The 72,089-nt window shown below is 34.5% G+C and overlaps 2 protein-coding genes and 3 long non-coding RNA genes across 13 annotated transcripts; 3 read left to right on the forward strand and 2 right to left on the reverse strand.

Annotated features, from left to right (window-relative positions):
• Window positions 1-6,430: 6,430 nt before the first annotated feature.
• On the reverse strand, window positions 6,431-21,647 carry LOC101886574 (uncharacterized). Of its 3 annotated transcripts, none has more exons than XR_012384584.1 (10): window positions 21,535-21,647; window positions 21,097-21,260; window positions 13,659-13,826; window positions 13,313-13,374; window positions 12,934-13,011; window positions 12,553-12,625; window positions 12,170-12,224; window positions 8,997-9,048; window positions 8,710-8,787; window positions 6,431-7,404 (listed from the first exon to the last, which is right to left on the reverse strand). It is a non-coding gene; the product is annotated as an uncharacterized lncRNA (long non-coding RNA). The 3 variants fall into 3 exon arrangements; XR_012384583.1 differs by having other exon boundaries at window positions 21,097-21,264; XR_012384585.1 differs by lacking the exon at window positions 12,170-12,224 and having other exon boundaries at window positions 6,621-7,404.
• A 406-nt stretch (window positions 21,648-22,053) lies between these two features.
• Window positions 22,054-26,254, forward strand: LOC141375670 (E3 ubiquitin-protein ligase RBBP6-like). Of its 2 annotated transcripts, XM_073910498.1 has the most exons (7): window positions 22,078-22,956; window positions 23,150-23,246; window positions 23,350-23,425; window positions 23,572-23,660; window positions 23,737-23,797; window positions 23,900-24,039; window positions 24,135-24,394. In XM_073910498.1, exons 1-7 carry the CDS (start codon window positions 22,797-22,799, stop codon window positions 24,307-24,309), a joined length of 798 nt encoding a protein of 265 aa, XP_073766599.1. In that variant the 5' UTR covers window positions 22,078-22,796; the 3' UTR covers window positions 24,310-24,394. The 2 variants fall into 2 exon arrangements, with proteins under 2 accessions (XP_073766600.1, XP_073766599.1); XM_073910499.1 differs by lacking the exon at window positions 23,737-23,797 and having other exon boundaries at window positions 22,054-22,956; window positions 24,135-26,254.
• Window positions 25,682-60,028, reverse strand: LOC141375764 (uncharacterized). Of its 5 annotated transcripts, XR_012384514.1 has the most exons (18): window positions 59,642-60,028; window positions 59,504-59,544; window positions 58,945-59,065; window positions 54,502-54,558; window positions 54,309-54,360; window positions 52,263-52,317; window positions 51,616-51,993; window positions 50,927-50,954; window positions 50,214-50,264; window positions 49,508-49,558; window positions 49,094-49,148; window positions 47,633-47,687; window positions 45,814-45,868; window positions 43,819-43,873; window positions 42,558-42,612; window positions 41,710-41,806; window positions 26,333-26,394; window positions 25,682-26,224 (listed from the first exon to the last, which is right to left on the reverse strand). It is a non-coding gene; the product is annotated as an uncharacterized lncRNA (long non-coding RNA). The 5 variants fall into 5 exon arrangements; XR_012384515.1 differs by lacking the exon at window positions 59,504-59,544 and having other exon boundaries at window positions 42,228-42,612; XR_012384517.1 differs by lacking the exons at window positions 52,263-52,317; window positions 54,309-54,360; window positions 54,502-54,558; ... (1 more) ...; window positions 59,504-59,544; window positions 59,642-60,028 and having other exon boundaries at window positions 41,758-41,806; window positions 51,616-52,150.
• A 3,965-nt stretch (window positions 60,029-63,993) lies between these two features.
• LOC141375760 (uncharacterized) lies at window positions 63,994-68,228 on the forward strand. 2 transcript variants are annotated; one of them, XR_012384488.1, is made up of 6 exons: window positions 63,994-64,048; window positions 65,304-65,409; window positions 65,533-65,603; window positions 66,806-66,990; window positions 67,157-67,360; window positions 67,874-68,228. It is a non-coding gene; the product is annotated as an uncharacterized lncRNA (long non-coding RNA). The 2 variants fall into 2 exon arrangements; XR_012384489.1 differs by lacking the exon at window positions 67,874-68,228 and having other exon boundaries at window positions 65,533-65,599; window positions 67,157-67,352.
• Window positions 68,229-68,644: 416 nt separating this feature from the next.
• LOC141375758 (E3 ubiquitin-protein ligase RBBP6-like) lies at window positions 68,645-71,624 on the forward strand. The gene is made up of 7 exons (XM_073910707.1): window positions 68,645-68,820; window positions 69,014-69,110; window positions 69,214-69,289; window positions 69,436-69,524; window positions 69,601-69,661; window positions 69,764-69,903; window positions 69,999-71,624. The coding sequence occupies exons 1-7, from the start codon at window positions 68,760-68,762 to the stop codon at window positions 70,171-70,173; spliced, it is 699 nt and encodes a 232-aa protein (XP_073766808.1). The 5' UTR covers window positions 68,645-68,759; the 3' UTR covers window positions 70,174-71,624.
• The last annotated feature ends 465 nt before the right edge of the window (window positions 71,625-72,089 follow it).

The raw sequence follows: 72,089 nt of genomic DNA on the forward strand, positions 1-72,089 counted from the left end.
CACCTTTGAGTTAAGATAATCATCATTTCTAATTAGAGGTTAGGGCATTAATATAAATGTACCGACTACTGGACTCTATAGTAACTTTGGTTTTCACCAAGCCCATGGTTTCCCATATGAACTTAATTTAGAATAATATTACCTTCAAACAAAGGTCGGGTACCCAATCTAGGTTAGTCGTGCAACACCTTGTTGACCTAGACGGAAGTTATCGCCCTTTCCACCTAAGTACACATGAATCAATATCAAGAGTCAGCCGGATCCCTAAAACACAATTAGTGTGCCCAATGCTCCATCTCAATTGGATTTTAGTCCGTCTACTGACCTGACGCAAGACGTGCGGAAACAAGGATACAGCGTAATCTACTTGAATTAATAATTACAGAGTGAGCAAAATATGGTCAAACATTACAATTTATTAGTCAGGTAAATGTATTATGCCAATTCAATCAGTCAATTCATAAATGATCAATACAAAACATCAAATTATCAAAGATAAATCCAAGATGAAAAAGATGCATTCCTGACTTTGTAATATACATAACATGGGGCAGACCCCATGTTATGGGCTGATCTGGTTAGGCAGAATCGCCCTGAGTTTTTCTTAGACCTTACCTTAAATAATCCAAGAATTCCCTCAAGGAAGTTGGTGTGAACAAAAGGCATTCACACTTAGTGGCACACCCCTCTCAGTGGTTCAAAAGATGCCTGAAGTTATATATTTATTGTTCTGATTATGTCTATTTCTGAGAGAATGAGACCATTGTACCAATCGCACTGAGACATTTCAAATGATATCAAACATGATAGTTAAAGTCAGTTTGGTTAGTCTAAAACATTGAAACATTGAAATGACCATATGTGTGACTTGGGGGGATGAAGCTGAGTCTCAGCATAGTCAGATGCAAATGCAGCAGGAACTGGTTTTTCACGCATTCCCCCCTGGTGGGTTGTGGAGTCCATTGGCCCTGTCTTCAGCTCATGTTTTGAATTGTCAAAGATATCAGAATATTTGCAATATTTCAATTCTTACAGAAACACTGCGTACGCCGAATCTCACGCATATTCTTTTGTACATCTGAATGAACGTGAAACTGAGCGCAACATGCACGAGCACAAAACCCCTCCCTGCCTCCTCCCCTGTATTAATATGCTAATGACTATGCTAATGGCAAAACCCAACGAAAAAGCAATGGCAAAAGCAAGCAAAAACAGAAACTTTTAACAGAATGTGAATTGGAGGCGCTGCTTTCGGAGGTAGACCGGAGAAAAGCGGTGTTATTTGCAAGTTTGTTTTCCGGAATTAACAACAAAAGAAAAAAATAGAGTGGGAGAGTTTAGCTGATGCGGTCAACACAGTTGGGTCTGAACATCGCACTGAGTGCATTAAAATAAAGAAATAGTGTGATTTATATCTGTAAAATGTTGCAGGTCGTTTGACAGTCTCAGTGGCGCTACTCGTAAGACGCATGTGATCATGAATTTATACGTTCGAGCATGAACTCGGCTCGAATCCAGCGTCTGATGAACTCTTTCTTGTTTTTTCCCCCGCTACATATCAGATTTTGCCAACTATTTATCACGAGAAAGACAAGTAGGAATAATCAATAACTTCATATCAATAAGCATCATATTTTATTTGCACATTTATTGAATGGAAATGTTTCTGATTCACGCATGCAAATTCATCTTCAGATAGTGTCTTTATAGCAATGTGCGTGTGGTAGATCGCTCAGATTACATTGGGAAAACAGGCGACTGCTGCAAATTGTGCTTTAATGTTTAGCTGGTCAAATGTATGGTATGGAAACCTTATATACCTGCTGAACCCGTCTCATACAGCTGCCATTGCAAGGCTCAGACACTTTGTAGAGAGGAATTTAACACAACCGCCTCTAGGAGTCGCCAATGGAAATAAAACAGACACGCACAAAAAATGTGCGTACGCCTGCCAGAAAGCTGCCGTGAAGCTGCGCACATTCCCACGTTCAGTTCATCGTTAGTAAATCCAAACGTGAGCGATTCTGAGCGTGAAACCTGGCGTACGCAAAGTTTTTGTGCGTACGCAGCTTTGATACATGAGGCCCCAGATCTACACACACATTACCGTTTTTTAGTCAAAGTAAGGACCAGTTCTACACACACATTACCGGTTTTTAGGCAACGTGGGGATCAGATCAGCACCCTTACTAATATTAAATTTTAAACCTCAATCAAGTAATTTGACAGTAAACTGCTTTAGAATTTTCATTTGAAGAGCAGGTCAGTTTATAAGAAATGTAATTTGAATACAGAAGGAACCTCAAGATCCAAACAGGAAATGGTCCAGAATAGATTTAATAAATGTTATATTTATTATAAATAATTTCCACAAAACCTTTAAACACAAAAAAAGCAGTAAACACAAAATCCATGAAACTCTCTTGCTTGTCTAAAAGCAGTTCTCATTGGGTATAACAAGCTTCCACATAACTCTTCCATGTCTGCGTGCACATTTAGTTAAGTGCAATAGCAAATAATATTAAACGGTTAGTTCACCTCAAAATGAAGATTCTTTTATTAATTCCTCTCCTTCAAATTGTTTCAATCCCTTGCTGTCTATGGAGGATGAGGAGTTCTTGCACTTCATCTAAGTTATCTTCCTTTGAGTCTGAAGAAGAATGAAGGTCTCAGGGGATTAGAGTGAGATGAGGGCAAGTAATTAATAATATAATGTACATTTTTGGGTAAACTCTTAAAACCCACCAGTATGTTCTATTTCTGTTTCTGTCGTATTTTAACTATTGGAAAAAAAAACATTAAAAATATTTTAAAATATATTAATAAAGAACTGAACCCCACAAATGCAAAGAGACCTTCATCATATAACCAAGCCACCAAAACTCCAAATAGACATCATTTGTTAAGCATTAACTCTACATTAATAGTAAGCAGTTTATAAACACAGCTAGATGCTCTATTGTTGACTTATAAGCATGTGTAATGTGCTCAATTTTTGTGTTTTCATACTTTGTTTATAATTCATTTTTCATAACTAAATGAAGTATTGCATTATTTACAAACTGTCTAAGAATAATTGGTGTTTTTTAAGATCATTAAGAATGAGTAAATAAATGATTAAAAAACTATATAAATGAACATTTATACATTTACTATTCAGGCATATAATCAGGGCTAAAAAAAAAAGAAAAAAAAAAAGAAAATCCAATCGGTTCACTCTACACACAGCCCCACTCCTTGGTATCGAGCGCAGGCCCGGCCCTACATTTAGATGTTGTATAATATGAAATAGCAGTAAAAATTATGAAAATTGTTATGAAATAGTTTTTCAGTCATGTAGCCTAATACAAATATTTAGTACACTGCACAGTGCAATTATTATTTAAATTTATTATATCCATTATTATTAATATTAGTAAAATCTTTTTAAAAAATTTACTTTAGGCTATACTGCTATTTGCTCATGCAAAATTAAACACCAGAAAATATATCGTAGGCCTATATTAAGAGCTAAATTACAGTTAGCATCATAATTAGTTCAATTATGTGCTGTAGGCTATTGATTGACCAACACCCCCTGTATACAGTTTACACACTGCAGGTCTACAGTTCTGATGTGTATTTTGAATTACTTGTTTTAAATGACAGTAAGACATGCTATATTTAGTTTTTATAGTAAAATATACATTATAATCCAGTACAAAGTAAAATAATATTTATTAGTGGCCTATTGGCAGCGTATAGCCGTTAAGCTTATAGTCTAAGCATGTCATTTATTTATTATTAACATAAATTACAAACTAGCATCCTTATGATTTTATTTCGTTTCTGTATATTTTTATCAAACGAAAAATGCAATGATTTATACTTTGGTTTTAATTTTATTAGAAATTTAATAGCCGTTTAGGCAACACTACTTCTACATGTCATTGGCTCTGATTGCGTTTTTTACAGATAACCTATTTACAAAGATTTTTATTAAACAAGTGCACCACCACAAGATATTTTTGTAGGTGTAAAAATCTAAAAAGTATCATTATCATATTCTTGCCTTATTCATCTTTAATATAAATATAAAATTTAACACATTCATTGATTAAACTAGGGATGCTAACGATTACTCGATTGATTTATTGTCGGTAACCCTTTAAAACCGATAGACCTTATCGATGACCGATTAAGCATGGGCATTTAATAAGTTATGCTTTGCTCTTTGAGATGCGTCCACGATTTCACACATTACATAATCAAGTGTGCGCAGTTTAGGCTACGTTACCCTATGGAGTCGTGCACTCTCTTGACTTTGCATATTGGTTATGCACATATTGGTCATACCTATTATGCTCAGATCTCGTTTATCCGCTGGTGCTGCCATTAATCCGCTGGTCAAGTAATCAAAAAGTAGGCTACATGACGTTTAATTATGGGCAGGTTATTAAGACCAAACATTGGTTGTGCAAACTGTATTACGTTCTCTAAAATTTTAAAGTGTTTTAAGCTACATTATCTTTTATAGACTGGCATAGGCCTAAATACGCATCACGGCCAGACATTTATAGTTTATATAAAAACGAGCGTCACCGCCGCATTTGTTCACATGCTTTAAATTAATGCTTTTTGTCTCCCAAAAATAATATAATAAAGAGAACGATAAAATAACATTATTAACCGTTTAACTGTAAACATTTCTGTTCCGAACGATTAAAGTTGATCTTTTTTTTTCGGTTTTCGTTTCTGTTCCTGAAAAATGTCATTTGATTCTGTTTTTCGTTTCCGTTCCTTAAACCGGTTTGGAGCCCTGCATATAATACGTTTTTCTGCATGTTAAATAATGCTTTATTAACTCAACTTCATGTAGTTTTGAGATCTAATCTAAAGTGAGGAATATTGATGCTTTATAAATCCCTTATAAATGACAATTAAAGGCTCAGAATCATTCATTTATTCATTTATTTTCATTTTGGTTTTCTCTCTTTATTAATTCGGGGTCGCAACAGCGGATTGAACCACCAACTTATCCAGCACGTTTTTATGCAGCGGATGCCCTTCCAGCTGCAACCCATCCCTGGGACACATCCATACACATACACACTCATTTACTACGGACCATTTTAGGCTACCCAATTCACCTGTACCGCATGTAGGAGCACCTGGAGGAAACCCACACCAACACAGGGAGAACATGCAAACTTTACACAGAAATGCCAACTGACCCAGCCAGGGCTCGAACCAGCGACCTTCTTGCTGTGACAGCACTACCTACTGTGTATCAAATAAACAATAAGTATTTGCAATCATACCTAAACAAATACAATTACTGTAAATTTTAAACATTGCTGAATAACAGGAGTGTCGAAATACAACATCATTTGATAAAACAACAATATAATAATTTAACAATACATTACGTGTAAAGCAATTTTATATTTAGACAAGATTGCAATGATTTACTTTTCATTTGATACAGTTTCATTTGAGCATCTTGTAATAAGTAGAAATTAATAGTCATTTTTTCCCTGTATATAATGTAACTGAGCCTTATATTGTCATTTATAATGGATTTATAAAGCATGAATAGCCCTCGCTTTAGATTAGATCACAAAACTGCATGAAGTTGAGTTCATAAAGCATTTATTAACATACTAAACAACTTATTATATGCCTGAATAATAAGAATTATCAATGTTATTTTGAATAGTTTATTAATCATTTACTTGCACATTCTGAATTATCTAAAAAAAAAAACACCTACTACTTTTAAATATCTGGTTTGTTAATGATGTATTTTTCATTACTAAATTAAGTATTGCATTATTTACCAAGTATGAAAACAATCATTAAGCACATTATAATTGTGCTTATAAGTCAATAATATTTGTAATTTATATTTATAAATATAATTTATAAACTGCTTACTAATGTCTATTAATGTAGCGTTAATGCTTAACAAACGTTCAACTAACTATTTGCTAATGTTTCATAAATAATTCATTGTGTGCAGTTATTATAGTGTTACCCAACATTTATACATCTTATTAATCAGGCATATAGTAATGGTTACTCTGTCTAATAATAAATGCTTTATTAACTCAACTTCATGCAGTTTTGTGAGCTAATCTAAAGTGAGGACTATTGATGCTTTATAAATCCCTTATAAATGACAATTAAAATCTCAGCTATATTCTACACAGAAAAAAAGAAATAAATTAAAAGGGGGAGTGATTTATAGCTTTATATATATATATACATATATATATATATGGTGAAGCAGTGGCGCGGTAGGTAGTGCTGTCGCCTTACAGCAAGAAGGTCGCTGGGTCACTGGTTTGAACCTCGGCTCAGTTGGCATTTCTGTGAGAAGTTTGCATGTTCTCCCTGCATTCGTGTGGGTTTCCTCCGGGTGCAAAGGCACAGTCCAAAGACATGCTACAGGTGAATTGGGAAGGCTAAATTGTCCCTAGTGTATGAGTGTGACAGGCCCATATGACAGGCTGGCCGGAAGGTGTAAAAAAGTCGTTATCATATGGACAAGTCTAAAACTGAAGGCCTTGTTCCAAAAAGAGCCGACCCCGCAATCATACGGGACTAAGGCCAAAGAAGATATATATATATTTTTTTTTCCATTAATTTCAAGATACACAAATGAAACTATCTAATGAAAAATAAATCTTTGCAATCTTATCAAAATATAAAATTACTGTACAGTGCAAACATCACAGAAACACTGAAATGAATCTTGTCATATTGTTAATTGTTGTTTTGAAATGATGTTGTATTTTTATTTTGCAATGTTTAAACTTTACAGAATTTTTTAAATAAGATTGCAAAGATTTATTGTTCATTAGATACTGAGCCTTAAATTGACATTTATAAGGGATTTATCAACTATAAACAGTCCTTAGGTCACAAAACTGCATGAAGTTGTGTTATTATAGCATTTACTAACACACATGGTTACAATTACTATATGCCTGAATATAACATGTATAAATGCTCATTTGAATAGTTTATTAATCATTTAATAACTCATTCTGAATTATCTTAAAAACCACCAACTACTCTTATATACAAATAGTTTGTAAATAATGCAATACATAATATAGTAATGAAAAATGAATCAGTAACAAAGCATGAAAATACAATTAAGTCAAGTCAAGAATACAGCGTTTGAAGCTGTATTTATAAACTGCTTCCTAAAGTCTATTAATGTAGAGTTAGTGCTAAACTAATGATGTATAGTGTATACTTACTATAAAAGTGTTATTCAGATTTTTTATCTAAAGAGCCGAGATTCAGTTTTTAATATAAAAATCCAAAGCTGATCTCTGGTTTTTAGAGCCAATGGTTCAGCTTTCACCACAGCATGTACTTCCTGTTTGCTCCAGGATCTTCTCTTTATGGGACCTATGGGTGGTTAAAATATAAAAAAGTGGTTTTAGTTGCATAAATGTTCAGTCATTTTTACAACATGTGCTGTTATGTTAGTTTAATATTGTGATAGAAAATGCTAGAAAAATATGTCTTGCCTATTATTAAAAATACTTAAGATGGAGATGGATTTAAAAATACTTCCTAATAACTCCAAAACTGGTTAATGGGGTTACACTTTATTCCATAGTCCAGTTTAGACATTCTTCTAACTATGCGTAACTCTGCAACTACGTTAATTATCTCACCGTAAAGTATTATGTATTAGAGTATTTCAATAAGACTAACGCTCATCTGATTATCAGTAGAGTATTAGCAGACTGTTAGCTCAAGTTTAGCTCAAAACACTACACTGTAACAGATATCTGTTCATTACCAGTTCCTGTATTTTGTGATTTACAAGTGTTTTTTTTTTTTTTTGTTTTTTTGTGGTGGTGAATTGCATTATGGGATGTTGATCTCTGCTCTGTGCACTTTTGATGTTGAAAATTCAACTCTACAGTTTAACAAAGTGACTTTTACTGACATTTTAGTAGTTTGAAATAATATAATGTATAAGAAATAATATATAGAGATAAATAAGTCTTTAGAATAACAGAAAATGTACCGGCAGTTTATTACAAGGTTTCTGTAGCATAATATACAACAACAACCCAAACAAAAAGTCACTTTTTTTTACTTTTTAAGATTAAAAGTTGTTGGAAGAAAGATCAAGATCCCATAATGCAATTCAAAAGCAGAAACAAACAGATTTCATAAAAACAAATTATGAAAAACTGCTAATTTAATTATTATTACTTATTTTTATTAATTTTAGAGTGTAGAGTATTAGCTGACAGTTAAGGTTACCTCAATAAAACCAACTCTCATTGGTCTCAGTAAATAGTACAGCAGACTGTTAGGTTACGCTCAAAATTAGTACAATATGACTAATTCTTATATAAATTTAGTAGAGCATTAGCAGTGTTGATTCTAACAGACAGTCTAATGGCTGTTAGTTGACAAGTAGTTGCAGTTACTTGTAGTTATTAGTAGTAGTAGTAGTAAAGTAAATTATCAAAATAAAGTGTAACCAGATATGCAATTAGTATATTTTTTCAAAGTATTTAGCAATATTGTTTAACTAACATGAAATGAGACATCAAGTGCAACTGTACTGAAATCATCATGGAAGTAATGTGCTTCTGTCCAGTTTTACCCTACATGTTATGTAAATGAGCTTGTGCATTTGGACTTGTACAATAAAACAAGTCAGTCACAAATTAACTTTAATGATCATACCTCTCTTTTTTGTGAATGCTGGGTCTGCATCACTATCTTCACAGACACTGTACCATGGTGATGATACTTGAGGGGACTCTGAAAGTAAAAATCAAGTCTGAGAGTTGACTTCTCTGCATAAAGCTTACCAAAATATTTATTTGATTTTGTGTTGTTCTTTTTAATGGGTAAAAGCGTGTGATGGTAGCTTAAAAATAGTTTTCAAACATAGCACATACATATCATGATAAAAATAAACATTCTGAAAAAAGAAAAAATCTGATCAGAAAAATAAATAATATTTTTACCTTTTAGATTGGACTTCACCTCCTCCAAAATCACGATCCAATGTAACTTTCTCTGAATGTAAAAACCCACACAAAAATACATCATTTAAAACAATATGGTATATGTTTGCAAATACAAATGTGTATATAACATCCAGAAAATCTGGCACTGTATTACATGTTTGTGTGTAAACCCACGATTTGATCAAGATTCCCCCCTTTAAAATCTGCTGAGCGTCTGTTTTCAAGTCCCAGAAAAACTGAGTTGTGGGAACAGAGCAGTTCTCTTCTGCAGTCATACAGTCATAACACACACATACATATGAAGAGTTCGGTTGCAAAATGCGATAAACGGCATTTTTTGACATTTGGATTTTATTATTGGAAATCACTGTTCAGATGTACCTTAATCTATGTGTCAATTGCTGCCATTAATAACATTTAAGAATGCACATTTTAGGCCAAGTACAAAACGTATTTTTTTTCACAAAACGCAATATCCGTCAGACCAGTTTCTTTACAAAGTGCGATATAACAGTTAGAGAGCGTTCAGGATGCGGCGCGAGCTCAGCATCCCCTGGGAAGAGAGTCATCGCCGGTGAAGTGCTCAGAGTTTGTTCATTGATTTAGCGATAGAAGATGAAGTCTTCAACTTCACAAAAAATTATAAAAAGGCCACAAAAGTGGACCAGAATAAGATACTTCTGCGTCAACAATACACAAATGCAGCAGGGAACGAGTCTCCGCTGATGTCAAGAGAAGGCCTAGGAGCGCCTTTTTTCCTACTCCCCATCACAAGATACCTGTCTGCAAGTGTTCTTTATAAGTTTATTTTTTAAATAATTTCTTAAATGTAGCTGAGTAGCCTGTCTGAAGATTTAATTATGTGGTTGCAGCTATTATTTAAAATTTATTCTTGTTGTTGTTGATTTATTACAAAGGAACTTAAAGGGCACATGTTGTTATGGAGAAAACGGTTTAGCTTTTTTGCAACCAAATAAATAAGCTATTATTATTATTACAGTGAAATAATTCATTAAATATGACATAGCGAGGCAAGTTTGTGTCACGGACTCAGCTCCGCCCGCTCTAATCATACAGGTTTGGTTTTCTGCAGCGGTGTGGAAGGAGCCGCCCCCCACTCTTTCTGTACCAAGCTAAAGGTCATTTATCTAACTAACTTAATCTTACTTATCAAACAAAACATTGATTCACTAGCTTTTGGTAATGGTATTAATGTAGTATAATATAGCCTCAGGTGGATGTAGCGTTTTGCAAAAAAAAAAATAAATAAAGTTACAGTATGTTATGTTGTGTACATTCTGGCCAAATCTAACTTAGAATCTTATTATTATTAATCAATCTTTGCATATATTATTCCATGTTTGACAATGTGGGTTGGATTAATATGTAGCATTTTGGCATGTCTTTTTTTACTTAATTATAGACATAAAATTAAATAAAAAATATCCTGGATTTGAAAATATTGTGTTCCTGGCCTTCACTGAGCTCAAGTTATAGTTTAATGTACAAAAATTGTGAATGAACTTGACTGTTGATGTCCTGAAAAATAATGTCAAAATTACCAACATTTTTTTAAATGGATATATCTCGTTCTGCAATTAACTCTTTATATACAGTTGAAGTCAGAATTATTAGCCCCCCTGAATTATTAGACAGCTTGTTTATTATTTCCCCAATTTCTGTTTAACGGAGAGAAGATTTTTTTCAACACATTTCTAAACATAATAGTTTTAATAACTATTTCTAATAATCATTTCTAATAATGGACTTATTTTCTCTTTGCCATGACGACAGTAAATAATATTAGACTAGATATTCTTTAAGACACTTCTATACAGCTTAAAGTGAAATTTAAAGGCTACACTAGGGTAATTAGGTTAACTAGACAGGTTAGGGTAATTAGTCAAGTTATTGTATAATGATGGTTTGTTCTGTAGATTATCGAGAAAAAAATATAGCTTAAAGAGGCTAATAATTTTGTCCCTTAAACGGTGTTTAAAAAAATGTAAACTGTTTTTATTCTAGTCAAAATAAAACAAATAAGACTTTCTCCAGAAGAAAAAAATATTATCAGACACACTGTGAAAATTTCCTTGCTCTGTTAAACATCGTTTAGGAAATATTTAAAAAAGAAGAGAAAAATTCCAAGGGGTCTAATAATTCTGACTTCAACTGTATATATATATATATATATATATATATATATATATATATATATATATATATATATATATATATATATATATATATATGAAAGTATATACAGTTGAAGTCAGCCCACCTTTTTAAAACTTTTTTACAAATATTTCCCAAATGATGTGTAACAGAGCAGGGAATTTTTTCATAGTATGTCTGATAATATTTTTTTCTTCTGGAGAAAGTCTTATTTGTTTTATTTCAGCTAGAATAAAAGCAGTTTTAATTTTTTATGAACCATTTTAAGGTCAATATTATTATCCCTCCAATAACTTGCCTAGTTACCCTAATTAACTTAGTGAAGCCTTTAAATGTCACTTTAAGCTGTATAGAAGTGTCTTGAAAAATATCTAGTCAAATAATTTTTACTGTCATCATGGCAAAGAGAAAATAAATCAGTTATTAGAGATGAGTTATTAACACTGTTATGAATAGAAATGTGTTTAAAAAATCTGCTTTCCATTAAACAGAAATTTAGTACAAGAAATAAACAAGGGGGCTAATAATTCTGACTTCAACTGTATATAATTAAAAATAAATATTTTATATATAATTTTATAAATATTTTATAAAAAAATATTTTATATATTTTTATATATAATTTATAATTTTTATTTTGAAAAATATAATTTAGACAGTAGTACTCAAGGGTCCAGGGGTCTGTTCTTCGGACCTCGCTTAAATAATCTAAGAATATATTACAGATCCTGGATCTTTTAATCTTGATAACTCATCTTAGGCTAATTTGGTTCTTCAAAAAAGCTTGCGAATCAGATTAAACTGATCTGAGAGGTGTTGTGACTGTGTGTTGTGACAGATCTATCGATCCTCAAAATCATTATCAGCAATACAACGATTGGCTGACGGCACAGCAGCTTGATGACATCTGATTAATGCACAGTTATCAAAATTACATGAAATCCGTAGTAAACGGTTCGTTGAATCTGATATGCAATAACAGAGTTGTGAGTTACGTGCTGGAGCAGAGCAGTTCTCTTCCTCTGTCATATGGTCATCCTTCAATAAAAGCTGAATATAAAAAATATATATTAGTTAGACAGCAGTACTCAAGGGTCGCGGTCCCCGTTATGTCAGACCTTACTGTGTGTGTATTGAGGACTAAGTGTGTTTCACAGCTTCTCTAACATGCCTCTGGTCCCCACAATGTCAGTGCATATGTTCACCAATTAGGACACACACTCTGTTTCATTTCTATATTTTGATTAAGTTAAATAATTACAATTAAATACACCACTACTACAACAACAACTACTATTACTACTACAACTAATAATAATAATAATAATAATAATAATAATAATAAAAATAATTGTTATTATTATTATTATAAACACACCTCAGAGTTGTGGTTCTCCTACTGGAGCAGAGCAGTTCTCTTCCTCTGTCATATGGTCATCCTTCAATAAAAGCTGAAAAAAAAAAATATATATATATATATTTTAGTTAGACAGTAGTACTCAAGGGTCCCGGTCCCCACTACGTCAGACATTACTGTGTGTATTCAGGACTAAGTGTGTTTCACAGCTTCTCTAACATGCCTCTGGTCCCCACAATGTTACACTAGTGCATACATTCATACATTAGGACACACACTCTGTTTCATTTCTAGATTTTCATTAAGTTAAATAATTACAATTAAATGCACTACTACTACTACAACAACAACTACTACAACTACTACTACTAATAAAAATAATAACAACAACATTAAACACACCTCATCAGAGAGTTGTGGGTCACGTACTGGAGCAGAGCAGTTCTCTTCCTCTGTCATATGGTCATCCTTCAATCAAAGCTGAATAAAAAAAATAAAAAAAAATATATTAGTTAGACAGCAGTACTCAAGGGTCCCGGTCCCCACTATGTCAGACCTTACTGTGTGTATTCAGGACTAAGTGTGTTTTACAGCTTCTCTAACATGCCTCTGGTCCCCACAAAGTCAGTGCATATGTTCACCAATTAGGACACACACTCTGTTTCATTTCTATATTTTGATTAAGTTAAATAATTACAATTAAATGCACTACTACTACAGCAACAACATCTACTACTACTACTACTACTACTACTAATAATAATAATACTAATAAACATACCTCATCAGAGAGTTGTCGGAGCAGTTTTCTTCTGCAGTCATATGGGCATCTTTCAATGAAAGCTATTTAAAAACAGCTTTGTTATATAAGTCATGTCATGACTATAAAGCTTTCATGACAGTCTTATGAACCCCCCTTTAAAGTAAAGCATTACCCAATTAATTAAACTTTTTTACCCATTAAGACAAGAAGAAGATATTAAGAGATTGATTTCATTATCTCTTATGGATGATGCAAACTCTTTATTTTTGAACAGATTTACCCTTAATCTATATTAACATTAAAAAACTCTTAGCTTTGCTGAATGTATTAAGGATTAATGTATTAAGTAATCAAAATGTCAAACCTTTCTCCAAGGCCAATCACATGCGCCATAGTCAAACGTTATTTCCTCTCCAAAGAAAATATCCCTGATTGCAAAAAGGCACAAATGAGGTTTTCTCTGAACAACGATCTTATTGACAGTGCAGTTAGGGTGCAGATCGTCCTCATGATCGGCATCAATGCTGCAAAACTAAGAGAAAAGAGCAAGCAACATTTTAATTATGCCCTCTCATAGCAATAAAAAGCTAAACTATGGCATGAATACAAACACAATGAATATAATATATACATGTACATTTGAATGGGGAAAACACTTAACCACCTGTTCTTGTTTTACCATATAAAGTCAAACATAAAGACAGTATTTTTATTATATCTCATATATGCTTTGCTTCCACAAGCTCTATCATTTGTACTCAACCACAAAACTTCCTTTAATAAATGTGGACAACGCAAACTCTGACCTAAAAGATTTAATGAAATGTGTAGGGTTCAAAATCTATGTACCATTACAGATATTTACTGTGATAATAAATGGTAAATTACTGTTCAACCATTACTGCCCCATTTACTCTGATGCTTTATGTTGCAATTTTATATTTATTTTATCTCTGTGTTTTCTTTGGTTCCTTTTGTGTTCTTAACATTGAGTATCAGGAGTCAACCAATGCCACAGAGCTTATTAAAAGGTAAGTGTAAGATATGGACAAAATGCATTTATAGGCAAAAATATTCACACAGAGCAAAGAAATTGTCACAATAATTTTTATAACTTTGTTTAGTTTTTCTATAATAATTCTAATTTAATTGCCTAGTTTGACCTATAGTTAAGATTTTAAATTGCACTTTCAACTGAATATTAGTATTTTGCTAAATAACTAGTAAAAATGTGTTATTTAAAAAAAATATATATATCTTAAACAACACGCACATACATTTTTGCAGAGACTCAATGAACTTGTCTGGAAAACTGGCAAGTAAAAGTGCCATTAACAGTATAAAGGCTTTCCTAAATAAATGTATAAATCATGATATTTGTTGTGTTTTTTAATATTACTACAGATTTGGAACGACATGAGAATCAGATTATTATTTTTTTTTTTGTCTATGGATGAAGTTTATATTATAGTATATTTTTTATTGCTTTTATTAAACGATATGTGCATAACTGTGATAAATGTAGGCAGATGCTTTGAAAATATGCTATGTACCAGGGGTGTCAAACTCCTGAAGGCCACAGCCTAGTAGAATTTAGTTCTAGCCCTGCTTCAACACACTACCTTTAGATTTAGTTTGATCAGGTGTGTTTAGTTAGTATAACTGCACTGTTACTCTGTAGATTGTGCAGTAAATAACTGTAAAAAACAATGATTTAGGCATCACCACACACTCCCACAGGCTGTCCGTCTTATTCTAAACACAAAGGTGTTAGAAAGAGTTTTCAGAAAATACTGGCCCTTTAAGAGAGCCAGGTGTTTGATTTGTTTACTGCTGAGTGTGCTCTATTCTCTGTCTATCAATTCAGATGTAGAGTCTGATATGTTTTAGGCCTTAAATAAGAATCTAAAATGAGTAAGTAAAATGTGTTCAAATGTTTTTGAGGGTTTATAAAATAAGGCTGTGTTTTAAGTTATATTTTTGTTATCTTGAACTGTGTACTTGAAAGCTACATTGTTAGCTAGTTAGCCTCTCCTCATATAACTTCTTACATTACTTTTGTTTAAGTATTTATTGGATATTGCATACTGCCATAATGTACAGATGCTAACAGTTGTATGTATCTTTCTGGCAACTAAGCCAAAATTAAATTCCTTCATCTCAGTAAGGTAACATGTGCACATCATCACAGGGAATCACAAAAATATGATACACATAGCCATCCACATACAAAAGCTCCACTGTCCGGTCCCAGGTTGTGAGTTTGTTGCTAAGTATTTTTCAGAGCAGTGTTTCCACCTATGAATTTATATTAGAAATAATAAAAAAGTTTGTTGTCATGAGATAATTATAACAATAAAAGATTGGATTCTTTGGTTTTTCGGTGTTGCCAACTTTATTTTTGTTTTCTATAATTATTTTAAACTTTTTGAGATTTGACAGAGCTTTTAATTATTTAAAACTTTAAAATTTAAAAGAATTATTTTGTGTTTTTTGCAGTTCAGTTTTTTTTTTTTTTTTTTGCATAGTCAGCATTGAGGAGAGAGTAACACATTTCACTGCAGCACTTTGTGTGTGTGTGTGTGTGTGTGTGTGTGTGTGTTTATTGGATATGTGATTGTGATAAATGTTGGCAGTTGCTTTCAAAGTATGCTATATACCAGGGGTGCTTAATCCTATGAGGTGCCGTATAGGATTTAAATCAAACTTTGCTTATCAACACATACATAATACACGTGTATATACACCTATTAATTACTCGCATATACACCTATACTGAATGTTCAAAACAACATGGATGAAACTTGTGTATATACATATAAACTTGATGCATGAATACACCCACATACACACGCGCATACATATAAACTCGATCCTAACATAAACACTCACATTAACACACGCACATAAATATAAACTTGCTGCATGCAAACACACCTATACACACTCGCATATACATATAAACTCGATTCTCGCATAAATACCCACATTTACATGCACATACATATAAACTCGCAGCATGCAAACACACCTATACATACTCGCATATACATATAAACTCGGTCTATGCATATACACCCTCAACAACACGCGCACATACACAAACTCACTGCATGCAGACACACCTACAACATCTCGCGCAAACATACAAAAAAATAAAATAAAAAAATACACAAACATTTATCACGAATCTGGTTATTGCAAAGCTTATGAAATAGAAATAATGTGATTAATAGAGGGATTAAATATGTTAAATTATGAACATATGTTATATAAAATATTAGTCTATATAAATAGACTATTCAAAATAAGAAATACTTTTATTTAAAACCTTTTCATTTAGTTAGGTAATTACATACACAAATATAAATGGACAGATAGAACCCTTAAAGGACGTTCAAAAAGCAACCAGAATTATAAATATAAATGTATACTCAAACTAAACTCCTCTTTTCTATTGCAAATGTTAAAGGGTCACGAAACACCAAAACACATGTGTTGAGCTGTTGACAGTGGTATATGTGTCCCACACTGCTAAAAACACTATTAGGACACCTATATTTCACTAAAAAGTGTAAATTGGTTGTTTTTGCGTTATTTCAAGCAAATTCGTACTTCCGGTTTGAAACAAATTTTTGAAGCTGCGTCACGGCCATGACATAATAGCCTGTATTCCAGCGTGCAGACTGGACATCTGTGCCAGAGTGAGTCTTATTACGTCTTACAGTGTGCTGCATTAATGCATGAGTAAAGCTTAGTTCAAACCAATCAGCGCGCTCTATTGTGCAACTTCATTAATATTCATTACTGTCAGAGTGTAGAGGACAGAGACGCCACGTTGTGTTGGCAAAACAAGCGTGAAGTGTTGCTTTTATAGTTTGCTGCCGTTAAGTTTCGTTTTCATTTTCTCTCTGTGAGAGCTCAGACTCACGTGTGGATTAACAGTGTACGCGACGCGCGACAACAATAACTTACGTGTCTAAGGAGGATTATTGTTTACCTGAGAGCTGTTCCAGATTCGCTTTAGTCTCCTCTTAATAAAGACGCGGCTCTAGTTGCTGGTGATTGTCCTGTCTCTACAGATTTGGTAAGTGAGCGACCAGTGCTCTTTGTTTATTCAGTTCGTATTTTATTCGTATCAAACAAACTATTGCAACGAGTGTAAACAAGTTAGCACTAACAGTTACAACCAAACTATAACCTCGTGTTGGATTTTGTGACCGGAATAACACACGCGGCTTTCTGACGCTACCTGCTGTGTGCATCTAAGTTTCCGGGAAATGCTGAGTTTTTTTTTTTTCTCTCATTCGCTGTGCGGTATCAAACATTGCATGAAAAATACACGCTTACAGCAGATCCTCGAATCAAATATCACGTTTGTCGGGAGGGACATGAATGAATTCCCTGAATGAAAGAGCCAAACTGCAGTTAAAGTCCACTATTTAATAATTTGGCAAATAATTCGACTACAGATGTCCATGTAAACACAGTCACATTGTCTGCTGTGGTTGTGTGTTTTGACTCTGAAATCCAGCGCGCCCAAATAGACACTCCCACACCAAGCCTCTTTTGTTCCTCCGACACTCCCCCCTAAACAGAGCTGGACACGCCCACTTTTCTGACTTTTTCCAAAGTAGAGGTGTGAAAACACCCTGCTGAAACGAGGGGGTTTCATGGCCCTTTAATGTAGCCTATAGTCTTCTTGTTTTGTTTTTTACATGTTTATAATTATTATGCTTTTTATATGTTTTTACAATGTGGGTGTCAAAATTGCAAGATTTTGGTATCATTTTGATTGTTAATTATTCAGCATATACAAAAAACAAACTAAAAAAAAAAAAAAAAACGCTGATTAAAAGTCTCTGCTCATCATGTTGGTCAAGTTAACCTCCATGGAAAAGCTACATATATATTATCTGGACACTCCTTTTGTGTTTAATAAGTACTACTTATATTTTTACAGCAGCTGACATCCAGCATTTTGGGGCGTTGGCCTGTTTATTGGTGACAGGAAAACCCACTTAAGTGCATTCCTGCCCCCTACTGGACATAAGTGTGTATCATAACCCTTGACGAATAGTGACACCAATAATAAAACAAACATAAAAAACTAATATTAGACAAACATATTTTATTCAAAATGATTACTTAAGCAACTTTATATTTATTAAACCATAATACCATTTCCAATAATTTAATTGCATAATAAACCTTTAATTTTGCAGGAGCATTCCTTTGCATTACCTTTTTATTTATTTATTTTTTAGAATTAGCATAATCTATTTTCATATTTCAACAGATGTAATTCCTCTATTAATCGCATTATTTCTGTTTCTTAAGGTTTGCAATAACCTGATTCATGACAAATAATAATCTTGTTCATTACACTCAAAGGACTTTTACGTTGAAATTAAACGACTTCCTTTTAAAGTGAAATAACTTCCTTTTACTGTGAAAATTCATGCATACACACATATGAAATCACTTGCATATATGTATATACACAACTGTATATATGTTTGTGAATTTTATTTTGTATGTTTGCACAAGTGTCATTTGGGTGTTTATGCACACATCAAGTTTATATTCTTATGTGAGAGTTTATGGGTGTATATGCATAGATCAAGTTTATATGTATATGCGAGTGTGTATAGGTGTGTTTGCATGCAGCAAGTTTATATGTATGTGCGTGTGTTAATGTGGGTGTTTATGTAAGGATCGAGTTTATATGTATGCGCGTGTGTATGTGGATGTATTCATGCGTCAAGTTTATATGTATATACACAAGTTTCATCCATGTTGCTTTGAACATTCAGTATAGGTGTATATGCGAGTAATTAATAGGTGTATATACACGTGTTTTATGTATGTGTTGATAAGCAAAGTTTGATTTAAATCCTATACGGCACCTCATATAATCCTGTTCCTGGAGATCTACCTTACTGCAGATTTCAGTTGCTATCCATATCAAACACACCTAAACCAATTAATTAGGACCTGAACACCACGTGATAATTACAGGCAGGTGTGTTTGATATGGGTAGCAACTGAAATCTGCAGGAACGTAGATCTCCAGGAACAGGATTGAGCACCCCTGCTATATACCATGGGGGTCAAACTCCAAGTTCCTGGAGAACTGCAGCGCAGCAGAGTTTAGTTCCCACCCTGCTTCAACATTACCTGTAGATTTCTAACAAGCCTTAATTAGTTTGATCAGGTGTGTTTAATTAGAGTTACAGCTTAAAGTCCCGGTCACACTGCACTTTTCTCCCTTTAGACTTCCATTCATACGCATGTGAATGCTGCAGATCTGGAATGCATGCTCATGTGACAAATTTTACAGTTTGCAGCATTGGAAAGTTCAAGCTTGGAGATCTCTGACCTGCGAAATCACATCATGTGATTGCTTGAGACTAATCAAAGATCAAACCATGACCTGTGTGAACAGAAATTATGGACCAGTTGTTTGCTTTTTCAATCTCTAAATATTTTGTTTAATCCCACTCCTTTTCGCAGAGCCATATGACAGAATATTGCATGCTGTGCAGACCTGTGGCTCTCAGTAATATGTATGATGATATTTATATCTGCTGATTTCTTAATTTTGTTATACATTTTCTGTTTTATATTTGTTTGCTGCCAAAACAATAAAATAAATTTGTCAGAATTTACAACTTAATTAATTTAAAGAATTAATAACAGGTAAGAATACTAATTAATTTTAGTAACACCTTGACATACTATTGTGTATGCAGTATAATGCTGTGAGTTGTAACACTACAGTACAGTAATTAACTGTACACAGTTTCCAGTTAGTTACCACTGCTTCTCTATTACAGTAATTAACTGGCAACACTGTTGCCAGCCACTCACTGTATGGTTCAGTTTCAGTAATTAACTGGCAACACTGTTGCCAGTTACTTACTGTAACCAAACTTTTACAGTGAGTAGCTGGCAACAGTGTTGCCAGTGTTCTACTGTAAAAAAGCCTGGTAAGGTCTAACAGTGTACAAAAACCTCACATTAGCATCCTCTCTGTGTGTGAATTATAAATACAGTAAACCTTTTGAAGTGGATCAGAACCTTTCCTCAATGTTGTTCTAATACTATTGAACACCTGTTCTTCTTGCTTAGGACAGTTTTAAAGAACTTTTTTTCCACTTTAATTGTTTACAGGTCACACTTTACAATCAGGTTTTATTAGTTAATGTACTTACTAACATGACCTAGTAATGAACAATGCATGTACAGCATTTATTAATCAGTTTAACATTTACTAATTACTAATGCATTATTCAAATCTAAATTCATGCTTGTACCAGTAATAATGCATTGCAATAATTAATGCATTGTGCGTGTTCAACTAGTAATGAACAACTTTATTTTCATTTACTAAAGTTAACAAACATGAACAAATACTGTAATAAAGTATTATTTATTGTTCATGTTAGTAAATGCATTAACCAGCATTAACTAATTTAACCTTATTGTAAAAGGCTACCAGTTGACAGCAAATAAATAAATAAAACACACACAGTGAACATTTATGTACTTTTATATATGTTTTACACTAAGTTGGAGTTTATTATAATTATTTATCTAAAATAAAACGTTTCTACACGTCATAGAACAATAAATTAAGTACATTTCTAGGACCAGATAGCCCCACATTTTAATTATAACCTCTATATTACTACATTAACGTATAAATAGTATATAATAGTGTTATTTCAGGATTAACGTTAAATGTTTAAAGCAATTAACCATTTAAAAAGTACGATACAAGAACTATGAAAACATACCTTAGTAACCTTCTATATATTCGGTTTCCAGTGAATGGGTCTTGTCAGTGGAGCTGGTGATGTGTTTCTCCGCATCTTTTAATGGTTTTATCCTCCGTCGATCCATTTAGCCGCCCGGTGATTGGTGACTGTCTGACCGCGGCTCATGCACTCCACCCCGGCCTCTGACTCACGTAGCACCGGGCAGTTAGCACGTTAGCACATTAGCGCGAGTAACTTTTACTCGTGTAAACAAGTTAAATTACATACCGAACTGTAGTTTGTGTCTTATCAGTGTTATATTAATACGTAATTTGAAACAACATCGATTAAAACACCCAGGAAATTCGTTAAAACATTTAATTAACTATACCTGATAACTGTCAAAATATGCAACATAAGTATTTGTCATATAACCTATTTTATTACATTATGATGGTGAAAAACATTCTAACTTACCCAAAAATTCGAATAATTTGATGATAGATCTTAATTAAGTTGATTAAAGTCGGATTCATTTATGAGATTGCGCATGTGCAGTAGACAGAGTGTGTGTGAATTGCGTCGTGTGTGTCAGGGTGCAGTACCGCCATCCGACTACAGGACCGCTATAGAGCAGTGCGCCGACACACACTTACACACTCAATTCAGGTAAATGGTCAAGGTGGGGATCAGTGAAAAAACTGCACTAGGCATATCAGCAACGCCCCCTGAGTCTTTTAAAGGCAAAACATAGTGGGGACCGGGCGATCGGTCCCCACTATGTTTTTGGTCCCCACTTTGTGAGTGTGCTATCATGCTGAGGTCCCCACCATGTAATAAAAACAAACACACACACACACACACACACACACACACACACACATATATATATATATATATATATATATATATATATATATATATATATATATATATATATATATCCATGGGCCACTGTAAAGTAATATGGTTCTGTCATAACGTTTTGAATGAAAATCTGCATTTGGATAGGACACCTTTAGTATAGTTTTGATTTTAAGGCATAATAAAGATCAAATGCAAGTACGAGTGGATTTACATTGAAAATTTCAAACGCATCAAGAAAACCATGTGCTAAGGAAATTTCAAACCATTTGGAACGCACAGAGACGAGCTTTTGTGCAAAAATGAACTTAAAGGTGCCTTTAAAAAAGTGTCAAAGTACTTTTGAAAACAAAAAAGCAAACCCCCAATAGGTGGCAGCAAGAGGCCGCTTTATTTGAGTAAAGCATTGAACGATTCATTCAGCCAAAGAAGCCAATAGGATGAACGGACAGTTGAATCAATCCCTGAATCATCGACTCACCCGAGTCTTCTTGGCGAAGGCCTGAATCGTTCGTGCAGGGAAACGTCGCTGTGTATTATTCAGAGATGGCCAACTGTTCTGCTGTTTATTTTATTATACTTATCGCAATGATTTTACTACTACTATCAATAAAATTAATATTAATAATGATAATATTGCCGGAAGTTGTACAGCGCATGCGTCACGTGTTCATCATCAGCATCCATGACAACCGTCCTGTGGGTGTTGTTTGAATCTCGCTGTGTCGATTGGCATCTGATCTCTGCGTCCTCCGTGACAATTTTTCCAGATTATCGATATTATTGATCGTTGGATACGTCGATTGATCGCCTGCTGTTCCCATCACTCAGGTTTGACCCTTTTTATTACGCTGTGCTTTGTGTTTGTGTTCAGTATGTCTTGTGTTCACTACAGGTTCCAGAGTCGACTCACCTACGACTCGCTCCAGTTTGAAGGCCTCAACATCAGCGCGGGGGAGCTGAAGCGGCAGATCATGAGGAGCAAGAGGCTGAAGTTCTGCCAGCTGAAGATCAGCAACGCCCAGACTGATGAAGGTGAGTTGAGGAAAAGACACTTCAACTGTTCTACGCTAACATTAGATGCGTTACATCAGACACTTCTGGAAGCTGTAAGGTGGTGCTGATGCTGACATGTAGGGATGTTTTGGCTGTTTTAAAAGGCTAATGGCTCTCAAAGTATACCGTGCTCCATAATTATGTGCTGATTCTGATTTTATTTTGCTGTCAGAATACACAGATGATGCTCTCATCCCTAAAAACACGTCGGTCATCATCAGACGGATCCCTGCGGCGGGACTGAAGTCCTCAAACAGAAGATTTGTTGGGTAAGTGCTGTGAAATGAGCACACGCGTCCTCTGTTAGATGTTATATGAAGACTCCTGGTCTGTCCCTGGTGTTTTAGTCACACAAGCTCCTTTGTTTTGCAGACATCAAGCTGGACGCTGGCGTGAACCTTCACCTAGAGCTGATCCTTCACTCCTCTCACTGGAGCAGTTGTTGAAGGTATTGAACAAATGAATAGCACAATAGCAAAACGCAATGTAAAGCACACAATATACGCACACGCACTCAGCTTCTTAGGGAGATTTGAGATTGTTTGAAGGGTTGAGGGTGAAAAAGATTCAAATGTGCAAATGCCTGTGAAACAGACTGAGAATCTGGCTGAGGCAAAGGCGTCAGAGGAGGACAAGCTGAAAGCGGTGATGTACCAGTCCAGCCTGTGCTACTACTCCAGCAGGTGAGCGTTCAGACACTGACAGGTTTGCTTTGTGAGAGATGTCTGAGCTGATTCTCATGGTTCTGATGTTCACTAGTGAGGCCATGAGGCTGCTTGGGATCCCGGGACACCACATTAGGCACTGCCCCACTAATGTGGTAACTGGGTTTTCCAAGCTCACGGTTGCTGTGAACTTGAGCTCTTGTCCTCATCAGTCAGATTGTTTGCTCAGAGTTTGACTGTCACTCCTCAATTCACAGGGCAGCCGCTCCGCGCCGCACAAGCGCATCCGGAAGAGCACAGGGATTCCCCGCAGCTTCCTGTTGGAGGTGGACGACCCAGACCGAAAGGGAGTCATGATAGACGGCAGCGGCCGATACGTCATTCCCATCATAGACGCGTGAGTAAACTGTACTTGGCATAGCCGCATGTTCTAGTGTTTGTCCAAATCTCACATGATGTCTGCTTGTGTGTGTTTGCGCTCGATCTGTTCAGTGAGGCCTATGCTGCTGAGAAGAGAAAGAGGCCGTCCTTCTCCTGCCAGACCGAGCCTTTGCCCTCCTCGTCCTCAGCAGGTGCGGCATCTTCGGTCCGGGACGCCGGAGGGAAACGGTCCCGCTCCCCATCTTCACCAGAGACGCGCGGCGACCAGAAGAGACCACGTCGCTGAGAGACCTTCATCCAAGAGACCTGGAGCCGACGTGTAAATATTGTACATAGTTTATTAATAAAAGATAATAAAGATTATAGCCGCATGAACTGTGTGGACTGGTTAACCTTCACTCCAGCAGTGCAACAAACACACACACATACAGGCATACATGGTTTATGAGGTCAATGTGACTTTTTGGTGGTTTACGGGGACATACCTTTGCCAACATCCTACGAACATAAAACTTGTGCCAAAATTTTTTATTTGAGCTACAAAAGGCAAACAACGCTTAAAAACAGCAATTTTAGTTTCACAACACACTCAAATTAACTATGTGACATTTCACAGGCTTATGGGGACAGACAAAATCATGGTTTACAAGGTCTGTTTACATGTTACACACAAACCTAGCCCCTTCATGGTTTAAAAGGACTGATTAACACATTTTACATATCACACTATTCTGCTATTGCAGTAAGGGTGACAACAGAACAGACTCTGGCTTTCCTCAGCTAGACACCTGCTAAACCCATCTCAGTTGCTAAGGTTCTGCCTGTCACTTCTTAAATGACAAAATACTATTTTGCTTAAAATACACTTTTGATTTAACAATTCTGTAGGCTTATTGTGTTGTATCAGTTAAACAATCTGTTTAATGTACTGTTGAACAATAACCTGAAAAAGACAGCATTTTAACATTAAAGTATGAAGAGTTAATTGTTTAAGGGCCTTTGCTCTTATTTTATAGGACAGTAGATATTTTGAAAGGCAACTTCAGATAAAAAAAGAACATAATTGGCAAAGAACCTTCAACCATGAACAACCAGAAGCACAACTGTACGATAACATATTCATTATTTTATTCTTTTACTTGGCCAGAACACAAATGTTCCCCTCTGTGTGGAGTTTGCATGTTCTCTGTGTTGGAGTGGGTTTCCTCCAGGTGCTCCGGTTTCCCCCACAGTCCAAAGACAAGCGGTACAGGGGATTGAATACACTAAATTGTCCGTAGTGTGTGTGTATGAGTGTGTATGGATGTTTTCCAGTGATGGGTTGCAGCTGGAAGAACAACCGCAACGTAAAACATATTCTGGATAAGTTGGTGGTTCATTTCACTGTGGAAACCCCTGATAAATAAAGGGGTTAAGCCGAAAAGAAAATGAATGAATGAATGATTACAGCTTATAAACAAACTAATGGTATTTTAAAATTTAATTAAGTCGTTCAACAGATTATTCTTTTTCAAATTTAAATATTTATACTAGAACACAACATGGTAGTGCACTAGAATACTGTCAAATACAAAACATTGCCACTCAATGACAGAAATAAAAAAATAAACTTTTTTTATTTTACTTTTGAAGTCCAGGAAAACAGCAGGGGAACTAAACATGTATATACATTTTATTATGAAATGCATCAACTATTATCGCTCTGACAAGAACAAAAAATAGATGGATAAAAATAGATAAAAAGATAGATAAAAAGAAAAAAAGATAAAACTAGACATAAAAGTTTGATTCCACAAATTGAATGATACATACAGAATGATATGAACACAAAACAGATTAAAAACTAAATTTCGTAATGTGACAGTAATATAATGTGTTATAATGTGACTAATTAATATCATACACATTTTCACTTTTTTGTCACAGTGACAATATTTGACCATTTTCAAACATGTAAATAAAAAACAAAAAACATGTCTTTTTGCTACTCAACACTGTTGTAAATGTTTAGTCTGAGGGACTGCATTTGTGGGTTATGTATTTTTGTGTGATGGGTATTGCCCAGGCTCATGAAGCAGACGTGGACCTGGACTGTGGAGCAGTACCAGACTGTGGAGTAGTGGCAGACATGGGTTGAGAAGCAGAGGCAAACTGTAGAGCAATGTAGAGACTACCCTAGAGTGATGATGGACTGTGAAGCACTGGCATGGAACAGAAGTGGGTTTGAAAATGGTTAAATATTGTCACTCTGTGACAAGGAAAAAAAATGAAAATGTGTATAATAATAATCAGTCTTTTGAACTCATTACAGCCTTCACGTCTGCTTTTGTCCATGGTCTTCTCATGTAGGTTGTTCTGCCAGTGCTAGAGCCTGAAAGCAAACAAGATGATTAACTGTTAGCATCACTGACTTTTAATAGATCATATCAACTGTTCATCAATATCGTTTAAAAGTCTCTTTCTTGGAAAAAAGGTTAATCCTTAGGTGTGCACTTACACCATGGTTATACATCACACAACTACATGATTTAACAGCAACATATGCGAGTATAACTTTCAGTAGCTGCTTTGAATCATTGTGGACTATTGAAAGTGATATGACCTTTCCATGTAAAGACTTTTCTTAATTTTAAAAAAAGGCAATCAATAATTTCATAATATTCCCTATTATATTTTTCCACTGGAGAAAGTCTTCCGTTTTTTAGTTTAGCTGAATAATAAAAAGGTAAAAACTGCAAAGGTCAATATTATGAGCACAAAAAATAAAATAAAAATATATAAAATTATAAAAATTAAAATTTATTTTTTGATTTTTTTGTCAGCCAGATATCGCAGAGCCCTATTTAAAAATGGCCAGATACAAAAGAGAAAGTGATAAATGGAAGACATTGACGAGAAATGTAGCATAGGAAAAAGCATTTGTGCATTTGCGCTACAAGCACTGCGATAGAAAGTCTGAACGTGTATTGAGTGCTGCTGGAAACATTGCGACTCCAACTAGGTCTGCTTAATCCAGACAATGTGTCAGCATGTTAGCTTTTCTGTCAAATAATTTACCAAAAACAGTGGAGAGTTAGTAGCCTACGCTGTTTTTTCCTCAACATCTCACTTATATTGTTATCAATAGGCTAATATTTTTTGTTCTTCTTTTTATTATTATCATTATTATTATTAGTTACTATTTATATTATCACTGATACTGAAAAGTGTTATTTAGGCTATTTGTGAAGTTCTTAAAAATGTAACATTTAATTATTATACAGGAGGGGGGAACCAGTGAATATTGTCCTCACCACTTAAAAAAATGTGTAAATAAAAAAAAAAAAAAAAAAAAACTAAAAATAAAGGATAAAAGGAAAAGCATGCTCTTCATCATTTTTCATAATCTGATTTGTACATGCTGCTGTGTGTGTGCACTTAGGCTAGACGAGCAGAGTACACACATCTAAAGTTATCTTACTGTGAGCGTTTTAATGGTCAAATAGGTGTCAAAATGCTGTGTTCAGTGATCATTTATAAGAAGCTTAAAGCACAGTTTGTTTCATATTTTTATTCTATTGTACATATTTCCCTTTGCTCATTTACAGGGAGGAAAATAACTGCATATATACAGTTGAAATCCGAATTATTAGCCCTCCTGAATTATTAGCAACCATTTTCCACCAATTTCTGTTTAATGGAAAGAAGATTTTTTTTCAACCCATTTCTAAACATAATAGTTTTAATAACTAATTTTTTATAACTGATTTCATTCATCTTTGTTATGATGACAGCACATACTTTACTATATATTTTTCAAAGTACAAGCATTCAGATTAAAGTACAATTCAAAGGCTTAATTAGGATAATTGGGCAAGTCATTAATATTGACCTTAAAATAGGTTTCAAAATATTTAAACCTGCTTTTATTCTAGCCAAAATAAAACAAATAAGACTTCCTCCAGAAGAAAAAAAATATTATAGAAAATACTGTAAAAAAAATCCTGAATTTGTTAAACATCCTTTTGGAAATATTTATTTAAAAAATATAAATAAAAAATTCACAGGAGCGCTAATAATTTTGACTTCAGCTGAAAAATCGTTTTGAATAATCTTGTTTGCAATTATGACAAAAATAATCGTGATTATGATTTTTCCCATAATAGAGCAGCCCTTACTGTATGTGTAATGTAGCCTACAGTAGATTATGTGATGTGATCAATTAAAAAATACATTTTCTTTTTTCTTAGTAATAAACATGCTTTTACACTATACTGTATGCTTTAGAAAAGATACAATAGATGGTGAGAAGTATAGCCCCAGGCTGCAAAAATTAAACAAATATAAGAATGAAGTTGTTTAGCCTTTATAGCGCCCTATTAAATTGTGTTGGGGTAAAAAGAATGTTTACATTTCTTTGACTATCATGGCGATGTTATTACCTCAAATCTTAAACGTGCGCACATTGCAAGAAATGAAAATCGCGTCACAGCACACACTACAAAATATTAAGGTTATCGAGTCAATGAAACACATCACCTGATTGCAGTATAACTTGCTTTATCAATAATTATTATTATTTATTATAGGCCAGGTTACAAATATTTGAAAATCTGTCACTACATGCCAAACACTCAAAATAGGTTCCCTTTTGCATAGCTATTAGTGGCAGTTATGAATTAAATAAATGGGCATATCGGCACGTAAGGTGAGTCGCCTATTATTTATCGTCTGTTTATTTTTCTCTGTTCATTTCTTTCACATGCATGCAGAGTGAACAGTCTGTGCTGTTTCTGCTTGTTTAATAGAGCGCCTCCTCTTATAGCCGGCCTATTTCGGTATAAAGGACAAAAAAAATTTTTTTTATATACTGTATGCTATTCTATCCCCTATATTAAACACAGCAAATGTATAATTAAATATTAGAAACATAAATATTTTAAGTTTCTAAAAGCACATTTTAATGTTTAAGCATTGTTTATTGGCCGTCGGCGTCGATGATGTGCACCTCTCAAAAAATGTAACTACAAGTCGCAACGACACAGAGCGCAAGGTCGTGATTTGTTTGATGGTCGTGATTGGTCGGCTTGGCAGCGCTGACAAGTCTGGGGGCGGGACCAAGAGCCGTGCGAGTGGTGCGAGCCCAATAGAGCGATTGTTTACACGTGTGGAGTCCCATGAAGGAGCTCTGGATAGAAAGTTTTGTTTTGTGTTTATCTCATAGTTAAAGTTGTTCCACGTCCGCCGGTTCCAGCCTCAAAATGAGCGAGTTTGAGTCACTTGCATGTTCAGGAAGCGTTTAGAAAAAACAAAACAACAGCGAAGAAACTCAACACAGAGGAACATTAACACCTCACTGCCAACTAGCGTTTTGAAAGTGTTAATGCAGACCAACAGAGACATTGCGCAGAAGTAAAATAAACAGCTACGCGGGTTGCATGTGCCGTGGGTTACGCCGATCATAACGCAGAAGTATAAACCAGGCTCTATAAACTTTAATTTCATAAGTGCATACAATATAATATTAATAATAATAAGACAATTAGCATGTTTATCAGGGTAGACGACATGCAGTGAGTGGATAATTCCATATGTGCAATATGTACATTTAAATCTCTCCATTTTGCTGTAATGGCTGTGCTGTGTTTGACTGGGAATAGCTTTTAGATTATAACCCGCGACCCACTTATTAATATGCAGCCTTTTTTGATTACATGGGGCCAGTTGCACCAGCAGTGTGTAAGTTAAAATGAAGCCTAGTTGTGACTTAAAGGGACACTAATTTACAATGTACGCACTACTAAATATTTCTGTGTTGCAGCATTTCACTCAGTTTAAACCTAACGCTGTGTTCCAACTAAAAATTTACCGCAGCCTCCCCCCATGTATAATGGTAGAAAAGAGATGACGGTGAGATAAGTTTACATCGAGGAGCTTGCGATGATCTCCCTCTATTCACAGCCTTATTTTCTTCCTAAATCTCGCATTTCTTTCGGTTTGTGAATGAAGAGTTTAATTTTGTTTCAAGAAATGTTTTGTGTTAACATACATTTCTTTATGACTGGGTTTTTTCTCCCTGCTATTTTTTCTTTAACGTGTAGAATATTTAAAAAATCAAGTTTTATGTTTTGATAACTTTGTGTAATTTGTGTGCATTCACAGCAAATTTTCAAAGAACAGTTATATGTAGATGCATTAGTTGCAGAATTCTAAATCAGTTTAACGATTGAAACACTTTTTATTTGATATTAGGTGATTTAATGCAACTATGTATGGCTTTACGGAGAGCTTATGACCTTACTAACTACGGTTTGCCTTAAGAGCATGTGGTGCAACCGAAGTAAAAACAACTTTAGTTATAAACATGCCAGTAGTTACTATTATTATTATTATTATTACTACTACTTCTATTATTATTAGGCAATTTTCTGAAGCAACCCCTGTAACCAATTTAGTGCTTTTGGGTTGTTGTTGTTTTCGGTTAAAGCGCAATGCCCCATTAACACCTCAGACAGGCTGCTTCATTAATAGCCAAACATTTTGTTTGAGATGAGGGCAGGGGTATATCTTGAGTATATTTCACAAGCAAGGTTGACACAAAATCCCCGGTTATATACCTTTTACCTATAGGCCAACTTCTGGTAATGTAGGCTTATATAGGCTGTTTCTATTCACAGCAACTTATGGACTGAACTACGTGTTAATTAAAATTTCTATATTAGGCTCGTAGCAATTGATATTGGGAGTCATGGAATATTGTTTGCATTTATTTTGCATATTGTTTGCAATATCCTACTTTAATAATAATAATAATAATAATTAATATTATATTAAAAAGTTTTTTCTATTTCTAAATAAATAGCCTACTGTAAATTAGGCCTACAACCATTAATGATTTATATATGAAATTAGAAATGAAATTCTTAATAATATTTGTAAAGGAAACAAATATAGGTCTTATATGTGCCGTTATATATATTTCAATTAATATGGAATATAAGTGCATGTTTTCACCAAAACTATGATAGATTTTTTTTTTAAATGTGTGATTGTGTAAAACAATATACTTTGCAAATAAAATAATGTTTTTTTTTTCTCTCTCTCTAAAGAAATTGTTACCACCTCGTTTAGAGCATCATTATGGGCATTTTACGTTATAACTAATGTGGGTCAAACAATAGATCTGTGACAGAGAAACTACAGGTTTTGGGACACACTCGTCACTACATCGTTCTTTTCCCAAACGACACATTGTACTATGATATTTCTGCCGCGAGTTACGTTGTTGTTTGGGAAACCCAGCCCTGGTGCAGAGCCAGAGGAAGAAGCGTGCTGCGCTTGTGGAGCAGATAAGAAGCAAGAGAAACTTCTAGACCAGGGGAGAGTTTCCCAAACAACGACATATATCTGAATGAAGGGGTAATCTACTGTATTTTAGCCTAATTATTATTTCTAATGTTTACACACTGTGAAATAGGCTAATCCAATCTTAAAAAAACACACACACTAAATCATTTTTTGTGAATTGTTTTTATTCCAAGCTAAATAACATTTTAGAAAATGTTGCATATCAAGCTGTTGGTATCTCCTCGCGGTTGAAATTGGCTGTTATGCGAAAAAAAACAAAAACAAATATTAGCTCGCAGGCTAGTTGCTTTTTAGATTTAATTTAAGCCTATATTCAGCTGACAGCGCACACTCAGCCGCGATACAGAGAGAAAAAGTAAATAATAGATTCTTTAATGTAAACGACTAAGAAAAACTTCGGCTATATACTCGGGAGAGGACGTAATGAGATCTAGACTGGCTGTAAAATATATACACCAATAGTAATAGTTAATCAACGCATTTTATTTAAAAAAAATCTACTCATTTTAATATTGCGATTTTTACATTTTTTAGAGAATGTCTGTTTTTATTAACTTTTCTGTCATTTATTTCAAATTTGTCATTATTTTATTAATTTGATGATGTTAATATTTTACATAGGCTATTTTATATACACATCTAAAATCATTCAAATTAAGGTTGTGACGATGAGGAAATTTCCCCACCGGTTAATCGACATGTGACAACACCGGTAATACCGGTATCATAGTGGGGGTCGGGGTTTCCTCTTTTCTTTCTGCTTTTAAATAGCTTATAAATGCATATAATACTTTCACTTTCAGTTTTGCGGGAATTGCCAATTCGGCGTAAATTGTTTGAATGGACGAATGTGATGAATGTTAGAATGTTTTTAAAACGAATAAGAAAATAAAATAGCAAGATAAGTAATTAAATTGCACAAAGTTTAAATAAGATTAAACGAATGAACAAGAAACAAATATAAAAGAAAAGCTTTCAAAATTACATTACAAAAATGACAGGTTGACACAGTCTTTAAAAAAAAATAAAAAATAAAACATTGTAAATTGGCATTTATTAACAGTGAGGTTTACTTGTTCTTTGCGAGGAATCCTGGCCAATATGTTGACCATCTCTGGCTTAAGATGGGATCTTGTGGGGCTTACTATGTTCCCCATCGTGCTGAACACACCCTCAGATGAGCAGCTTGTTGCACGTAAAGATACTTTTTGGTTACATTTGCTAACAGGGGGAACATGTTTGGTTGTCTTTTGTTGTCCTACCTGACTTCAATAGAGTGGAGGAACTATGACGTCAATTTGTATGCAAAAACCCGGAAGCGAGTTAGCATTTTAGCACTTCCGGTTCCCTCGTCCCAAAGTCAATGGGTTTTTTGAATGGGGTTTCAGTAAAATCGCTCAAATAAGGTCCGTGGCTAACACCAACTCAATATACTTTCACGTTTTGTTCTACGACATAAAACACATCAGTTACAGCACACTCTTCAACTTTTAAATCGATTATGCTTCTTTAAAAAGACGGTTGCTATCAAGTTGCTAAATGAGACTACAGGCTGCGTCGGGGGCATTATACGTCATCGAGCTGATCTGGTCTGGAGCGCAGCTCGCTTGGGCGTTTGGATTAGTCTGTGATTTAAGTGTTTTCAGAATAGTATTTTATAGTTTGTTGTATTATTCTAATTGAGAATTCAGATTGTGTGTAGATAATTCCTTCACATGTAAAGGCTGTCGAGACAGATTCATTTGTTGATCATTCATTTTAATTAAACGATAATATGAAGATACTGCTCAGTTTCTTTCCTGCTCTCAGTAATGCAAACGTGTGAATAAATGTGTAAAAATACATGCATGTTAACTGTCATTTTAACGTGATCAAGTGATTTCTCGTCTTTTTTTCTTCATCAACACATTTAACTCTGTCATAACTGCAATATTTACACTCCTCCATAAAACGTATAGCAGATGTGACTGTATTGGGCTGTTTTTCGCTGTACTTCGTGACACAAAAGGAATATTGAATGTTATTCTGTGTCCATGATGATGAAACCTGCAGGCATTTGATAGACTTGTTCCTCCTCACGCCGTCGTCTGTTAAGGTAAGCGGGCTGTGTGCACGCGAGCGATACACTTATTTAAATATGTCTCATAATAATACTATATAGGCACATTTATACACATTTTTTAAACTTTTAGAACAACCGCAAAGCAAAACATGTATTTCCCACGTAAAAACGATCCAAAAGGCACAAAGGTCTATGTGTGTTTGCGTATTTATTAGTTTATAATATATAGCGTGGATTACAATATAATATACTGAGAGATTAACTCTTTGTCATGGACGTTATTTCTAAAAATAAGCTTGATAAGTCGTCTGTAGTAGGGTGGGGCTGACGTCACTGACGAGCGCCCCGAGGGCGCTGTAGTCCGTTTATAGCCTTATGTTAGCTTTTTAAGTCTTGCGTTTGCATTTAAGATCCAAAAGTGCTCAATGTTATATTTTCGTGTGACAATTATCCGGCTGAACAAAACGTGTAAGTGTAATGAACAGTGTTTGAACACAGAGCGTATTATTCGCAATCTTCGAAAACCCTATGGGAAAATCCTATAGGGATTTTCACGAGGGAACCAGTTTTATGCTAGCAGCCGATTAGCCTACAAAGTGACGTCATGGTTCCTAGTTCCTCCACTCTATTTCTTAATGTATTATTTAGCCTATTGCATTATATATTAATAGCTTAGTCCTTATGAACAATCCGTTTATAAAATAGCCTTATTAACGAATTTATAGGCTAGTGAAGAATAAACCGAATATGAAATATGATCCTTGCATAATGATCACAACTAAACAAGCTAGCACTCATTTTATATATAAACTTTAAATAAAAAAGAAAGAAATGTTAAGAAATTAAACATTGTGTAAAAAATCTAAAGACAGGCTAAATAAAAGTAATTTTATTTAACAGGCTAAAAAAATAATCAACATGTAAATGTATAAATATTTCGATAAGTATTGTTATGGAATATTTATAACTATATGATCTTGCTTTTTTTGGTTATATCCATACAAGCTTTGAGCTCTCTTACAAGCACAGTTGACAGGCGCAGGTGTCTTATGTCACTGTCAGTGGCGGATTACACACAGCATACCCTGGCAAGATGTTTTATTTGTTGCCGATTGGCGTGTTGTTCCTTTTTTAAAACACCTTTTGTTTTTAAAATCCCTCAAGGTAATGTTGTCTATCGAGTTATATAGTCTCCCTCGGAGATATTGTAGTTCAGTAACATGCTTCGCAGCATATAACCGTGAAGCTTAAATAGGCTGAGCATATTTTTATTAATTTTAAGACACATTAATACAAACTAGCCACCGTTTGATTTTTTTTCGTTTACGTATATTTTTATCAATCGAAAAATGCAATGAATAGTTTAATTTGGTTTTCATTTTATTAGAATTAATATAATTAATAGGCTACACAACTCCTATTGGCTCGAATTGCGTTTTGACAGATAAGGCGTGACTTTCTGGCTCAAAGATATTTGTGCCTGTTAATTTCAGCGCTGTATTTTGAAAGATTTCGCAAAGGCTTCAGCTGTTCTACCTGTCAGCTGGTACCAGCCTCAGTTTTGCGACTTGACCTGTGTGGCGTTTCGATGTCTGAATGATAGCGAGAGAGAGATGAGATCAGACCTCAGATTCGATGTGTTGCCGCACTTCACAGTTACTTTATAGCAATTTTTAATATTGGCTCACCTAAATTAACTTTTCATTTATTAAAAGCCGAAATATTTCCAGACAGATGAAGCAACTTTCGGTTTTTAAAGACAGCGGCCTCAGTGATAAAAGACGCGCGCACACAGGTTACATTCTTGTAGGCATATTCATCTTTTATTTTTTTACATGAAATGCATAAAGTGCAAAAAAGAAGAGCTGAACTTCGGAAAAAGTGCTCACTTCAGTTGCCGTGATGATTGCTTTGTTTCTCTGCAGTTGGCTTGTCGATGGCGCGGCATTGCTACATCATTCTTGTTATAATAAAAATAAGATATTTATTATTAAACACTGTGAGATGATGGTCGCGTGATTTTTAAAATGAGAGTATGCCTTGCATATTTATTCTCACGTGATAAATGAAATATGACGCATTACTATGTTCAGATTTTAATTATAAAGCATGCTCTGGCCTTAAGTAAATTATTACGAATTCTATTTTCCATTTAATTAAAATAAATATTTAATAAAAAAATAAATAAATAAAACGAATACTTAGAAAAAACAAATGTGAGGACGGTGTCACGGTAAAAACGTGATGTCACCGGTGTTGCGTCTTAAAACCGGTATCACCGTCAACACCGTCTATCGTGGCAAGCCTAATTTGCTTTTTTAACTTGTGAGAGAAAAGCGAATTTTACCTGTCAGTGGCTGCACATTGCTCCTAAATAGCATAAAGCATTTCTTTCTTTTGTAACATTCTTTTTTTTTTTTTTTACTTTAACCCATTAAAAGAAAAAGTGTCATAATAAATACAATTATTATTAAAAATGCAATTAAGTTTTGTCAGTCGCATAGTTAACTATGTGATGTGGGTAAATGGTGTTTCAATGCTGCAAGTCCTATATTTCAAACCTGCGGGAAGCACTGTAATTGATCGTTTTTTTTTCCCAATAAGGTGGTGTAATAAATACATTACAATTTTTAATTAAAAGTTATTCACATTAAATAATAATAATAAAAAACATTGGTTTAAAGAATGTTAAAAACGCAGGATTATGTTTTAAATAACTCCAAATCGAGGCATTCATTTTAGGCCTCTACAAACTACAAAACGTCAATGCAAATTAATGCAATACTATATGTAAAAACAAACTATTATATACTATAGTGGCCTATAAAAAATGGTCAATATTGCCTTATTTCTCGTCTCGCTCAGCACGTGTGCATTGAATCGCAAGTGACAGATACAGAGGAAATTAATAAAAATAATATAGGCTAGATTTAAAATAATATAGCCCACCTAGCAGTTTTCTTTAAAATTATAATAGGCCTGTATATAAAAATGGACTGAAAATTCTTGTAGGCCTTTTGTGATGTTCAGTTATAAAAATGCTTATCTGTACATTTGTAAAACTGTCCTGTTTAGGCTATACTGCTTCTGCTTTTGAAAAGGAAAAAAATAGTCTGGGCTATACTTTGAATTAATCAAAAACAGTTATAGGTTCAGTTTGAAATTTAACTTGATAAACAGTTAATAATGGCACCTGATGTTCAAAGAAACATCAATGGGGCGTCGATTAGGGATGTTCGGTTCTGGGTTTTTTGGATGAGACTCTTAACTCCTAATTTTGGAGTCGGTGGAATACATATGCATTCACTTAAAATAGTGCAAGGATTAAATATGCTGTCTCATATCGCACTTTACACAATGCTACTACGTCAATTCCAACATTGTGTTGTTCTCTGGTCAGATAAAACCAGCAGTAAATCATTTCCAGCCAAAATAAAATAGTTATCAACCTAAACTTTTTTACAGCATATTTTAATTGTCTAGTTTAACTAGTTTAGTTTAACTTAGAAAATTACAATGCAATCTTGGAGACATAAAGTTAAAACATAATTTTAATATCAAAATGTTTAATGGAAAGATGAGTGGCAGTTCATTAACAAATAATCCCAACTGAGCCCAAACAATGTTAAAAACTATATAGAATAGTCTTATTATTTAGTATAGTCTAAGTATCTAAATACTTTACAGAGAGAATAAAATAATCTGTGGTTGTTCATTTCTTTGTTTATTGATCGGTTGAAGTGTCAAAAAATAAAGTAGCTAGCTTCTTCATTTGATTTAATGACCAATTAAATATTAAACCACATACATGAAATATTTAACTTAAATAATTCATTCATAAACAAACCTAAAATAATAAATAAAAGCAGTGTGACAGAGCAGTATATGCTTTAAGGCACAGTCTCTCTTATAAATGTGGTTTTCTTTAAAGTGTACTTTTAAATAGCTCATTAGTTTACTCTTAAATATTACTGTTTGTTTGTGCAATTTGTTAATTATTGTAATTTAATAAAGGTGTGTTAATGAGACGGCGGAAGAAAAGGAGTGACTCAGACCTAGTTTTTGAACATTTTACCTTGACTATATTTTTATTTAAAAATCCTCTTTTGGAAGTTTTTGCGTTCCCTCGCAGATGTTTTGCGTTCTCGCAAAACTGTTTTTCCACAAACACTTCCTGTTCACTTCATACATGTCAACCCTCCTGTTTTACCAGGATTCTCCCAAGCCTTCCGTTTTTGCTGTGATTCTCCCATATTTCTCTTTCTTTCCATTAAAGCTGTGGGTCGATCATCGCTCTTCATATGCAACCTGTGAATTAGCGAATGCATGTATACGGATGTGCTAGGTATGATAAACTGATCCCAGATCAGCTTCTATACACACCATTTAAAGCGACACCTCTGTTATCAAACAAGTGATGAGCAGCAAATGAATCTCTCATTTTCTTTTATTTCATATCAGAGGTGTCAATTTAAGAATGCACAGATCTATAATGAAAGTATTCCATTACTTAAGTAACTGTTTGTGCTCATTTAAGAGAAAATGAGTTGTGTTTAAAATAAAACACACAGGACGAACATGTTTACATATTGTTAAGTATATTTGTCTGTTTAAACACAGATCTGAATCCTGCACTTTAGCTCCTCTTTAAATGGCATGTACAGAAGTTGATCTGGGATCAGTTTATCATTCCCTGATTCAGAGGTTGCATATGAAGGGCGATGATCAACCCACAGCTTTTAATGGAAAGAAAGTAAATGCAGACATTTTTATATTTGTTTCAGAATGCTTTCAAAAATAAAAATATATGAGAAATATGGGAAAATACTTAACAATAGTATGATAGAGGGATAGAATGGTAAAATACAGGAGGGTTGACAGGTATGAAGTGAACAGGAAGTGTGGATAACGCAAAACATCTTTGTGAGGGAACAAAAACTTAAAAATATATATATATATATATTCCTATCACTGTTTTTTTTTCTACCATCCTTTTTTTTTCTCCCACTCAGTTTTTTTTTCTTCCACCCAATTTTTTTCTTCACCATCACGTCCCTTCCGAGTCTCCGTACTAATGCCTTAAAATGTAACTTAATAAATTTTTTTTAATGACATTTGATTGTAACATTTAACTTTTTCCTAACACTGATTTTGGTTGGTTAAGGTTTTGTGAAGCGTGATTCAGTAATGCTGATTTTACTATATTTATTTACCGGTTATAGAATAGTCTAACCGTGGATTGGCTTGCATGTATGGGCATAGTTTGACGTCTTTACCTAAAACTTTAAACCTTTATAGGCCTATTATAGGCCCATATAAGGATAATAAAATTTGATATAAAGCACTCGTTTGGCAATGAACCATGATCTGTCTGCGTTGATAAATGGTATAAAATCAATAATAGCAAAACTGCATATCATTATTACTATAAAAAAGTATATTACTGCCTTGAGTCAGTAACTTAGGCAGTAATGCAAAGTAATAATTAATGTGAATAAATAGCCTAAATGAAAGGAACAAGAGGGACCAAAATTAGTCATGGGATTAAAATGCCTCCTCAGTTATGATATCCTGGCGCCGGGCCTGCTACCCTCGCAAGTATATTATAAACATACGGGAAGTAGGGCTATGCAATTAATCGAAAATTCGATTTTGATTATGGCTTCAAACGAATATGAAAATCATTAATCGAGATAAAACGATTGTTGCATCATATATCGTCCTCTTTTCAGTTGTACACATTTGTTGCTCTGCAAAGCTCAGTTTCACGTGAATATTACTAAAAGCATGCATTGTAATTTTGCAGCACGGCATGTGCATCATTCATTGATGTACATTCGAATCATTCATGTTTTAAAAGCATGAATGAGACCGCATGGTTTGTGTATGCGGCACACACATATTCGCACACTGTGTGCTCAGAGCAAAGCACACACATCTAAAGTTATCTTAATGTGAGCATTTTAATAGTCAAATAGGTATCAAAACGCGATGTTCAGTGATTATTCATATTAACTCTCATTTAAGTAATAAACAAACTAGTTGAGAATCAAAAGACATGTGAAAGAGAAACCATAAATCAGAACCGTACTGCTCTTAAAGTGAAAGTGCGTGATATTCCTGCTGCCGACTGTTTTTACCATTAATCAAACAACAAAAGAAGACAATCCCTCACTGTTCTTGTCTGAAGGACTTTAGTAGCTATAATCAAAGTTTTTTTTTTTTTACAGTGAAGATGCTTAAAGCACAGTTTGTTTCATATTTTTATTCTATTGTACATATTTCCCTTTCCTTTGCAGGGAGGAAAATAAATGAATACAGTTGAAATCTAAATTATTAGCCCTACTTTCCCCCCCCAATTTCTGATTAATGGAAAGAAGATTTTTTTTAACCCATTTCTAAACATAATAGTTTTAATAACTAATTTTTTATAACTGATTTCATTCATCTTTGTTATGATGACAGCACATATTTTACTAGATATTTTTCAAAATACAAGCATTCAGATTAAAGTACGATTCAAAGGCTTAATTAGGATAATTGGGCAAGTCATTGTATACCAGTAATTTCTTCTGCTGACCATCAAAAACTATTTTGCTTAAGGGAGCTATTAATATTGACCATAAAATAGATTTCAAAATATTTAAACCTGCTTTTATTTTAGCTGAAATAAAACAAATAAGACTTCCTCCAAAGGAAAAAATATTATAGGAAATACTGTGAAAAATTCCTGAATCTGTTAAACATCATTTGGGAAATATTTATAAAAAATAATAATAATAATTTCACAGGAGCCCTAATAATTTTGACTTGAACTGATAATCATTTTGAATAATTGTGATTAAAATAATGACCAAAAAAATCGTGATTATGATTTTTCCCATAATAGAGCAGCCCTAGCGGGAAGCACTGTAATTGATAAAAAAATAAGGTGTGTATTAAGGACATTTCAGTATTTATTAAGTGTTGTCCACAATAAATAATAATCATATTAATAAAAACACTGATTTAAAAAGTATTTTGTGACACCTACATCTATCATTACAAACACAGGTTTGTTTTAAAATAATAACTCTGTACCAAAGCGTTTATTTTAGGCCTGTATAAACTATAAAACATCTCTGCAAATTAATGCAATGCAATATAAAAAACAAAATTCAATATTTTGTCAATATTGCCTTGTCTCTCAGCGCACAGGCACACGCACTGAACTTCAAGTAACAGACAGAAAAAATAATTTAAAATAATGTAGCACACCTTGCAGCTTTCTTTAAAATTATGATAGGCCTGTATATAAAAATAGCGCCAGACCGTTTCTCAGTATTTCGCTGGTAATGTTTTTAAATAAATAATTAGGCCTACTTAAATATTAATTTGCTATTAATGTACAGTAATTGAGACAAAATAACATAATAGTAAAATATAAATATAATAAAAGTAAAATAAGAGTAATAATAAGAAAAAAATAAGATTTTTAATAGGTAAAAGTAAGAGTAAAATATAATCAACAAAATGTAAATTAAAACTGTGAATTAATAGGTAAATAAAAAGCTTATTTATTGACCATCTTAGTCCTATCACTTTAAAATAACAAACACTGTTTATCACTCTACGACGCAATAGTTTTTATTCATAACAATTTGCTTTTGTATGTTATTATTAGCAGTAATAATTATTATATCCATATTTATATTTGTTTTATTAAAAAAAAGCTTAGATTTGCCCACCTGCAGGTTTTAGACCATATGCGGGCAACATGTTTTTTAGGATATAACTCAGGTTTATGACAACACTTAGTTATTATTGTTCATTTATTCATTTGCTGAAAATTAGAACTGCATTTAGAAATAGTTTTGAAACAAATACTTGCGCTTAACAAACGCAACTAATTATTATTATTAGGCTAACTGATGTCTGTGCGTAAAGATTTTCCTATCCACCAAGAGCGAAAGTGAAAGTAGATCATTTATCTCTCATTCTCGCGCGGTAGATGCTCTGTTTAACAGTTTTCTGTTAAAAATAACTGTTAACTGTTTGCTTGTGAAATGCTCAGTTTTTCCACTTAAACTTACTTTACGTCATGTAAATAGCAAATGCGCTTATGGCACGATGCAAGGCTATTAAAGGGAATGGGAGATGAGACTCTGATTGGTTTATTCTCAAAATACACCTATAACTCATTAAGAAAATAAACTCAACCCTTTAGATCATGCTTAAAATTTGCTTAAAATAAAAAAGGCCTAAAATGCACATTATTTTTAAAGTAATTTTAGTTACTTAGTTTCTTCCTGCATTGTTATTGACAGAAATTCTTAACATCACCACCATCACTGTCTGGCTTCCTGGATTTCTGTCAAGATTCACCTGTTATTTCCTGAAGGGAGAAAGTGAGAGAGACATTATTATTCACTTATTTAAATTATTTTATTATTTTAATTATTATTAGTTCATTTTCTTAATAAATTAAAACGTGCACTCATTGACTTCCATGTTATTATTTTTCCTACTATTGGACTTTTCTACTTTACAAGTTTATTTTTTCTGTTAAACGAAAAACAAGGTATTTTGATGGAAGAAGAAAACCTGCAATCATTGACTTCCAAAATAAAAACACCAAAAATATGGAAGTCAATGAGTACAGGTTTTCATCTTCCATCTTCTTTTGTGTTTAACAGAAAAAATAAACCCATAAAGGGTGTGCAAATGATGACACATTTGTCATTTTTGGGTATGAGCCAGTCACAGAGTTGTTTTCTACAGAGGTTTGTTAATTCTTGACAAAAGAATTAACAAACCTCTGTAAAAAACAACTCTGTGTTGGTCAAAGCGACTGGCTCATGGAGGTACTGAAACAGAAAAGCAAAGATAAAGAAAATTCAACATTCGTTTACTTACTTTTAAAGTCTCGCATAACAAACCATGCCCTCATAAACCATGAAGAAACACATGTTATAATAGTCTACTGCTAGCACCATGTAAACCTACACATACTGTGTCCTCATAAACCATGAAGAAACACAGATTGAAGGAAGTGAAGGATGAGCAAATGATGACAAAATTGTCATTTTTGGGTGAACTATCCTTTTAAGGAGTGTCAAAATAGCATTACAAAAGAATTAACAAACCTCTGTAGAAGACAGCTCTGTTTGTGTTTGTCAAAGTGACTGACTTATAGAGGTGCTGAAAGAGAGAAGTAAAGAAAGATGAAGAAAACATGAAATTCACTTACTGAAAGCTTTAAGTCTTGCAAAACCAATCATGTCCTCATAAACCATGAAGAAACACACACGTTATAAAATAACAGTCTACTGGTAACATTGTAAACCTACACATACTGTGTCCTCATGAACCATGAAGAAACACACAGATTTAATAAAACAATAGTCTACTGCTAAGTCACATCCAATAGACATACTTGGTCCTCATAAACCATGAATAAACACACAGGACTGCTAACCTGCATTTAGCAGAAATAGGAAACTGTTACTTTAGCACTTAAAAGGATGGTTCATCCAAAAATGAAAATGTACTTGCTATTAATATACCCCAAAGCATTCCAACCCTTTAAGGGTTTATTTCTTCTGATAAACAACAAAAACAAGATATTTTGATGGAAGAAGAAAACCTGCAATCATTGACTTTCATAATAGAAAACACAAAAAATATGAAAGTCAATGGTTACAGGTTTCCATCTTCTTTTGTGTTTAACAGAAAAATAAACCCATAAAGATTTAAAACAAGTAAAGGGTGAGCAAATGATGACACAATTGTCGTTTTTGGGTGTACTCCTTTACTCTGCCCTCATAAACCATGAAGAAACATGTTATAATAGTCTACTGCTAGCACTATGTAAACCATTGTAAACCTACACATACTGTGTCCTCATATACCATGAAGAAACACACAGATTTAATAAAACAACAACCTACTGCTAAGTCACATCCAATAGACATACTTAGTTCTCATAAACCATGACTAAACATACAGGACTGCTAACCTGCATTTAGTAAAAATAGGAAACTGTCAATTTTGCACTTAAAGTGATGGTTCACCCAAAAATTAACATTTACTTACTATTAATTTACCCTCAAGTGTTCCAAACTTTTATGGGTTTATTTCTTCTGTTAAACACAAAAGATACTTTGAAAACTGATGAAAACCTGTAACCATTGACTTTCATATTATTGGTATTTTCTATTATGGAAATCTATGGTTACAGGTTTCCATCTTTTTTTTTAAAAGTATTTTCTTTTGTCTTTAACAGAAGAATTAAACCCATAAGGTTTAGAACAAGTAAAGGATGAGCAAATGATGAAACAATTGTCATTTTTGGGTAAACTATCCCTTTAACGACTGTCAAAATAGCTTGACAAAAAATTAACAAACCTCTGTAGAAGACAGCTCTGTTTGTGTTTGTCAAAGTGACGAGCTCATTGAGATACTGAAAGAAAGAAGCACAGAAAGATTAAGAAGCAGGGCTCGAAATTGCGACCATTTTGGTCGCATATGCGCCCGAAAATTAATCTATGCGACCTCATAATATATTTGGGCGCATTAGTGCGACTGCAGATAATGGTTGTAGTGCGACCTGTTTTGGTTTTTTCTAAAAACATGCTGAATCGCTCTTCCCTGCCTCTATATTGGTTCATATTAGCTGTCATTCACTCAAGGTATTGCGCTGTCAGATGACAGGGAAGGAGCTTTTATGACCACAGGAAATGCAAACGGCTGAAGAGTAAAAACTTAAAGCTCACAAGTTTGAAAACCCCACCTAAGTTGAGGCGCAGATGAAAGCGATCATGACACGTCACGTGGTGAATAATGATCCGCCAGCTGTGATCAATCGAGTACGCGCTTCTTGGAGAAGGTGCCCGAATCTCCATGCGTCGCTTTCACTGCGTGTTCAGCGCAAATGTCCGCTGAAAGTCAAATCTAATACTGTACATATCATCGCCAAAGAAGCTCGCCTTTACTAAGTTTACACTGAAACTGCGGCTCATAACAAAGACCGGATTTGCGCCGATGGTTAGCGCAAGAATCTTGCGCTGCCTACTTATTAATTGGGTCGGCTGACTCGCCTGCTTTTCCACAAACACAGAAAAATGAAGATCATCTCAGACTGAACCTTTAAATTGACACAAACTGAAACCAAAACTTTAAAAGAGTGATAGAAGCGAGACTTTACTTTCTTTCTTTTGTCTATTCTTTTTTAAGGTATATATTATTTTTTTATTTATTTACTGATGACTGCTTTGCAGCTTTCATCATTGAATTGAATGATTTATTATAATCTTTTGTTTGTTTTGTAGCAGAAATATTATTTATTAAATTGACATGCATATAAAAACAGCAGTACAAAATTAATATTTCTTACTGCAATGCTTCATTTTTGTTTGATGCAAACTATACAATTATTTTTCATAAAGTAACAGACTTTTAATAGCAGATAACCTACATTCATGCACATTCAAGGCAGTATCATAATGAGAAATGGAATTCATTGTTACTATTATTGTCATTTTCATCATCATTAATATTCTATGGCCTAATTATTAGACATTCATTTTGGAATTATTGCACACAAATATCAATGTCTTCGCAGCATTAGTTAGATAGTTGTTTCTGGTTTTTGTTAGTCCTATTAATGTTGTTTTAAAATACAATAAATCCCTTAAAAAACAATTTGCAGCGGTGCTCATTCATTTTTGGTGGGTGCTCCTAAATTTTTTCTGGTGCTCCTAAAAATTTTTTGGTGCTCCTAAATATTTGAAGTTGGGAGCACCGGTGCTACCAAGTAAAAAAGTTAATTTCGAGCCCTGAGAAGACATGTCATTGGCTTAATGAAAGCTTTATGTCTCGCAAACCAATCATGTCCTTATAAACCATGAAGAAACACACAGATTTAATAAAACAATAGCCTGCTGGTAAGTCACATCCAATAGACATACTTGGTCCTCATAAACCATGACTAAACTCAAAGGACTGCTAACCTGCATTTAGTAAAAATAGGAAACTGTCATTTTAGCACTTAAAGTGATGGTTCACCCAAAAATGAACATTTCCTTACTATGAATTTACCCTCAAGTGTTCCAAACCTTTAAGGGTTTATTTCTTCTGATAAAAAACAAAACAAGATATTTTGATTGAAGAAGAAAACCTGCAATCATTGACTTCCACAATAGAAAACACAAAAAATATGGAAGTCAATGGTTACAGGTTTCCACCTTATTTCAAAGTATCTTCTTTTGTGTTTAACAGAAAAAATAAACCCATAAAATTTTAAAACAAGCAAATGGTGAGCAAATGATGACACAATTGTACTTTTGGGTGAACTAGCCCTTTAAGGAGCGTCAAAATAGCTTGACAAAATAATTAACAAACCTCTGTAGAAGACAACTCTGTTTGTGTTTGACAAAGCGACTGGCTTATGGAGGTGCTGAAGGAGAGAAGTAAAGAAAGATGAAGAAAACATGACATTCGCTTACTGAAAGCTTTAAGTCTCACAAAACCAATCATGTCCTCATAAACCATGAAGAAACAAACGTTATGAAATAAGTCTACTGGTAACATTGTAAACCTACACATACTGTGTCCTCATGAACCATGAAGAAACACACAGATTTAATAAAACAATAGTCTACTGCTAAGTCACATTCAATAGACATACTTGGTCCTCGTAAACCATGACTAAACACACAGGACTGCTACACTGCATTTAGCAGAAATAGGAAACTGTAATTTTAGCACTTGAAGGGACTTTTTAAGTCACGCATAACAAACCATGCCCTTATAAACCATGAAGAAACAAGTTATAAGTCAACTGCTAGCACTATGTAAACTTACACATACTGTGTCCTCATAAACCATGAGTAAACACACAGATTTAATAAAACAATAGCCTGTTGCTAACTCACATCCAATAGACATACTTGGTCCTCATAAACCCTGACTAAACACACAGGACTGCTAAATTGCATTTAGTAAAAATAGGAAACTGTCATTTTAACACTCAGAGAGATTGATCACCCAAAAATGAACATTTACTCACTATTAATTTACCCTCAAGTGTTCCAAACCTACAAACAAACTAGATATTTTGACAGAAGAAGAAAACCTGCAATCAATGACTTCCATAATAGAAATCAAAAATAATATGAAAGTCAATGGTTAGAGGTATCCATCTTTTTTCAAAGTATCTTATTTGTTTTGTCAAACAGAAAAAAAGAAACCCATAAAGGTTTGGAACACTTGAGGGTAAATTAATGGTGAGTAAATGTTAATTTTTGGGTGAATCATCCCTTTAAGTGCTAAAATTACAGTTTCCTATTTCTGCTAAATGCAGTGTAGCAGTCCTGTGTGTTTAGTCATGGTTTATGAGGACCAAGTATGACTATAGGATGTGACTTAGCAGTACAATGTTTTTTTTATTAAATCTGTGTTTCTTCATGGTTTATGAGGACACAGTATGTGTAGTTTTACAATGTTAACAGAAGACTGTTGTTTTATAATGTGTGCTTCTTCATGGTTTATGAGGACATGATTGGTTTAAAGTACCAAAATAGCTTGACAAAACAATTACAAAAACCTCTGTAGAAGACAAGTCTTTGTGTTTGTCAAAGTGACAGGCTCATATAGGTACTAAAAGCGAGAAGCAAAGAAAGATGAAGAAAACTACTGAAAGCTTTAAGGCTCGCATAACCAATCATGTCCTCATGAACCCTGAAGAAATACACAGATTTAATAAAACAATAGTCTACTGCTAAGTCACATTCAATAGACATACTTGGTCCTTATAAACCATGACTAAACACGCAGGACTGCTACACTGCATTTAGCAGTGATAGGAAACTGTTATTTTAGCACTTAAAGGGGTAGTTCATCCAAAAATTAACATTTACTCTATTAATTTACCCTCACGTGTTCCAAACCTTTATGGGCTTATTTCTTCTATTAAACACAAAAGATACTTTGAAAACCAATGAATATTGACTTTCATATTATTTGTGTTTTCTACTATGGAAGTCTATGGTTACAGGTTTACATCTTTTTTTAAAGTACTTTCTTTTGTCTTTAACAGAAGAAATAACCCAAAATGGTTTGAAACAAGTAAAATGTAAGCAAATAATGACACATTTGTACCGTTTGGGTGAACTATCCATTTAGGGAGTGTCAAAATAGCATTACAAAAGAATTAACAAACCTCTGTAGAAGACAACTCTGTTTGTGTTTGTCAAAGTGACGGACTCATGAAGGTACTGAAAGAGAGAAGCAAAGATAAAGAAAATTTACCATTCGTTTACTTACTGTTTTAAGTTTTGCACAACAAACCATGCCCTCATAAACCATGAAGAAACACACGTTATAATAGTCTACTGCTAGCACCATGTAAAACTACACATACTGTGTCCTCATAAACCATGAAGAAACACGCAGTTTCCATAAAACAACATCCTACTGCTAAGTCACATTAAATAGACATACTGTGTCTTCATAAACCATGACTAAACACACAGGACCGCTACATTGCAATTAGCTGAAAAAGGAAACTGTAATTTTAGCATTTAAAGGGATGGTTCACTCAAAAATGAACATTTACTCACTATGAATTTACCCTCAAGTGTTCCAAACTTTTATGTGCTTATTTCTTCTGATAAACAACAAAAACAAGATATTATGATGGAAGAAGAAAACCTGCAATCAATAGCCCCTTTCACACATACAGACCTTTCCGGAAAATTGCCGGCAATTTTCCGGAAAGGTTGTATGTGTGAACAGGTCCTTTTTGAAAATACCGGTAAATTCGTTCTGGCTATTTTCCGGAAAGAGAAGTTGTAACATTACCGGCAATGTGCCGGAATGCTGCGCTGTGTGAATGCAAAAGGAAGATTCCCGTAATAAGCGCGTGCACGTCTAGAACGTGCTGACGTGAGACGTCTGCTTTAGCCAATCACAACAGTCAGACGCATTTACGTCCGCGCGGTTTGTGAGGATAAAAGCCTTTGAATATTTTTCCAGACACATTTAGCTGCTAGAAGTTAGTCAGATCACGTTTATATGTTCTTCTTAATGATAACTGTGTAAATAATCATCGATGAGATGCTTATGATAAGCCGTTGTTTGTTTACCTTCAAGCTTTGCACATGCACATATTATGAACATCTCGACATGCGAAAGTGATCCTGCGAAAGTTGTTCACAATATTGATCATCCACAGAGTTTGTAATTTAGTCAAATGTTTACAAATACAAGCGCAGCCGTTTAAAGCTCATTTGTGGTGAATGTTGTCAGAATTTACCGGTATTTTGGAATGGATGTGTGAATGCTCTTTTCCGGAAAATTTCCGTAACGTCCTCGCCTGTGTGAACAGCGCTTTTTTGAATATACCGGTAAAGTCTTTCCGGAAATTTTCCAGATATTTACCGGTATCACTGTGTGAAAGGGGCTAATGACTTCCATAATAGAAAACACAAATAATATGGAAGTCAATGGTTACAAGTTTCCATCTTTTTTCAAAGTATCTTCTTTTGTGTTCAACAGAAAAAATAAACCCATAAAGATTTAAAACAAGTAAAGGGTGAGCAAATGATGACACAATTGTACTGTTTGGGTGAACTATCCCTTTAAGGAGTGTCAAAATAGCATTACAAAAGAATTAACTAACCTCTGTAGAAGACAGCTTTGTTTGTGTTTGACAAAGTGACTGGGTCATGGAGGTACTGAAAGAGAGAAGCAAAGAAAGATGAAGGAAACATGACATTCGCTTACTGAAAGCTTTAAGTCTCACAAAACCAATCATGTCCTCATAAACCATGACTAAACACACAGGATTGCTACACTGCATTTAGTCTATTTAAGAAACTGTCATTTTAGCACTTAAAGGGATGGTTCACCCAAAAATGAACATTTACTTACTATGAATTACAGGTTTACATCTTTTTAAAAGTATTTTGTTTTGTCTTTAACAGAACAAATAAAGAAACAAGTAAAGGGTAGGCAAATGAGGACACAATTGTACTGTTGGGTGAACTATCCCTTTAAGGAGTGTCAAAATAACATGACAAAAGAATAAACAAACCTCTGTAGAAAACAACTCTGTGTTGGTCAAAGTGACGGGCTCAGGGAGGTACTGAAAAAGAGAAGCAAAGATAAGATTTTTTTAACATTGTTAAATTACTTTAAGTCACGCATAACAAATCATGCCCTTACAAATTACGAAGAAACACACGTTATAATTGTCTACTGCTAGCACTATGTCAACCTACACATACTGTGTCCTTATGAACCATGAAGAAACACACAGATTTAATAAAACAATAGTCTACTGCTAAGTCACATCTAATAGACATACTTGGTCCTCATAAACCATGACAAAACACACAGGACTGCTAACCTGCATTTAGCAGAAATAGGAAACTGTCATTTTAGCACTTAAAGGGATGGTTTACCTAAAAATTAACATTTACTCACTATTAATTTACCCTCGAGTGTTCCAAACCTTTAAGGGTTTATTTCTTTTGTTAAAAACAAAACATACTTTGAAAAACGATGGAAACCTGTAACCATTGACTTTTATATTACTTGTTTTTTACTACTATGGAAGTCAATGGTTACAGGTTTCTATCTTATTTCAAAGTATCTTATTTGTTTTGTTAAACAGAAAAAAGAAAACCATAAAGGTTTGGAACACTTGAGGGTAAACTAATAGTGAGTAAATGTTCATTTTTGGGTAAAACTATCCTTTCAAGAAGTATCAAAATAGCTTGACAAAAGAATTAACAAACCTCTGTAGAAGACAACTCTGTGTTTGTCAAAGCGACTGGCTTATGGAGGTGCTGAAAAAGAAAAGTAAAGAAAGATGAAGAAAACATGAGATTCGCTTACTGAAAGCTTTAAGTCTTGTTTAACCAATCATGTCCTCATAAACCATGAAGAAACACACACGTTATAAAACAATAGTCTACTGCTAACATTGCATTCTACATACAGTGTCCTCATAAACCATGAGTAAACACACAGATTTATTAAAACAATATCCTACTGCTAAGTCACATCCAATAGACATACTTGGTCCTCATAAACCATGACAAAACACACAGGACTGCTACACTGCATTTAGCAGAAATATGAAACTGTTATTTTAGCACTTAAAGGGATGATTCACCCAAAAACGAACATTTACTCACTAACAATTTACCCTCAAGGGTTCCAAACCTTTACGTGTTTATTTCTTCTGATAAAAAACAAAAACAAGACATTTGGTGGAAGAAAATCTGCAATCATTGACTTTCATGGTAGAAAACAAGAAAAGATGGAAACCTGTAATCATTCACTCCCATATTATTTGTAAGTATTTTCTTTTGTCTTTAACAGAATAAATAACCCCAAAAAGGTTTGAGACAATTAAAGGGTGAGCAAATGATGACACAATTGTACTTTTTGGGAGAACTATCCTTTTAAAAAGTGTCAAAATAGTTTGACAAAATAATTAACAAACCTCTCAAAGTGACGAGCTCATAGAGGTACTGAAAGAGAGAAACAAAGATAAAGAAAATGTAACATTTGTTTACTAACTGTTTGAAGTCTCGCATAACAAAAAATGCCCTCATAAACCATGAAGAAACACATGTTATAATAGTCTACTGCTAGCACCATGTAAACCTACACATACTGTGTCCTCATAAACCATGAGTAAACACACAGATTTATTAAAACAATATCCTACTGCTAAGTCACATCTAATAGACATACTTGGTCCTCATAAACCATGACTAATCACACAGGACTGCTACACTGCATTTAGCAGAAATATGTAACTGTCATTTTAGCACTTAAAGGGATGATTCACACAAAAATTAACATTTACTCACTATTAATTTACCCTCAAGTGTTCCAAACCTTTAAGGGTTTCTTTTTTCTGTTAAACACAAAAGAAGATACTTTGAAAAACGATGGAAACCTGTAACCATTGACTTTCATATTATTTGTGTTTTCTATTATGTAAGTCAATGGATACATGTTTCCATCTTTTTTCAAAGTATCTCATTTGTTTTATTAAACAGAAAAAAAGAAACCCATAAAGGTTTGAAACACTTGAGGGTAAATTAATAGTGAGTAAATGTTCATTTTTGGGTGAACTATGCCTTTAAGGAGTGTCAAAATAGCTTGACAAAAGAATTAACAAACCTCTGTAGAAAACAACTCTGTTTGTGTTTGTCCAAGCGACGGGCTCATGGAGGTACCGAAAGAGAGAAGCAAAGAAAGATGAAGAAAACATGACATTCACTTACTGAAAGCTTCAAGTCTTCCATAACCAATCATGTCCTCATAAACTATGAGTAAACACACATATTTGATATAACAATAGCTTGCTGCTAACTCACATAAAATAGACATACTTGGTCCTCATAAACCATGACTAAACACACAGGACTGCTACGTTGAATGTAGTAGAAATATGAAACTGTCATTTTAGCACTTAAAGGGATGATTCACACAAAAATTTATATTTACTCACTATTAATTTACCCTCAAGTGTTCCAAACCTTTAAGGGTTTATTACTTCTGTTAAACAACAAAAACAAGATATTTTGATGGAAGAAGAAAACCTGCAATCATTGACTTCCACAACAGAAAACACAAATAATATGGAAGTCTATGGTTACAGGTTTCCATATTTTTTCTAAGTATCTTCTTTTGTCTTTAACAGAAGAAATATCCCAATAATGGTTTGAGACAAGTAAAGGGGGATCAAATAATGAGACAATTGCACTTTTTGGATGAACTATCCCTTTAAGGAGTGTCAAATTAGCATGACAAAATAATTAACAAACCTCTGTAGAAGACAGCTCTGTTTGTGTTGGTTAAAGCCACAGGCTCATGGAGGCGCTGAAAGAGAGAAGCAAAGAAAGATGAAGAAAACATTAAAAGCTTTAAGTCTCGCATAACAAACCATGTCCTCATAAACCATGAATAAACAGATTTACCAAAACAATAGCCTACTGCTAAGTCACATTCAGTAGACATACTTGGTCCTCATAAACCATGAGCAAACACACAGATATTAAAACAATAGCCTATTGATAGGTCAGCAAACTTGACATTGTTTCTCTTGATATCTCAATATTGTAAGCTATAAAAAAAAAGCTTTAAATATTAGTAATATTTGTTATTTCTCAAATGTGGTAAAAAACAATATTATTATAATATGTAGGCCTAGTAATGGTTAAAATGCTCAATTTTGCATAGATCTGGCATGTTAAACTTTAAATTGGTCTTTAATGCACAGGACAGAGATGACATCAGAATACAAATTCAAAATTCTGAAGATGAGTGTTAGATGTATGCTTGCACTCTCTTATGGTCCACATGCAAATAGATCATTTTCACTGGTATAACCAGGCATTTGTCATCATCAGATTTCAACTTGCATTATTTTCATCATTTAACAACAGTAGTTTATACTGCAACTGTGTAAACGTTTAATCTTACACAGGGCTCGAAATTAACTTTTTTACTTGGTAGCACCGGTGCTCCCAACTTCAAAAATTTAGGAGCACCAGAAAAAATTTAGGAGCACCACAAAAAATTTAGAGATGACATTGATATTTGTGTGCAATAATTCCAAAATGTGTATGTATTAAAATTCTAGAATATTAATGATGATGAAAATGACAATAATAGTAACAATGAATTACATTTGTCATTATCATGCTGCCTTGAATGTGCTTGAATGCAAGTTATCTGCTATAAAAAGTCTGTTACTTTCTGAAAAATAAATGTATAGTTTGCATCAAACAAAAATGAAGCATTGCAGTAAGAAATATTTATTTTGTACTGCTAAACAGCATATATATGCATGTCAGTTTAATAAATAATATTTCAGCTGCAAAACAAACAAAAGATTATAATAAAATATTAAATTCAAGGCTGAAAGCTGCAAAACAGTCATCAGTAACTAAATAAAAAAAATATATACATCTCATGAAAGAATAGGCAAAAGAAAGTAAATAAAGTCTCACTTCTATCACTATTTAAAAGTTTTGGTTTCAGTTTGTGTCAATTTAAATGTTCAGTCTGAGCTGATCTTCATTTTTCTGTGTTTGTGGAAAAGCAGGCGAGTCAGCCGACCCAATTTATGAGCAGGTTGAGCACCGGCGCAATACCGCTGTTTGTTATGAGACGCAGTTTCAGTGTAAACTTAGTAAAGGCGAGCTTCTTTGGCGATGATACAGTATTAGATTTGACTTTTAGCGGACATTTGCGCTGAACACGCAGTGAATGCAACGCATGGAGATTCGACCACCTTCTCCGAAAAGCACGTACTCGATTGATCTCAGCTGGCGGATCAATATTCACCACGTGTCATGATCGCTCTCATCTACGCCTCAACTTTAGGTGGGGTTTGCACTTTGCAAACCTGTGTGCTTTACGTTTTCACACTTTAGCCGTTTGCATTTCCCGTGGACATAAAAGCTCCCTCCCTGTCATCTAACAGTGGATAGCCTTGAGTGATTGACAGCTAATATGAACCAATATAGCGGCAGGGAAGAGCGATTCAGCACGTTTTAAAAAAAAAATCAAAACAGGTCGCACTAATGCGCCCAAATATATTATGAGGTCGCATCGATTAATTTTCGGGCGCATATGCGACCAAAATGGTCGCAATTTCGAGCCCTGTTACACATAATACTTACCGTGTGAATAGAGGCTAATCTAAAGAAAAAACTTTGAATTGTTATATTGCGATTCTCAATATAATAATGTATCGCTACACCCATATTAAATGTATTATTATATAAAAATAACTGCACAGATACAGGAACAATAAGAAAATATCTCTTCAGATCAACATTTAAAAGACAATTATATAGACAAACCTCTTTGAAGCTCACTCTGTTCAGAATTCAAAGATAATGGCTCATGAGGAGACTGAAAAACATAATCAAAACACAGAAAATAAAGCTAAAACAACTCAAGTGTGTGCTAAACAGACATTATTAAACATTATATTTAATACTACATACGGTTCAAAATATGCCAATTTTTAAAATAAAATCCAATATACCCTACCTTTGCTTTTTCATGTTTGTTACAGGAGAGAAGGTCAACTCCTCCACATGACACACTCTAAAATTACAATTGTATGTTGTGATATCGTGCAGAACAATGTTTTAAAATTAAACACAAGGTACTTTTTTTTATACAAGATTAAAACTGTAACTCTGCCAAATAAAAACAGTTCTGTCAACACATGAACACTGACTCCACAGAGTATGCATCACAAACTTTTCTGGACAAACAGTGAAAACTGATACAGAAGAAACTAAATCATTGAAAAAATTCATTATGTTGGTTTAATAGTGCACAAAAAGTACACTGTACAGGAAACTGGCCCAAAACAATTATCTAATACTTTACTATTTGATAGTGTCAGGCCCGGATTAAGAACTCAAGAGGTCTGTATTAAAAAAAATAAGAATAGAATACATTTTTTTCAAAACAAATCTATAATATATTGCCCACATTTTTTAAATAAATTATATATATATATATATATATATATATATATATATATATATATATATATATATAGTCTACAAAGATTTTACTTATTTTTTAAGAAAATGAAAATTTTCTTATGAAAATGAAAATTGATGGTATAAGTACACTTGTTCAAGTTAACTGAAGCAGTACTAAAATATATATTTTAAAAGGTATTTATTACTATTCTCCACTGTGCTTTGCGAGAGCGCTTACTGAACAGCACGTTCGTTGACATAAGACTGCCCAGGCACGAATGCAATGTGAGTGCAGGCCGTAGGGGGAGACGGAAGGGGGGAAAAGCATGCTTCAGCCTGGTTCATGGCAACTGTACAGTGCGAGTACGCCCTCAGACACACGATGAATCCAGTCTGCACTGCCATTAGCATCCTCCACCTGGTTAATGCTAGCTTGCACATAACATTACCATAACGTCTTCTATACTCTCATTCTCCTCATCATGGGTCTGTTTGAAGGAGTGAATACATGAAACATGCCTCAATAAAGATGCACCCTCTCCTCTTTTTCTCTTGTGATTGCCAAATCCACTTGTTCACTCATTTTGATCTACGGCAAATACTACACTACAGTCCGCTCAATTCAGTGCAGGTTATTTCAAAACTTACAAGCACTTCACCAATTAAAGCATGCTGTTTAGTTAAAAAAAGTAAAGAAGGAAAGGAAAAAATCTGCATGCTTTTTATACATGGTGACATTTTCTGACAATTTAAATACAATGATAATAATAATATATGATAGGGGTGTAACGATTTATCGTTGTACGATTTATTGCGATGCAAAAATGTCTCGATATGCATCGTGGCGTTATGACGATATGATTACGATATGACGTCCGTTTTCTCTTATTAGTTGAGCTGTTTGCACGTGAGCTACGTTCCACCTGCTGTCGCACGTGAGTTCAGATTGCAGCAGCAGTAATGTTAGCAAACCAAGATGAGTGGAGTTGAAATAGAGGATGGCCCATCCTCTCAAAATCAGACGTCTGGCAACATTTCGGTTGTACAGTAATTGCTTTAGACTCGTCCGCTTTTTGACACGCATACTGGGTCACACATCCTAAGTTTTAAAGTCTTCACAGTGATTTACATACTTTGCACAGCGACAGGGATACCTCCTAATGGTGTTGAAAGAGTCACATACTGTATTTATAAGGTACAATTCACCCTAAAATATCATTCTGTCTTCATATGATGTATTGGCGGCCGCAAAATCACACATGACATGAGCTGACCGTGAGCTGTTACTACAAAGGGCGGACTATGATAGACGCGTGCGTATGGCAAGCCGTTTTAACATTTAAACCTTTGATCTGACTATCCATAAATATATTTAGAGATATCTTTAATTATATTTTGACTAGTCATAATTATAATTCGACTAGTCAAAATATAATTAGAGATATCTCTAAATGAATTTAATTAAATATGAATTACATATATTTATGGATAGTCAGAACAAAGGTTTAAATGCTAAAACGGCTTGCCATACGCGCGCGTCTGCTTCAGTGAACAGAACCTGCAGGTTGTGACTAATAAAGTAGTAAACAACATTCAGTTTGTGGAACAGAGTGATCTTTCAGGAGCAGCGTGGGAAGTTTGAACAGCACTTAGCAGTGTAAATGAAACCGAAAACGTACACATTATTTAAACAATCATATCGATTTTAGAGTTATGATTACGACGAGCTAACCCTTTAAAGCTAAATTTGAGTACAGAGGTACACAAAAATGCACGTCAACATGATACACTTGATAGCCTCTCAGACAGATACACATAAGTTCAGGATTATCTTATAGAACTGCTGATTACCTGGAAATGTAGATTTTTTTTTGCACACACAAAAAACGCAAGTGACCAAGCAAAGCCTTAAGCTCTCACTGTTAAATTCAATTGAATAGAAAGCTTATTTTTTTGCACCTTTACTTAAATTGTTCCTTAATTTTGTCTCTGTCATTTCAATAATATTTTTTAAGAAGTTTTTAAATTGTTTTATTTTCCAGAGACAGGCCTGTTTAATATATTTTCTAAAAGAAGGTTCAGTTTAACAAGTTGAAACAAAAGAAATACATAAAAAATAGTTTACTTGGTAAAATTTGCATTTCAGTTAAATTTTCAATTTTTATTCCAAATATCGTGATACATATCGAATCGTGAACACTATATCGTGATACACATCGTATCGTGAGCTGAGTGTATCGTTACACCCCTAATATATGATATTGACTATTTGCTAAGAGGAAATGCCTAGTTTCTAAAAAAAATGTTTTTAAAGAGAGGGAGGCAACCTTTATTAAGACATGTGCAACCTATTAAATGCTCTTCAACAGAGCCATGAGGTAGGAGAATATGGGTGAAGTAGCGCTAGTTGTGGCAAATGATAATCGACAGGCTAACCAGGGTTTGGGAAAGGGCGACTAATAGTGGTGTAACGGATCCAAAATCTGCAGTTCGGATCACTCTACGTTTTTTGAGTTATGGATCGGACCATTTTTTGGATCAGCAAAAAAGGGAGGAGACAATTTGCTTTCCATTTATACAAAAATGTTACTGCATAAAACATTGCTTTTAACAAACAGAAAATAGAACCTGTAATTTTAATAAAAAATAAAAATCAGGAAATAACCAGCTAAAAAAAAGTATTCAATATGAAATATGATCTTTGCTACTGTTGCTGATAATGCAAAATGTATAGAAATCTTGCACAACATATATTTATCTTCAATTAATGATTCAACAATTCACACATAAAACTTCATGTTTCATTATACTGTAGGTGTATTATATTTGAAAACCTATTCAATTACATAGTTTTGATGTTTGTTTGTCGCCATCTGTTGGTTACACAATGTAGTTGCTTTCACCAGCATCTTGTTTCATTAAACAGTGATTTTATTCTTACCATAATGAATGCATTAATGCAGGCTAAACAAACAGTGACAAAAAAACACCTTAATAGCCAAAAGCATTTATGTAGGTCCCACAACGTCATCATTATATTTTACAGGGAAGCCAAAATGCTTTCATTCATGCAATTTGAATGACACGGGAGGCGATCTCTCTGCGATTGTTATAAATGTTGGATTAACCTACAAGTTCAAAAAAAGTTATTAATCTACGGGTCACGCGCATTCCGAACCGTGGGTTGTGATCCGTATCGATCACGGATCAACAGTGATCCGTTACACCCCTAGTGACTAACGTCACAAATAAATAAATACAAATGAATTCTATTAAGATGTTGCTAACATTTGAAAATAACTTTATTATATATTTAAAATACCTATTTAGAGAAATAAGATAAACATCATCAAAACACACGAGGCACTTGTGACTTTATTTAACATTTGCATTATTTTAATTTTTTTTAAAATGTTTCCTAAAAATAAATGTATTTCCCATCTGATATCCAATGGGGAGAAAAAAAATAAGAATAAGTTCAGCAGACGGTATATTAGAACTCGAGTTGATGATCAATCGCGTCAAAACATGTTGCTGTGCATTACAAGCTACACCACTGGCGCTATTTAGTTATGTTGTCTCTGTCGGTCAGACATCACTTGTCTGACAAAATTTGTGTAAATGGCTTATTCCATCAATGTGTGTTATTAACCATTGGTTAATCAGGCCCTGGATAGTGTACAATCTTTAATAGTTTTAACTTTTCACTAATATGGAAATCATTAATATTAGCATTTTTTAGACTCTTAAATTAAACATTAACATTTTAAAGTGTGGTTTTCAATTAGGACATTTCTTTTTATTATTATTATTATTTAAATGTTATTTGTTGACATTTATAATGTCTTGTCATCAAATCATCATTCATGACTTAATTTTTTTGTGTTAAATTAAACTCCTTTTTGCATCTTAACATTTTATACACTATGCTTATAGTGAAACAATAACTGGGGACTACCTGCAGTAAGAAAAAACATGTACAAAACTTTGGTACCTTTGATGTCACTGATGTACCTCCACGTAAGCATGTCTTTATCCTTCCCCAACCTCACATGATGAGCAGCATCTTTCAAAGGATTTAATCCTCTGCTTTGACTCTTACCACCATTCATTCACTGTTAAAATATTATATAAGGTTAAACTTCACAGTTTATAATATCAATACAATACCACATATGCAAAGCAGTATTAATATATGTGACGTAGTGTAAAATTCTCTAAAGAAGACCAAAACAGAAAATAGTAATATAGTTATCAAATTTCATAATACAGTTATCACATTTCAAACCATTTAACAAAATATAAGTTAGTAGTGCACTATTTTGACAATTTGATCAAATAAAGTTATTTAACTTGGGTAAGTTAACCTCTTTTCATAATAAAAGTTCATTTATTCAAATGTACAGTTTAACTGAACACAAGTTTATCACAAAAAAACATTAGAAAAAATAAAACCACACATTTACATTACTAAATTCAAACATTTTGTTCAATCATGCTTAATAATTCAAGTTTAGTAAATTGTTTCTACGTCATATTTATGTTTAATATACCTTGTTACCATGTTATTTATACCATATTCGAATGGTCATTGCTTCTCACATAAAAGTATGTGTAGAAAAAAAATCACAGTTACATAGTGCATCTATCATAACGTTACATCTCATGGAATCAGACGGCGAATTGTTTACCGCGGAGGAGTGAGCTCTGCCCGGTTCTGGGTGAAATCGACACCGGCGCTTCCGAGCCAGATACAGGCCGAGCGCGTGCTATTATTAGCAAATACACATTTTGAAGAACTACGTCTGATGCTGCCATTACAAACACCTATTTCTAACGTTTATTTGTTCTCATCTTCTGTTCCCAGTCACTAATTATTATTGTCTAAAACAGTACGCGCCGGATATAAATATATAAATAAACTTGCTATTTTGAATAACAAGTGGAATAATACAGTACATATAATAATAAATAATGTACAAAGTATTAAAAACAAATGACTTATTTGTTTGATGTTTCACTGCTTGAAGCGCGACTGTCACGTCCACAGTCTTCATGAGGGACGTTTTCCCGCGATTGAATGTATGGCGCGAAATTGTGTAAGATTTGGCGCGAGTGTGTATAGAAATGCAGTACCAAGTTCCGCCTACAGAGGCGCTGTTCAAAGATCACACATACACATCATGGTTTACAAGACCATATTTGTAAAGGTCATAAAAAGCACACCAAGTGTAATAATAACCAAATAACAATGTAAACTTTTGAAACAAGTCTTATAATTATCATTTAGGTCATTGTAATGAATAATCATCATTTAAACCATTTTTAATATCCACTTAAATTTTTAGTTTATGAGACCACCAAAAATGGTCTCATAAACTAAATGGTCTCATAATGCTGGTGGGTAAACCTGAAAATTGGTTCCATAAACCACATATGCCAACACACACACACACACACACACACGAATGAATTCATAAACACAATATTATGAAGTTTTGCTTTAATTTAGGAAAAGAGAAACTCTTCTGGGCTAAAATCTGATGGGTTTTTTTCAGCGTTCTTACTTCAGTCTTTAATGTCAGGTGATCCTTCAAATGTCAGTGTAAAGTGTTGAGTACACTATTAGTGCTCAGTCGTGTTTTTCATAGTTACCAGTGCCGATGGAGTTTTTTAAAGCGTCATATTCTGCTGGAAACGTTTCATTTGAATGGTAATGTCCCATAAGCGGAGGTCTTGTGAGTAACTTCACAAGTCGGTCAAAGTCTACACCGGTGACAAGCTCATCTACTCCCAGAACCTGCTACTCTCTACCTACACGCTGTCAGCTGATGTTTCAAAACCTCAACACTCGCGTACAGAACAGCCTCAGCGTCTGCACCTCTTATCGGCACTAGCTGCAAGTCTACACCCCCTCTGTCCAGAAGTGAGCACAGCCTCTTGGTACCATCCCAGCAAGCATTTTTTTGGGGTGTTTAAAGGTGCCAACTGACCATCAAAAGTAAAAATGACTCATTTTATCTCATCCCAACAGGGAAACCACCAACAATAAAGAATGAGTTACTATCTGGTGTCATGGCTTTGCAATTAAAACAAGTTTAGTTATAATGGAGGTCATTGGGGGCAAAAACAGCCACTTGAACAATATGAACAATACATAAGGGTTAAAAGTCTAATAGACGGCTTGGTTAAAACCAGGCTAAATCTAGGCTGTCAGTGAGTGTGCACCCCTAACCCCGCCTCTCACAGTGACCTCACTAGCTCCGCTGAGTGCTTTGTGTCTCAGATTGCATGCAAGTCTGCAGCCAGATACTGCTGGAAGCTAGTCATCAAATACACAGGAACGAATGACTACACGTGTCAATCTGTCTATTAAACTATCTAATCTGTCTAGTCAGTCTTTTATTATCTTTTATATGCAAAAATATTCATTCATAAAAACATATGTATATATGAACACTGGGTCAAATAGGGTCCGTGCATTTTAAATCTAATAACAAAAATAACCCAATGTTGGTTTTGTCTATATTTAAATGAACGTGTGTAAACGCACGCTTTGATCAAACCTTTTATTCCCCTTGATGATATTGTGCTTTTTTTTCCCCTCAATGCCCTCCAAAGTTTCAATGTTTGGCCGTGTCTGCCATATCTGTTTTGTTTAAAAAAAAAAAAGGAAAAAAAAGGAATGCATCGGTTCCTGCATGTAGAATTCAGAAATCTCATGGCATTGAAAGAAAACTGGCAGCAGTTGAGTGCCGAGGTCAAAGGTCAGATGAGCAGGCATCACACCTGATAAACACCTGGGGCAACTGTACAGTAAAAAAAAAAAAAAACAACAAGATTAAGAAATATTGCTTTAATTTGAGAGAGACAAAAAAAACTCTTCCGTGTTAAAATTTGATGTTCCTCCAGCGTTCTTACGTCAGTCTTTAATGTCAGGTGATCCTTCAAATGTCAGTGTAAATTGTTGAGTGTACCATTAGTGCTCAGTCGTGTTTTTCATAGTTACCAGTGCCGATGGAGTTTTTTTTTTTAGAGCGTCATATTCTGCTGGAAAAGTTTCATTTTAATGGTAATATGCCATGAGCGGAGGTGTATGAGTAACTTCACAAGTTGACCATAGTCTAGAGCGATGACATGCTCATCTACTCCCAGAACCTGGCAGAATGAAATGTTGCAGCTCGTCCGGTCTTCAATGATGAGCCCAAAAGAGGCCACTTCACAGAGCCGGCCCAAGGCTTAAGAGAACTGAGAGGCAGGACAAGATGGCGGGCTGGACTTGGTTAACTTTAGATTTTACACAAATCTCATTGTTTTGTTTTTCACCTAAAATAGTAATTAAAACATCCAAGATGTGTTTTGCCTCATCAAAATGTGGAATTTGATCAGCAAACTACTCATTCTAAGACAACTATGCCTTGGGCTAAATGACTTGGCTTCAAGTACGATGCCACACGATTCAGAAATGAAGGTACAGACTGCACAAACAGATAAACGACATGATGCATCTCATTTCACCACAACTAAAGGCAGCGACAAAAAAAAAGTCAAGCTCTCACGATGATGACATTTCTCATGCAACCCTTTAGCAAGCCTACATAGTATTTATGCCTAAAAGTCACTGCATGGGTAAATAAGAAACAAGCAACACACACACACACACACACACATATATATATATATATATATCCATGGGCCACTGTAAAGTAATATGGTTCTGTCATAACGTTTTGAATGAAAATCTGCATTTGGATAAGACACCTTTAGTATAGTTTTGATTTTAAGGCATAATAAAGATCAAATGCAAGTACGAGTGGATTTACATTGAAAATTTCAAACGCATCAAGAAAACCATGTGCTAAGGAAATTTCAAACCATTTGGAACGCACAGAGACGAGCTTTTGTGCAAAAATGAACTTAAAGGTGCCTTTAAAAAAGTGTCAAAGTACTTTTGAAAACAAAAAAGCAAACCCCCAATAGGTGGCAGCAAGAGGCCGCTTTATTTGAGTAAAGCATTGAACGATTCATTCAGCCAAAGAAGCCAATAGGATGAACGGACAGTTGAATCAATCCCTGAATCATCGACTCACCCGAGTCTTCTTGGCGAAGGCCTGAATCGTTCGTGCAGGGAAACGTCGCTGTGTATTATTCAGAGATGGCCAACTGTTCTGCTGTTTATTTTATTATACTTATCGCAATGATTTTACTACTACTATCAATAAAATTAATATTAATAATGATAATATTGCCGGAAGTTGTACAGCGCATGCGTCACGTGTTCATCATCAGCATCCATGACAACCGTCCTGTGGGTGTTGTTTGAATCTCGCTGTGTCGATTGGCATCTGATCTCTGCGTCCTCCGTGACAATTTTTCCAGATTATCGATATTATTGATCGTTGGATACGTCGATTGATCGCCTGCTGTTCCCATCACTCAGGTTTGACCCTTTTTATTACGCTGTGCTTTGTGTTTGTGTTCAGTATGCCCAGATAGCAGGCAGTAATCGGCCCGAGCTCGGCTGCCCTCCGGCGCCTCCGGCTCCGACTCGGCATCGGCGAGTGTTATCCGGGCCGAGTGCGGCCCGCAGCTCGCTCGCGCACATGCGGTTGTGATGCGGCTGTAAAGCACTGGCCCGATTCCGGTCAACCATATGGCAACCGATTAAGGCTGATGGCAACCGATTAAGTTCTTATTTTATCTAGTAATCTGTCAGCTCCACGTTTAATGATAATTTGAGAAAATATTCATGGTACGATAGCAAAAAAAAAAAAAGAATATTTAGTGTGGATGGTCGCAATGTTTAGACGCAAACAAAACAATATTATTTATAAATAGATTATACATGTCATCTAGAGAAAAACTATGTAAAATTCGCTTATTTTTGAGATAGCACGCTCCTGTGCTGACTGTTTTTGTTTTAAAGCAGAAGTTGGTTTCATAATAAACACATGCGTGACTAAACTCATGATCCACACTCCAATCCAGACGGTGGCGGTAATGCTCCAAAAAGCTGGTTGTCAACCACCATGGCACGAAGATCACAAGAAGAAAAAGTTTGGTTTTTTAAAGACTTCACGTGGATTCAGGTCAGAGAGGTAAGCTTTTTACTGCTTGTGTACTGTATAATTAGCGAATTTAGAGCTTAAAACATTTCCACGGTGTTTGGTTGTAACAGCGTTTAGTAATTTAAAACAGTTTGATACGAAATGTAACTTGCTTTAAGAAACACGACTGGAGCTAATGTATGCTAACGCTAACAGTTACAAACACGTCTGAAAGTTCCTTTTCCTTTTACACAATGTTAGATTGTAACGTGTGTAGTAACTGAAAACTATTTTAATTATTTTAAAGAAATATGAAACGAATTTGTGTGTATGCTAACTTTGTGTTAAAGAAAGTTTCTGTAGACGAATCCATTAACTAACAAGGCAAAACGTGTTTTTTCCTGATTTAACATTATAAAGTACGGTGGATGTTGAAAAAAATCATTGTACAGGCGTATACTTATCCAACAGTAATAATTCTGTGATTATGTGTAAATAAAAACTAATCGTTTTGGATTAATAAAATATTATTGTTTATCTTGTTTATGCAGTTAGTCACGAAAAATGATCAAAACTCGACTGTTTACTATTCTCTTTAAATTATCCAAGAGAAATATATTAGTGTGCACTTTAATTCATATGTGTTAGCCTATGTGAATCAATTATTTCTTTTGTTCAAGCTGTAATGGTCAGTTAATGTAAAACTGAACGTCTTAAAGCAGATTTTGATGTTTTTTTTTATTTTTTATTTTTTTATGTTATTGACAGTGATAAGTTCTGATTTAAATGAATGAGTAACAATATTTGTTGGTTAAGTCTTGTTGTTCTTGTTTAACAAAGGTTAGTGAGATCATTTTGCAGAACATCACGACCAAAGAAGTCAATGGCACACTCTTTTGAACATGAATAGGCATGTTATAGTTGTGTGCTAAAAGTTTATTATAAGCTGTAAACTGCTGATACATTTTCAACATAGATTGAGCTTTTCAGACATTACATTACTAATTGCTTCACAAACAGCTGAAATGGTTTATTGTTATTGGCTATCATCATCAAACATTTTTCACAATGGTAGGTTAATCTTCATGGGTACAGAATAATGCATGTGCTTGGCCATCTTACAAATCTATGTCTCAGATTCATAAGGCTGTCGCTCTGCATGAATCTCCGAATAAATCTTGTGCAACCTTCTGTGTACTGATTATTTACACTATAGGTATTATATGCATTAATTAACTTTGATAGTATTTCAGGATTTGAACTTTTCTTTACGGGAGGTTAACAACAATGTGATGTTTTATTATAGATGCATATGAGGAAGCTCGACTCAAACATCCACACGCAACTGTGATTTCTGACTGGTAGACAGATGAGGATGATGATCGCCTGTCATACATCTAAAGACAGAACAGGTTTGTTTGCAATTATTTTAAACACATACTGTCTACATTATGTCATTGATCTAATACAACCTGTGAGTTTTGCCCTGGCACTATACTAAAGTGATTTTTGTTTTGTAAATGTATCTGATCAAGGGACAGTATAGACGCATCTATACCGTGATGAAGAAAAATTACTTGGAACAAAGAGGCTGGATAAAAGGCAGGTATGAAGATTTCAGAAATCAATGCAGCACCACAAGTACCATCACCATCAATGACTATGGCAGAAATCTTAAGACCACCATCAAGATGCACAGATACTGTACATTCCAGTACACCAGGCGTGTCCAAACTATGGCCCGCGAGGCTTTTTATAAATATCAATAGAATCTGGCCCGCTATACAAAAATGAACGTAATTCAATAAATAACCACCGGGTGTCGCTATTACATGCATTCAATTAAGCAGCAGTTCTTGTTATGATCTATATATCTATCTATCTGTCTGTCTGTCTGTCCATCTATCTATCTACACACAGTTGAAGTCTGAATTATTTGCCCCTCATTGATTTATTTCTTCTTTTTTTAAATATTTCCCAAATGATGTTTAACAGAGCAAGAACATTTTTACAGTATGTCTGATAATATTTTTTCTTTTGGAGAAAGACTTATGTTTTATTTCGGCTAGAATAAAAAGCGGTTTAAATTTTTTTATGAACCATTTTAAGGTCAAAATTATTAGCCCCTTAAGTCTTCAGAACAAACCATTGTTATAAAATAACTTGCCTAATTACCTTAACTTGACTAGTTAACTTGATTAACCTAGTCAAGGCTTTAAATGTCACTTTAAGCTGTATAGAAGTGTCTTAAAAATATCTAGTCAAATATTATTTACTGTCATCATGGCAAAGATAAAATAAATCAGTTATTAGAAATGAGTTACTAAAACTAATATGTTTAGAAATGTGTGGAAAATTTTTTTTTAACTCCGTTAAACAGAAATTGGGGAAAAAATAAACGGTGGCTAATAATTTAGGGGGGCTAACAATTCTGACTTCAACTGTATTTTTATATATATATATATGTGTGTGTGTCTGTGTGATGTATGTAAAATTTGGCCCGCCACAACGTTTGTTTTTTTGCATCTGGCCCTCGGCCCAAAAAGTTTGGACACTCCTGCAGTACACCTATGAACATTTACAGTCTTTGTTCTAGTGCAGTTTGAGATCAAGACAGAACTTATTGCATCTCATGATGTCTTTGTAAGAATTGAAGACATCACTAAATTTGTTAAGGTTTAATGCAGCTAGAAAGTAAAGATCAACTAGAGAATATCAGCAGTGTCTAACCCACTGTTGTATTTACAGAAGTTGTATGAGAATAAGCTACAGGTTGATTTATACTAATCTGTTATTTTTCTTTTTTAGCACGACTGACTGAAGTTTTAAAATCATGCAACGTCATAAAGCAGCAGCTGGGCCTGATTCTCACAAAACCAAAACAGACGTGATGAAATTCCAGATGTAAACACATTTGACCTTCCTTTGGCCAATTTGATTTAGAAAAGCTTGAAAATCAACTAAAGGAGCAGCCCAAACAAATGAAGAAACTAGTAAGTTCAAGCTCTTGCTAATTTCAAACTGTTTTAAGTTTATTTGTTTTTTTTTTATTGTTTTTTTTTTTTGCTTTGTAGGTAGCCTACTTTTTCCTTATTTTTTCTTTTTTTTTTACATTTTTACTTGTTAACTACTAATTATCTGTTTATCTTTTAATCACAGATGGAGTGAGGACAAATGTCCATACCACGCCACTGATAAAGAAGTGGAAAAATGCATTACAAGGTAGCTACAACTTGCCCCTGACAGGGATGGAGGAAGAAAGAAGAGAAAGCTAATGTGTCAAATGTCTACATCACTATTTTGTTTTATTTTTTAAACAACATTTTAAGTGTATTAGGATGTTCCCTGATACTTGAACAATTTGTTTCTTTCATTTGCATTTGCATTTATATATATATATATATATATATATATATATATATATATATATATATATATATATATATATATATATATATATATATATATATATGTGTATATATATATATATATATATATGTATATGTATATGTATATATGTGTGTGTGTGTGTGTGTGTGTGTGTATATATGTATAGTATGTATGTATGTGTGTGCGCCAAATTCTGAAGAAACATCTTGATACATTTTTAATAAACGTAATACAAATAAAATTATAAATATAAATTGCACAGGACGTGTATATATATGAAATGTATAATCATCTCACTCATGTCTTGCTGTTTGTGCAATTGATTTTGTTCAAGTTTATTTAAAAATAAGTTTGATTTTATACTTCTGCAATTATATATATATATATATATATATATATATATATATATATATATATATATATATATATATATATATATTTGTTTGTTTATTATTATTTTAATGTTTTATTAAAAAATGTTTCAAGATGTTTCTTCAGAATTCTGCAGTACTTTTTACAAGTTTGACTTGGATATTTTACGGATTGTCATTGGTATTTTTAAGATGTTTCTTGCTATATCTTAAATTGGTTTCTATATTTAGGTTTATATAAAATTTAGCTGTTTGTACAAATTTTTAATTCAAGTCTATTGGGAAAACAGGGTTGTTTTAAAAACATCTGTGTTTGTGTGTAATTTTTAAATTTTTTGTTTAAATCTTTCTGTGTGTCTTTATTGTGTTTTATTGTTGTTTTTATATTGATATTCTTGTGCACTACAAAATTATTTATAAAATTTTAGTACTGTTTTTTTCTTGCAATCAATAAACGTTTAACATTTATTTATTTTGTAATTTGTCTGATTATTTTCGTTACAGAATATGTATGCAGTTTACACTTTATTCAAAGGTTAAACGCAGTGCTTACACTGTGTGTTTACATTATAGCCTGTGTTTGCTGTTATATAAATTCAAATGGTTGTAATACCATATATCAAGTACCAATGTAATACCAAAAGGTTTTATAAGGTGTAAAAATACGGAGTCGCGCCAGCTCCGGGCCGCAGCGCACATTACCCTCGCGCCGATTCCGGCGCGGATGCGCAGCGTCGGCTCGCTTACGGCCGCCGCATCTGGCCCGCTTGATTCGGGCCGGAATCGGGCAGTGAGTCCACAGGCATCCGGCCCGAGTCCGGCAGCCGGAATTGGGCCGAGGGGTAAGTCTCCGGCAGGCGACAATCTAGCCGGAACTGGCCCGAGTGTATTTTGCTATCTGGGTGTCTTGTGTTCACTACAGGTTCCAGAGTCGACTCACCTACGACTCGCTCCAGTTTGAAGGCCTCAACATCAGCGCGGGGGAGCTGAAGCGGCAGATCATGAGGAGCAAGAGGCTGAAGTTCTGCCAGCTGAAGATCAGCAACGCCCAGACTGATGAAGGTGAGTTGAGGAAAAGACACTTCAACTGTTCTACGCTAACATTAGATGCGTTACATCAGACACTTCTGGAAGCTGTAAGGTGGTGCTGATGCTGACATGTAGGGATGTTTTGGCTGTTTTAAAAGGCTAATGGCTCTCAAAGTATACCGTGCTCCATAATTATGTGCTGATTCTGATTTTATTTTGCTGTCAGAATACACAGATGATGCTCTCATCCCTAAAAACACGTCGGTCATCATCAGACGGATCCCTGCGGCGGGACTGAAGTCCTCAAACAGAAGATTTGTTGGGTAAGTGCTGTGAAATGAGCACACGCGTCCTCTGTTAGATGTTATATGAAGACTCCTGGTCTGTCCCTGGTGTTTTAGTCACACAAGCTCCTTTGTTTTGCAGACATCAAGCTGGACGCTGGCGTGAACCTTCACCTAGAGCTGATCCTTCACTCCTCTCACTGGAGCAGTTGTTGAAGGTATTGAACAAATGAATAGCACAATAGCAAAACGCAATGTAAAGCACACAATATACGCACACGCACTCAGCTTCTTAGGGAGATTTGAGATTGTTTGAAGGGTTGAGGGTGAAAAAGATTCAAATGTGCAAATGCCTGTGAAACAGACTGAGAATCTGGCTGAGGCAAAGGCGTCAGAGGAGGACAAGCTGAAAGCGGTGATGTACCAGTCCAGCCTGTGCTACTACTCCAGCAGGTGAGCGTTCAGACACTGACAGGTTTGCTTTGTGAGAGATGTCTGAGCTGATTCTCATGGTTCTGATGTTCACTAGTGAGGCCATGAGGCTGCTTGGGATCCCGGGACACCACATTAGGCACTGCCCCACTAATGTGGTAACTGGGTTTTCCAAGCTCACGGTTGCTGTGAACTTGAGCTCTTGTCCTCATCAGTCAGATTGTTTGCTCAGAGTTTGACTGTCACTCCTCAATTCACAGGGCAGCCGCTCCGCGCCGCACAAGCGCATCCGGAAGAGCACAGGGATTCCCCGCAGCTTCCTGTTGGAGGTGGACGACCCAGACCGAAAGGGAGTCATGATAGACGGCAGCGGCCGATACGTCATTCCCATCATAGACGCGTGAGTAAACTGTACTTGGCATAGCCGCATGTTCTAGTGTTTGTCCAAATCTCACATGATGTCTGCTTGTGTGTGTTTGCGCTCGATCTGTTCAGTGAGGCCTATGCTGCTGAGAAGAGAAAGAGGCCGTCCTTCTCCTGCCAGACCGAGCCTTTGCCCTCCTCGTCCTCAGCAGGTGCGGCATCTTCGGTCCGGGACGCCGGAGGGAAACGGTCCCGCTCCCCATCTTCACCAGAGACGCGCGGCGACCAGAAGAGACCACGTCGCTGAGAGACCTTCATCCAAGAGACCTGGAGCCGACGTGTAAATATTGTACATAGTTTATTAATAAAAGATAATAAAGATTATAGCCGCATGAACTGTGTGGACTGGTTAACCTTCACTCCAGCAGTGCAACAAACACACACACATACAGGCATACATGGTTTATGAGGTCAATGTGACTTTTTGGTGGTTTACGGGGACATACCTTTGCCAACATCCTACGAACATAAAACTTGTGCCAAAAATTTTTATTTGAGCTACAAAAGGCAAACAACGCTTAAAAACAGCAATTTTAGTTTCACAACACACTCAAATTAACTATGTGACATTTCACAGGCTTATGGGGACAGACAAAATCATGGTTTACAAGGTCTGTTTACATGTTACACACAAACCTAGCCCCTTCATGGTTTAAAAGGACTGATTAACACATTTTACATATCACACTATTCTGCTATTGCAGTAAGGGTGACAACAGAACAGACTCTGGCTTTCCTCAGCTAGACACCTGCTAAACCCATCTCAGTTGCTAAGGTTCTGCCTGTCACTTCTTAAATGACAAAATACTATTTTGCTTAAAATACACTTTTGATTTAACAATTCTGTAGGCTTATTGTGTTGTATCAGTTAAACAATCTGTTTAATGTACTGTTGAACAATAACCTGAAAAAGACAGCATTTTAACATTAAAGTATGAAGAGTTAATTGTTTAAGGGCCTTTGCTCTTATTTTATAGGACAGTAGATATTTTGAAAGGCAACTTCAGATAAAAAAAGAACATAATTGGCAAAGAACCTTCAACCATGAACAACCAGAAGCACAACTGTACGATAACATATTCATTATTTTATTCTTTTACTTGGCCAGAGCACAAATGTTCCCCTCTGTGAACTCTGTGTGGAGTTTGCATGTTCTCTGTGTTGGAGTGGGTTTCCTCCAGGTGCTCCGGTTTCCCCCACAGTCCAAAGACAAGCGGTACAGGGGATTGAATACACTAAATTGTCCGTAGTGTGTGTGTATGAGTGTGTATGGATGTTTACCAGTGATGGGTTGCAGCTGGAAGAACAACCGCAACGTAAAACATATTCTGGATAAGTTGGTGGTTCATTTCACTGTGGAAACCCCTGATAAATAAAGGGGTTAAGCCGAAAAGAAAATGAATGAATGAATGATTACAGCTTATAAACAAACTAATGGTATTTTAAAATTTAATTAAGTCGTTCAACAGATTATTCTTTTTCAAATTTAAATATTTATACTAGAACACAACATGGTAGTGCACTAGAATACTGTCAAATACAAAACATTGCCACTCAATGACAGAAATAAAAAAATAAACTTTTTTTATTTTACTTTTGAAGTCCAGGAAAACAGCAGGGGAACTAAACATGTATATACATTTTATTATGAAATGCATCAACTATTATCGCTCTGACAAGAACAAAAAATAGATGGATAAAAATAGATAAAAAGATAGATAAAAAGAAAAAAAGATAAAACTAGACATAAAAGTTTGATTCCACAAATTGAATGATACATACAGAATGATATGAACACAAAACAGATTAAAAACTAAATTTCGTAATGTGACAGTAATATAATGTGTTATAATGTGACTAATTAATATCATACACATTTTCACTTTTTTGTCACAGTGACAATATTTGACCATTTTCAAACATGTAAATAAAAAACAAAAAACATGTCTTTTTGCTACTCAACACTGTTGTAAATGTTTAGTCTGAGGGACTGCATTTGTGGGTTATGTATTTTTGTGTGATGGGTATTGCCCAGGCTCATGAAGCAGACGTGGACCTGGACTGTGGAGCAGTACCAGACTGTGGAGTAGTGGCAGACATGGGTTGAGAAGCAGAGGCAAACTGTAGAGCAATGTAGAGACTACCCTAGAGTGATGATGGACT

Source organism: Danio rerio, chromosome 8, assembly GCF_049306965.1.
Source record: "Danio rerio strain Tuebingen ecotype United States chromosome 8, GRCz12tu, whole genome shotgun sequence".
NCBI lineage: Eukaryota > Metazoa > Chordata > Actinopteri > Cypriniformes > Danionidae > Danio > Danio rerio.

Coding starts and splice junctions, on each gene's coding strand:
- LOC141375670 (XM_073910498.1), top strand. CDS start 22,797: ATGTCTTGTGTTCACTACAGGTTCCAGAGTCGACTCACCTACGACTCG. Junction 22,957..23,149: donor CAACGCCCAGACTGATGAAG/GTGAGTTGAGGA, acceptor TTTTGCTGTCAG/AATACACAGATGATGCTCTC. Junction 23,247..23,349: donor TCAAACAGAAGATTTGTTGG/GTAAGTGCTGTG, acceptor TTTGTTTTGCAG/ACATCAAGCTGGACGCTGGC.
- LOC141375758 (XM_073910707.1), top strand. CDS start 68,760: ATGAGGAGCAAGAGGCTGAAGTTCTGCCAGCTGAAGATCAGCAACGCC. Junction 68,821..69,013: donor CAACGCCCAGACTGATGAAG/GTGAGTTGAGGA, acceptor TTTTGCTGTCAG/AATACACAGATGATGCTCTC. Junction 69,290..69,435: donor CACTGGAGCAGTTGTTGAAG/GTATTGAACAAA, acceptor CCTGTGAAACAG/ACTGAGAATCTGGCTGAGGC.